This window comes from Beta vulgaris, chromosome 8 (assembly GCF_026745355.1).
Source record: "Beta vulgaris subsp. vulgaris cultivar EL10 chromosome 8, EL10.2, whole genome shotgun sequence".
In the NCBI taxonomy this organism is placed as follows: Eukaryota; Viridiplantae; Streptophyta; class Magnoliopsida; order Caryophyllales; family Amaranthaceae; genus Beta; species Beta vulgaris.
In genome coordinates this window covers 43,230,885-43,297,686 of record NC_079209.1, presented here as the reverse complement: position 1 = coordinate 43,297,686, position 66,802 = coordinate 43,230,885, and the positions used below count along the sequence as shown (strand labels likewise).

General features: G+C 34.1%; 3 protein-coding genes and 1 non-coding gene across 6 annotated transcripts; 1 reads left to right on the top strand and 3 right to left on the bottom strand.

Annotated features, from left to right (window-relative positions):
- Positions 1 to 33: 33 nt before the first annotated feature.
- LOC130589650 (uncharacterized) lies at positions 34 to 1,975 on the bottom strand. Of its 2 annotated transcripts, XR_008967230.1 has the most exons (4): positions 1,928 to 1,975; positions 1,096 to 1,333; positions 481 to 627; positions 34 to 384 (listed from the first exon to the last, which is right to left on the bottom strand). XR_008967230.1 is itself a non-coding variant. In XM_057391089.1 (2 exons), the coding sequence occupies exons 1-2, from the start codon at positions 640 to 642 to the stop codon at positions 178 to 180; spliced, it is 369 nt and encodes a 122-aa protein (XP_057247072.1). In that variant the 5' UTR covers positions 643 to 978; the 3' UTR covers positions 34 to 177. The 2 variants fall into 2 exon arrangements, 1 of the variants encoding a protein (XP_057247072.1); XM_057391089.1 differs by lacking the exons at positions 1,096 to 1,333; positions 1,928 to 1,975 and having other exon boundaries at positions 481 to 978.
- A 4,473-nt stretch (positions 1,976 to 6,448) lies between these two features.
- On the bottom strand, positions 6,449 to 9,528 carry LOC130589651 (uncharacterized). Its single transcript, XM_057391090.1, has 3 exons — positions 8,631 to 9,528; positions 8,445 to 8,546; positions 6,449 to 6,879 (listed from the first exon to the last, which is right to left on the bottom strand). Exons 1-3 carry the CDS (start codon positions 8,660 to 8,662, stop codon positions 6,693 to 6,695), a joined length of 321 nt encoding a protein of 106 aa, XP_057247073.1. The 5' UTR covers positions 8,663 to 9,528; the 3' UTR covers positions 6,449 to 6,692.
- Positions 9,529 to 25,954: 16,426 nt separating this feature from the next.
- On the bottom strand, positions 25,955 to 26,061 carry LOC125492970 (small nucleolar RNA R71). The gene has a single exon (XR_007269356.1). It is a non-coding gene; the product is annotated as a small nucleolar RNA R71 (small nucleolar RNA).
- A 1,631-nt stretch (positions 26,062 to 27,692) lies between these two features.
- Positions 27,693 to 37,852, top strand: LOC104901560 (endochitinase EP3-like). Of its 2 annotated transcripts, XM_048635008.2 has the most exons (3): positions 27,694 to 28,268; positions 33,983 to 34,334; positions 37,091 to 37,852. In XM_048635008.2, exons 1-3 carry the CDS (start codon positions 27,854 to 27,856, stop codon positions 37,101 to 37,103), a joined length of 780 nt encoding a protein of 259 aa, XP_048490965.1. In that variant the 5' UTR covers positions 27,694 to 27,853; the 3' UTR covers positions 37,104 to 37,852. The 2 variants fall into 2 exon arrangements, with proteins under 2 accessions (XP_048490964.1, XP_048490965.1); XM_048635007.2 differs by lacking the exon at positions 37,091 to 37,852 and having other exon boundaries at positions 27,693 to 28,268; positions 33,983 to 34,587.
- Positions 37,853 to 66,802: the final 28,950 nt, after the last annotated feature.

Here is a 66,802-nt window from a genome sequence, read left to right as displayed (position 1 = left end):
CTTCAGTTAGACTTAATTATTTCTTAGCTAGTCTTTATAGTGCTTCAGTTAGACATCTTTGTTTTTCAGCTAGTCTTTCAAGTCCTTCACTAACTGGCTATCATACCCTTTTCTATTAAAAAACTTTCAAAAACAGAAATCTAACAAGCAAAATACTCCCTAAAAACAATAAAGTAATCATACCCTTTTCAGGTCAACAAGTGCAACATGGTTAGTATTTTGACCATCATACAGCTCCATGGTTTTGATTGCATAGACACCACAATCAAAATTGTTGTCCTTGCTTCTCCAAGGGAAATAAAGAGTTGATGTTTGCCAATGGTGGAGATGATCAAAATCACGACATCTCATAGTATCTTGCATAAAAGAATCAAAAGCACGACACTGCATTTGAAGATACAAAAGTAAACAACAATTAAAAAACAAGTAATAAAATGGAACAAAAAAAAAAATTACAAATGCTCATAAAAAGGTACGTACAAAGTATGTAAGACCGTTAAATTCCTCATGTTTATATCTATCAATGTCTTTCACGTCTGTACGATTGTCAATATTTTCAATCCTTTTAGCTTTCTTGTTCAGCACCAAGACAGTATAATGATCATCCTTGTGAACAGGAACAAAAATCTGGAAGATAAACATAAGATGCAAAAGCAATAAGTCTACCTGACAGAGAACAAAAAACTAAATGAAATACTAAAAACACTAGCTGAAACAAAAACATACACTAACTGAAAGATTGAAAACAATGACTGAAATGTAAATTACTCCAACTCATTTATATACATCAACTGAACTAAAAACATACATTAACTGAAAACATAAACTAGGACTAACTGACAAGTAACATACACTAAGTGAAATAGAAAGATACACTAACTGACATAGAAACATACACTAACTGAAACATAAACTAGTACTAACTGACAAGTAACATACACTAACTGACAAAAAACATAAACTAAATGAAACATAAACTAATACTACTGACAATAACATACACTAACTGACAAAAACATACACTAAATGAAACATAAAATAATACTAAGTGAAATCAAAACAAATAAAAAAATGGTTAACAATAATACAACTAACCAGTTCAGCTTCTCGAATATCATTCCCTCACCCATGAAGAAATAGCTTCCTTACATTTCTTGTAGTATAAATCATCATCTTTTGTAACCAGCTTTTTCTTCTTTTCTTCCCATTCCTTCAACTTCTGATCATACTAACTAGTGCCCTCCAGCTTTTTCAAAATAATCTCATTTTCAGCAATCTCACTCTCAAACTGAACCTTTTTTACCTTCTCAGCACACAACCAATTGATATAGTTCTACAACAAAAGAAGACAGATAATATGACAAACTGAAAGACAGAAGATGACCAAATGAAAAAATAATATGACCAACTGAAAAACATAATATGACAAACTGAAAAACAGAAGATGACCAACTAAAAAATAATATGACCAAATTTAGTTTTCAGTTAGACTATTAAATGTCAGTTAGACTTATAATTCAGTTAGATTTATTTAGTTTTCAGTTAGACTTATTTAGTTTCCAGTTAGACTTATTAAGTTTTCAGTTAGACTTATTTAGTTTTCAGTTAGACTCATTTAGTTTTCAGTTGGGCTTCATATTACTTCATTTAGTCTAATGAAATTTTAAGTTAGCATTTCCACTATTTCAGTTAGACTTCTTTATTTTTCATTTAGACTTATTTATTATTCAGCTAGACTTATTTAGTTTTCAGTTAGACTTATTTAGTTGTCAGTTACACTTATTTACTTTTATTAGACTGAAAAAATAATATGACCAACTGAAAAACATAATATGACAAACTGAAAAACAGAAGATGACCAACTGAAAAATAATATGACCAAATGAAAACAAACATATAAAACTAAGCAATAACAATAAACACTTACAAAAGGCATAATATTAAACCAGAATCTCCTTGTTGCAGAAGGTGATTCTCTTTCTTGCCTATTGAACATGAAGGCGCATCCGTCAATAACTCCACTTGTGAGCCAACCTTGACGAGGCATGCTAATTAAGTCGAATTTGTACAACTGAACCGCATAGTTGCTATGAGGATTATCAAAATCCACAATGAGATCACTTGTTAGTTCACTTTGCATAATTTGATTTTTCATCTTCACTTCTTCAGAATCTGTATCCAATGACATAAATGCAACATCTTCATACTCATTGTAAAATAGATAATCAACCAGCAACCTCTGCTCAGGAGACAGATCACTCAAATATTTTTATATTGTTGCAAACTTCGACACAATATTATGCCATGATTGTTGACAGGAACAGCATGCAATCCAGGTGTAGAAGATGAAACAACACCAGCTTCCTTCTCATCCTCTTCTTTTTTAGCCTTGTCAGAGATGAACCAACTCCTTGTGCACAAACCCTATCAATGAGGTCCTCCAAACCTTCATCGTCATAATCATCACCTGGTTCCTTAACTCTCACAACTTTCTCTGAAGTAGGGTCATAGTCCCACCCCTTCAATAATTCAGGTGTTGAAGGAATTTCTGACTTTATTGTTTCTGAGGTTTGTAGGATTTGTATGATGATTGATCAGAATAAGAGCCATCACCCTGCATTCAATTAAAATATCAAAAAAATGACACATATACTAACTGAAAGATAAACATATACTAACTGAAAATAGAAACAGATACTAACTGACAAGAAACACAAACCAAATGAAAAATAAACTATTACTAACTGACAAGAAAGATACACTAACTGAAACATAAAATAATACTAACTGACAAGAAACAAACACTAACTGACATGAAACTTCACTAACTAAACATAAACTAATACTAACTGACAAGAAACAAACACTAACTGACAACAAACATACACTAACTGAAATAAAAAGATATACTAAATGACAAGAAACATACACTAACTGAAACAGAAAAATAAACAAATTAAAACACAAACTAAAACTATACTTACTCGAGGATATTTTACATTTACTGGAGTGATGATTGGAATTGAACTTCCAACACCCTCACCACTCTCTGCACTGTCTGCAAATCCAACATCCTCAACAACAGGACTAGGAGTTAATAGTTGGAATGAAGGGCCATCGAAATCAGGAATCTTTTTCCTTTTAGCAGAAGAATCAACTCTCCAAGACTTTCTGCTATATACATTCTCAACAGCTTCAACAACAGGAGGAGGAGGAGGAGGAGGAGTTGGAGTACGAAGATCAACAAGATCAATACCAGCAGCGGTGCGAGTAGGGACGTGTGTAGAAATCTTACACTTATCCTTATCCTTAGCCCCTTTAAGTTGATCATCATCAGCATTCCTCGTCTTCGTATCATCTTCCTTTGGTTGTTCTTTCTCAACATCTTAATTAAAAACAAAAAACAATAAAAAATAAATATAAAAGTTCCATTTGATATTTATATGATATTCAGTTGGTATTAATACTATTTCAGTTAGAGTATCAAAGTTTTCAGTTGGTCTGAATATTCTTTCAGTTTGACTTGTTTAATGTTCAGGTAGTCTTTATAGTGCTTCAGTTAGACTTGTTTATTTTTTCAGCTAGTCTTTATAGTACTTCAGTTAGCCCTATTAATTTTTCAGTTCGTTTTCATATTGTTACAAACTGAAACAGTATTTCAGTTGCTATTTATAAGATATTATTTCCTTTAGAGCATCACATTTTTCAGTTGGTCTTTAATTCTTTCAATTAGCTATAAAATCAAAGAAACTTACTTCCTCCTTTCTCTCCATCTGCATGAACCCCAGCATCCAACTCTTTATTTCCTCCTTTCTCTTTATCTCCTTGAAGACCACCATCATCATCAGCATTGCCAGTCTTCTTATCATCTTCCTTTGGTTCTTTCTCATTATCTTCATTCAAAAACAAAAACAATAAAAAAAAAATATAATACACAATAACTGAAAAACACAAAATAAAAATGAATCAATTCATTGACAAACTGAAACAATTTTTCCACCAGATTAAATAAAAACAAATACCAAAAGTTTCATTTGGTATTTATATGATATTCAGCTAGTATTAATATTATTTCAGTTAGAATATCAGACTTTTCAGTTGGTCTTTTTATTCTTTCAGTTAGCTATTTAACTTTTTCATTTAAGCAAACTGAAACAATACAATAAGAAGAACTTACTTCCACCTTCCTCTCCATCTCCATGAACACAGCATCCTTATCTCCTCCTTTGTCTTCATCTCCTTGAAGACCAGCATCACCATTATCATCAGCATCATCATCCTTTGTCTCATTATAATTCTGGTGATCCTATATCACATCATCATCATCATCATCATCATCATCATCATCATCATCATCATTATGTTGATCATCATCAGCATTCCTTTTCTTCTCATCCTCCTCTCCTTCTTTTTCATCATCTTCATTCAAAACATAAAAAAACAACTAAATACACATGAACTGAAACAATGTTTCCACCAGATGAAAAAAAAAAACATCAACTGAAAACATCCAGCAATCAAATGAAAACTTAAGTGAAGTGAAAAAATTCATTTAGTATTCATCTCATTTTCAGCTGGTGTTCATATTATTTCAGTTAGACTGTCAAAGTTTTCAGTTGGTCTTTTTATTCTTTCAGTTAGAGTCTCAAAGTTAGCTATTTCACTTCTTCATTTAAACATTTCTTTCAGTTAGAGTCTAAAATTTTTATTCCAACCAGATTACAAAACTACAACAACAAAATGAAAACAATATAATGAAAGGAACTTACTTCCTTCTTTCTCTTCAACTCCATGAACACCAGAATCCAAATCAGGAACATTTTCATTTCTTCCAAACTCCAATTCAACAGGCCGCTTCACCAATAGTGAAATTGTAGGATCAACTTTGTTTGCACTGTCTTTCGCTTCCAAATGACGCTTGCATATGTCGTCAATTTGACTCAGAAAATCTGGGTTAAATACTTCACTGTCATCCAGAGAAATACTGTCTTGAGACAGCTTCTCGCCTTCCTCCCGAATATTTTGGGCAATCTCCAAGTTCACTTGACAGAATGCAAGCGCATTCCTCTTCAACTTGTGCATGTTCTTCACATATTCCTTCAATTAAAAGAGCAAAACAAAATAAACAAACAAATCAATATGATGATGACACAGAAACAACATAAACAAAAATATAAGGACCAACTGAAAGAATCCAACAATCAAATGAAAACTTAAATGAAATAAAAATAAACTTATTTAGTTTTCAGTTACACTAATTTAGTTTCCAGATAGACTTATTTAGTTTTCAGTTAGACTTATTTAGTTTTCAGTTAGACTTATGTACTCTTCAGTTAGACTTATGTACTCTTCAGTTAGACTTATTAATTTTCATTAGACTTATGTACTCTTCAGTTAGACTTCTTTAGTTTTCAGTTAGACTTATTTAGTTTTCAGCTAGACTTATTTACTTCTCAGTTAGACTTATTTACTTTTCAGTTAGACTAATATAATTTTCAGTTAGACTTATTTACTCTTCAGTTAGATAGTTTCAGTTAGACTTCTTTATTTCTAAGTTACACTTCTTTACTTTTCAGTTAGACATTATTTCAGTTAGAGGTTAACAGTCTTCACTTAGAGTTCAAGAGTAAAAAAAATAAAAACATAAGATAAATGAAACTCACAGGAACATCAAGAGCATCTATTTCCTCATCAGTCATCAAACTATGAGGAAGATCCATAATAAGCTGCCTAGTTGAAGGTGATGGACCCTCAACCACCTTCATTATTGGAGAACCAGACTTCCTACTAGCAGCACTAACACTAGGAGCTTTAAACTCAACCTTCTGTTTTTCACGCTTCACCGGCAGAATAAAATCCATGTTGATCTCAAACTGCTTCACAACATTACTCAAATCCTTCTCTTCCTGCCAATAAGTGATAAATGGCTTACTGACATTTGAATAATCCAGATTACGACACTTGAAGTTGTGAATAACAGCAAGAGTCAAAGCGCTAACGCATCCCCGAAGCTTGAATGTACTTTCTTCTGTCCAAGCTCATTCTTCTTCATCATAATAGACTGATGACAGTCCAAAACAGCAGACAAAGACTTCTCAATATATATCCACACCAGTCATAACTTGAAATTGTAGATGCATCTTCTAAACTCTTGGCACATTTCAGCACAGGCCCTAAATCAGCTATAGGACATAGAAGCTTGGACAACGAAAAGATAACAAATAACTTCTTCAAATCATCCCCGGATTGATATTTCTTAAACAAATCATCCCAATTTTTTCTACCAATGTATGGCTTCTTGGGTCAGAAATACCAAGAAACCTATGCCAATCCTTCCTGGCACTTCCAGCCTCTATCTGACTACCTTTCCTCCTAAAGGCGTCATCATCTATAACCTCTACTGGTCTATCTGACACAGGAAACCCTAAAACATCACTAATGGTAAACTTATTAAAAATCAGTTTACCATTCTTTGTTGAAAACATCATTCCAGATGCATTGTAATTCAACAACACCTCCAAATTCAGATTAGGACAAAACTTCTTTATCCTAATATCTAAGAGACTCCCAAACCCAATATCCCTAATGTCTCTTTTTTGCTCATCACTAAATTACTAACCACTTCATTTAAATGGGAATAGTCTGACAATACTTGTAGACTAATTGACTTCATTTCTTGCTTAGTGAAATTCCTAACAAAAGTGAACAAAAATAACTTTAAAAAAAAAAACAATCATATAATATAAAAGGAGAATAATGAAAAATACATACAATCTATCAAATGTGTCTTTCTGTTCATCGGGATTAGATCTTGAAAATGAAAACTTGATTGGTGATAAATCAGATTTGCCTTTCTTCTTAGACAATGATTTATCACATCTGAAAGAAATAAAGTTTAATCAAACAATAAAACTAACTGAAAACAAAAACAGCATCAACTGAAAAAATACAAAGATCAACTAAAAGAATACAAAGTTCAACTGAAAGAATACCAACATCAACTGAAAGAAGACCACCATCAACTGAAAGACTAGTTATATTAGTATTTATATTGCTTCACTTACACTTGCTTGTGTCTCAGCTAGTCATTATTGTGCTTCAGTTAGCCTTGTTAATTTTTCAAGTAGTCTATATAGCGCTTCAGTTAGCCTTGTTTATTTTTCAGGTAGTTTATATAGTGCTTCAGTTAGACTTGTTTGTGTTTCAGGTAGTATATATAGTGCTTCAGTTAGACTTATTTGCATTTCAGCTGATATTAATTGTGCTTCAGTTACACTTGTTTATTTTTCAGATAGTCTTTACAGTCCTTCAAAGTGACTTCTTTGTTTTTCAGCTAGTATTTGTTGTGCTTCAGTTAGCCTTGTTTATTTTTCAGCTAGTCTACATAGTGCTTCAGTTAGACTTGTTTATTTCTCAGCTAGTCTCTACAGTCCTTCAAAGTAACTTCTTTATTGTGCTTCACTTAGACTTGTTTGTTTATCAGCTAGTCCTTATTATTTCATTTAGTATAATTATTCTTTCATTTCATTCTATTCCAATTACACTTAAAATTTCCATTGAAAATTTTCATTGCTTCAGTTAGACTTGTTTGTTTTATTAGCTAGTCTATATAGTGCTTCAGTTAAACATGTTTGTTTTTCAGCTAGTCAATATAGTGCTTCAGATAGACTTGTTCGTTTTTCAGCTAGTATATATAGTGCTTCAGATAGACTTGTTCGTTTTTCAGCTAGTCTATATAGTGCTTCAGATAGACTTGTTTGTTTTTCAGATAGACTTCTCCGTTTTTCAGCTAGTCTATATAGTGCTTCAGATAGACTTGTTGTTTTTCAGATAGTCTAAATAGTGCTTCAGTTAGACTTCTTTATTTTTCAGTTAGACTTCTTTATTTTTCAGTTGGTCTTCTTACTATTTCATTTAGTATAATGACTCTTTATTTCATTGTTTTCCAATGAGACTAAAAATATTCAGTTACAATTTACATTGTTTCAGTTACACTACTTCATTTTTCAGTTACACTTTTTCATTTTTCAGTTACACATCTTTATTTTTAAAAAGAAGTAAATAAAAACAAATGAAAAACACCAAAAGAAAGGTAGAAATGTCTAAATGAAACAAAAACAACATCAACTGAAAGAATATACGAAGCAACTGAAACAATACTAGAATCAACTGAAACAATACAAGAATCAACTGAAGGAATATAAATATCAACTGAAAAACAACATCAACTGAAAGAATACAAGTAGCAACTGAAAGAATACTATAATCAACTGAAAGAATATAAATATCAACTGAAAAACAACAACAGCTGAAAACATATGTGTATAAAACAACAAAAACTGAAACACAAACTCTAACAACATGAAATAAATACACTAATAAACTGAAAACATCCAAAAATAGAAAAATAAATATCTCAACTACACTAAGAACTTGAAATCTACCTTGGATCATAATCACCATCTTTCTCTTTCTTCTTCCCAGCAGTAGACAGTGCCAAAATTTTTCCTGAAGATGCGACACTCTTCACCTTCTTCAACTTCGGGCTACATTACAATTACAACAACAAAAACGTTAAAAATTTGAAAACAAAAAAAAAAATTTGCAGCGAAAATCAAACGAAATTATACCTAGAATCATCATCTCTGATCCTCTTCACCATATTTGCGATGCAACAGTAATGAATTACGAACAAAAAAACACGCTAAGTTTCAACAGCAGAGAAGCAGAAAAATTCTAGAAATAATCAGTAAATAATAATATCGGTTTCTTTGAAAAGAAGAAGAATCAGTTTTATAACTAGCGAGAATCAAGCAGATATCCAAAAAACAGTTTCAAACTCGAAAAAAGATAATGACCTAATAACCGTTAAATGTTTTTTCTAAAAATAAACAAAACTGTTGATCAACAAAACAAATATGAAAAAAAAAGTCCGCGCGTTTTTGATGGGCTAAGCCCGTCCGACGGAAGGTATTGGGTCAGACGGTCTGACCTAATACTTTCACTTTCTGTAAACATATGATAGATGGGTTATTATGATATAACACATGGTCACTATGATATTTTCTCATAGTTTTGCAAGCTTAGTTAATCAAGGTCATTTTCTTGATTCTCTTGTTAATTTTCTCAATTTTAGCTTTAATGGACAAAAAAAAAAAAAACATCTCGAACACATATGACATATAGTGACCGTTATACATATATAGTCACCCTTCAAATATAGTTTTTAATGTAATCCTAGAATGTTGTGATTTTCAAAGAACAAGTTCAACGCGTGAGAGAGGGGAAAAGTTGCTTGATACAGCAGAGGGTCACTATGATATAGCATAGGGTCACCATGATATGGAAATAGTAAATATTTTTTTTTCTTGACTAATTTCTTTAAACATGTGATAGATGGGTTATTATGATATAACACATGGTCACTATGATATTTTCTCATAGTTTTGGAGGCATATTTGCTCAATGTCGTTTTCTTGATTCTCTTGGTAACCTACAGATGAGATTCATTCTCACATAAAAAAGTGTTCTCACATAAGGACCTATTCTCACCGGATCCCAACCCTATATATATATATATATATATATATATATATATATATATATATAAACGTATTGTGTCGGACTCGTCCGACCATAATCTTTGGTCGGACGACTTTCAGGTGGTTCCAATTTTTTTTTCAGTTAGTCTTCATTTTTTTTCAGGTAGTCTTCATTTTTTTTTTCAGTTAGTCCATTATTTCTTTCAGTTGGCCCATTATTTCTTTCAGTTGGTCCATTTTTTGTTTCAGTTGGTCCATTATTTGTTTCAATTGGTATACATATTACGAAACAAAGTCCAACTGAAAGAAAACAAAGTCCAACTGAAAGAAAACAAAGTCCAACTGAAAGAAAACAAAGTCTATTATTTTCAGGTGGTTCCAATTTTTTTTCACTTAGTCTTAATTTTTTTTCAGGTAGTCTTAATTTTTTTCAGGTAGTCTTAATTTTTTTTCAGGTAGTCTTCATTTTTTTTTCAGTTAGTCCATTAATTCTTTCAGTTGGCCCATTATTTCTTTCAGTTGGTCCATTTTTTGTTTCAGTTGGTCCATTATTTGTTTCAGTTGGTATACATATTACGAAACAAAGTCCAACTGAAAGAAAACAAAGTCCAACTGAAAGAAAACAAAGTCCAACTGAAGCAAAACAAAGTCCAACTGAAACAAAACAAAGTCCAACTGAAAAACAAAACACTAACCTTTGCTTTCTCTCACTTTCTCCTTCTTCTTTATTCCTCTTAGCTGATTTTTTTCTTCTTTGTTAGATCAATAAAGAATGGAGACTGAGATTAAGAATTTCATGAAAAATAGGATTTATGAAAGAACTTAAGAATTTCATGAAAATCTTCCAAGTCTTATCTTCATTAAGAATTTCATGAAGATGACGAGCCGAATATACTCATCATAGGGAAGAACAAGTTTCTCTTGGCAATCAAACCCATACTCATCTGCAGCATTGAAAAATCGCGCTTCGTAAGAAGTATGTAGGCAAAATATACCTTGTCATTTTGTTTCCTACATACACCACAGAGTGTCCTTTTGGTGCCTTTAAACTGGTGACATAAAAAGTGAAGCAGAGAGAAGATGTATTGGGCTCAGCCCGTCTGACAGTAAACAATACGTCAGACGGTCTGACCCAATACTTTCACACACACACACACACACACACACACACACACACACACATATATATATATATATATATATATATATATATATATATATATATATATATATAGGATTGGTTGTAAAAAAAAATAACTAATACTATGAGTTGTCGTATATTAATTAATCATATGTGATATTAAGCTGAATTATTCATTATACAGAATTAGATCTATCCATAAGTCTCATCAAAGTCTTTGGCTCAGAAAATTATTACCCCTCGATCAAATGAGAAAAATAAAAGTAAAGAAAATCATAACTTAGGGGTTGGCTAGGGGAGTTAGTACTTAGTATTAAGAATATTTTCTCTTGCTCTTCTAATGTAATTATGTAAGATAAGAAAAACTTATTGTAATTAACAAATTATATGATTTAAATTTTGATCAGTTTCTTCTTGATGAGTTTGTACTTCAAGTATTTCGAGCATTATACAAGCATGCGGATCAATTGCTGAATGTTAATCAACAAATATCAGCTGAACATTATGAACCCTTTGTCAAATTACAAACTGAGAAAGAGATGTCTTTTCCGATGTCATATGTAAGCCTGGCGTGTACGCTAATGATATCCTTACCAACATCAATGTTAGGGTTTTTATGGACTGAGCACATATTCTCACCAACTACGGGATTACCGAAGAGTTTAAAAATTGAGAAAATGGTCGTGAGTCTGTTTGGAGTGAGTATAGTTGTGATCATTATGTGTGTAGCTGATACGTATAGGAGATAGTCGTCAAGACAGTGTTGGTCACTGTTAACAAGACAATGTTAACCACTGTCCAGGATTCCTAGTTCTGTTAGGATTCGTATGTAGTGTCCTAGTTTTGTTAGGAGACTATGTATTTTAATTGCTTTATAAGTCTTTAATTTTAGGTGTTTGGGTGATAAAGGAATCCTATTACGTTTAGTAGTCAAATTCGTTTGTCATTGTGTCTTTTTTAGGAGTTTAAGTGAGGTAGAATATGGTAATTCTTATCTTAGACATGGATAAGATTTATCTTAGGAGTGGATAAGTTTTATTTTAGGCGTGTGATTAATTATAGAATAGGATTACTTTAATTTTTATCTTGTTGTTAATTCTTATCCTAGGTTTATGCTTATCTTTAGTCGAACGAATACCCTATATAAGGGACGTTTATTTCATTAATAAAATCAGTTTTTTTGTTGAGTAAAAGAAAGTGCGTTATTGCATATGTTGAGCGTAAGCTAACAAATTGGTTTTTGAGTAGTAAACCAAAGCAAACAACCGAGACTTGTTTGTCTATGCTCTTAACAATGACTTAAGAGTAATGTCCCCTAGTTTCATAGTTAGTTCCTCCAGCCCCGTTTTTGAGATTTTGGAGGCCCAAGGGCGAGCCTACATATTAGGGCCCTGATTAAGTCCAAGTTTTTTGAATGTTTTATTTTTCTGCCTACACCGAAAAATAAATAATTTTTTGGTCCGAAATTTTTGAAAGAAATGTTAAAATAAGGATGTAAATACTTATCATTTAATATGTCAATCAGAAAACCCAAAAAAAGAATTGAAAAGATGCACAATTGAATGATTAATAAAGAAATCACAAATAAAGTTGCAATTTTGCAAAACCGAAAAAAAGTTGCAACCATCCATTATAGAAGGACCAAAGGCGAAAAAATTTAACTTGTCCGAAATCAAGTGATAAAAAATAATTAAAATTTATATTAGATAATCTCAAAATTTTATTAAAAAAAATTATGGATTAAGAGTTTGTTCTTTTTAATTAATTTGCTTTGCATTATTTTTAATAAAATATTATGAACTAATCTAAACTTATTCAGAACAATAAACAATAGGGGTAAAATTAAATTTATTATTTTATTACTCCGATTCATTATGCAGTTGTACAATATACAAATATCAAAATTTTATATTAAATGAAAATACAAGTGGGAGTATAAGACTAAAAACTAAAGAAAGATTGAAATTTGTATGCACCAACCTTTAAGGGTGTCAACATGACATAAAAATATATTTTGCATGGCCTAATCTGTCTACTTCTATGGCCCAATCTATTTTCGAGTTCAGTCGTTCATTAAAATTAGGAAAATTTGCACAAAACCACCTTAATTTTTCACTTATTTAGAAACTCCCAGCTTTATGTTTTTTTTTCCCTAAATTTCCACCTAAACTTTACAAAACCTTTATAAACTCCCACCACTTAATAGATTTTGCCAAACTCCGCTAGGTGGTGGGACCCACATCAGTTATTTCTTTTGTTTTTCCCTCCAACCAACTCATATCCCCTTCTTGTATAAGATAATTTCCCTTTTCACCCTTTGATCCTTCACCCACATCTTATCAGAAGGAGGTCTGTCCCCTTTATTGCTTATGTTGGAGGGAAATTCTCTTATATAAGAAGGGGAAAGTGAGTTGTTTGGAGGGAAAAACAAAAGAAATAACTCATGTGGGTCCCACCACTAACGAAGTTGGGCAAAATCCGTTAAGTGGTGGGAGTTTATAAAGGTTTTGTAAAATTTAGGTGGAAATTTAGGGGAAAAAAAAACATAAAGACGGGAGTTTTTAAATAAGTGAAACCTTAATGTGGTTTTGTGCAAAATTTCCTTAAAATTAATCAGCAACAATCTGATTTCACAAAACTTATTCAAGTTTTCAGAAAAATTAAATTCATTTAATGTATAATACTTAGTTACTATGAAAAAATACAGTGTGTCATTGAAATTCTCAAATCTTTATAATAATTCTAGGTCGAAAAATGAAGTAATAAAATTCAGAATTTGTAAAACCTAAAAAAGACGAATAAAAAATAAAAATTGCAAAGAAAAGAGAGAAATTACCCAAAAAATTTTGAACGTTTTACATTGGATTGAAAAACAAGTGGGAGTGTTGGAACCCAAGGGAACACTCAAGAAGGGGGGGGGGTTGAATTGAGTGGTGAAATCTAATCGACTTTCGCAAAAATCCTTTCACAGCTCAGTGCCAGGCTCTGAGCTGAACACTCGAAAATTGCTAAAGATATTAGATTTGACACAAGATATAACGTGGTTCAATCTCACCTCTGAGATCTACGTCCACAAGAAACAAAAACTCTTTTATTTCTTTGAATCCTATAATATCAAACTCTTGATACAATACGATTCCCCTCACTACTAACCCTAGTAATGACTCCCAACACTTAACTCTAAGTGTTGACACTCTTTATAATGCAAAAGTTACAAAAAGAACGATCCTCAAAGATGTGCTTCTTAGTCAAGCAAATAGAGGACAATTACAATTGTGAAATAGTAACTTAAACCTAACCGCTCAGTGCTATGCTCAGTGCCAAGGAAATAGTTTTCAGCTTTTTAATTAGACTCGATTTTCTCTCTGAAAACGTGAGATTTAAAAGTGAATTCTGATTCCCTTTTATAGGCTTGGTTAGGACGAAAATCACTTAAAAATATCTTTATCTTTTAATCCTTGATTTAAGGGATAAACTTTATCTTTTTCTATCTTTATCTTTTAAACACACAAAGATAAGTTTTCCATCTAGATTTTCTTTTCAACTCAAATTCTGTTTATATCTAAAAATTATTTTTCCCAATCCTTTTTAGAAAATCAGAAAACATGTTTTACTAAAACTCTGTTTTATAAAAATCTTTTTATTAAAAACACGGTTTTTATTCAAAACGATTTTTTATCAAAATCTTTTTCAAAAAATCGTTTTATATAAAAACACGGTTTATAAAATCTTTTATCAAAACTTGTTTTTATCAAAATCTTTTCAATACACGTTTTAATCAAAATCTTTTATAAAACTTGTTTTTATTAAAATCTTTTATACATGCAATCTTTTAGAAAATCTTTTTCTTTAAAAACTCGTTTTCCTAATCCCTTTTGATTTCTGATTTTGAAAACTTATTTCCTTTTTATATAATTTTAATATAATTATTTACTTTCTTAACTCAAAGAAGATAATAATTATATTAACTTTATATTTCTATATTGAGCACATTGCATATTACTAAGCACATTACTTTTGAATCTAAAGTTACTATTCTAAGAAATTATAAACTCGAACTTCATTCTTGATTCTTCTTTTCTTCAAAGTCTTCGTTTATCAATTTCTTTCTTCTTCATGCATCTGTTGTAACTGTTACATACTTTCATGCTATAACATATTATATTAATTTTCATCATCAAAACATAACATGTGCATAAACCATAACATGTACATGCACAACAAATTCCCCCTTTTTGATGATGACAAACTCATGAATATAATATTGTTATATAAACATTTGTTCCCCCTTAAAGTATGCATATTGACTTTTGTTCCCCCTCAAACAATGCATGGTTTGAATATTTAGTATTTACCCTTTTAGAAACTATCCGTACCTCAGATTAATAGCTTCAATCATTCACTTGTCCCTACATGCTCATTTATATTTTTATTCACATTATCTCAACCTAGGATATCATCAAGATTCTAGTCAATATTATATGCTTTCTTTTCCCCCTTTTGTCATTCTCAAAAAGTACATAAAGACAAAAAAATCATTCACAGAATCAGAAGAGTTTAAAATAATCCAATAGCTCAACTATTTAAGTTAGTGATGCTGGTGCTACAACCAACACCAATTCACAATCTTCAGAATAATCCAAAATAACATCCAACAGTATCGAAAACAGTTTTAACAAAAAATTTGTCCAAAAACTACAAGGAATATGCAAAGATACAAAGTAGAACTGGGATCAAAGGAGTTAAGGTGATCAAGGCAGTAGAAGTGGGAAAAATCTGGGCATGATGGAGAGGGTGATCAGAAATAGTACGGCTAATGGTAGCATTGTCCACCCATACACAACCAGCCAATTTTGAGTCTTATAATCCGAAAACCCAACATAGGGAACACCAAGAATATCAGCTAATGTATCAACATCCATATGAATCGAAACCCCATTAACATTTGCCTTTAATTCCAACACATCTGAAAGTTCTAGGGTTTGATAAAATTCTTTAACTTCTTGAGTTTGAAATGGCTTTAAGCAAAAACTTGAACACAGGTTTCGAAATCCACGGGGATGCGAAAACGCGCCCAGAAAGAATTTTTATGCCGGCGGAGGAAGCAGTTCGACGACGCTTTGATGAAGACTGGTCGAATGACGGAGGGTCGTCGGTGGCAGCGGAAGTTTTGCGTTTGCGGGTCGAGGGGGATGGAGGTTTTTTTTTTCGGTCGTTCGTACCAGCAACATCGCACCGTTTTCGAGTCGGCGGAGTTTATGAGGTGGTAGCAGCGGAAGTCATCGGAATTTTCCGGTTGAGTGTTCGAGTGATGGGTTTTGTAACGGGCTTTTTCGGGACCGGAATTTCATGTTGTGGTATTTTCTTGGATGGTTGTTTTGAGGCGAAGGTTTTGGAAACAAGTGAATGGTTTGGAGGTAGAGGTGGAGGGGTAGAGGTTTTCAGGGGAGAAGGAGTCGCCGGTGAGGTGGTCTTCCTTTTAAAGATCCGGCGGGTGGTTTTTCGACCCATGGGTTAGGCCCCCTTTTTTTTTTTCGTTTTAGGGAGAAGGATGGAGATTTTGAAAGTGTTTAGGGTTTGTGTTTAATGGGTGGACCAGATTTTGAAGTAGGTTAAGAGGGGGGACCTTTTTTTTTTTTTTTTTTATAATTTGGAGGAGAGATTGTGTTTGGGCTTTTAGTTCACTATGCACCTCTAACAACCTTGCATACATTTTTTTAAAAAATTTTGAAAACCAATATTTTGAAATTATTTTAGTTTTATCAAAGCAACATCAAATGGATATTTTCGAAAACATGATACTTTTGTTGGAGTTTTTCATGGAATTTTTCTAAAGCAACTTAGGTGTCAGTTATCAGGACAGCATCAATAGCCTTTTCAGGAGTCTTGGATTAAATAAAAAACTGACTTAGTGTAGATATAATCTTTCGAACTCTTAAGCATGTAAAGGGGTCAAATAAGCACATAAATCAACTAAGTACCAGAAATCAATCCCAAAGCTAATCTAAGTTTTTCAAATCTTTCACGAGCAAGTGGTTTAGTGAAAATATCAGCAATTTGGTCTTCAGTACAAATAAATTCAAGGGCTTCCTTTTTCTACATGATTACTTGTTTGTTTTAGGAACCCATATTTGCTTGGGTCCCTTTTTCTTACATTGAGCATCTAGTATGTCTTTTCTAACCCAGATTTGAGTAACGTGTTTGACATTCTTTGCAATTCGATTTTTCTTTTTGTTGCAGTCGTCAATTAGATGACCATTATTACCACAAAAATTGCAAATTAGATATTCAGGAAGGCCCACGTATTTTCTCTTTCGAAAGTCTCTTTCGAAGGTTCTGGCACTGAGCCTGGCACTGGGTTGCTGGTCAGTATATCCTAATCCAGTTTTGTTCATGTTGTTTGTGGTGCAAGATAAGTAATTTAGAGCATTCATCCCATTAGTCCATTTTTCGTGCATCTTTCGAGCAATAGAAAGTTGTGATTCCAAAAATTCAACTGAGGTATTTAAATCACTACTTCTTTTTCGGGAAGTCTCTAAGTCTCTTTTAACTTTATCCAACTCTTCTCTTATCTTTGCATCACTAGGCAGCATTAGTGGAACAATTTAGATTGTTGTCTTGAGTTCTTAAGATCATTCAACTCGTGATTTAATTTTTCAATTTATTCCTCAAGACTGGATTTTTCAGCTTCGAACTCAGTGACTGGCACTGAGTTATTTACGAGATTATCAACTAGAGTCTTTTCTTGTTTTAGTGTGTTTATCTCTAAGTCTTTCTCGTCAATCCTTTTCATCAGAGTTTTATTTTCTTTAAGTAATTCCTTTTATTCTGTTTCTAATCCAATTTTTAGCCTGTCAAATTTTTTATTTCCTTTTCATGTATCAAAATTATCATTCATGTTTTGACAATCATCAATTACGTTTTCAAGCAATATGACAAGCTTACTTTTGGAAAGAAGATGAATTGAAGGTTTTAAAGAAGTTAGACTTACCTCACTGTCTTCTTCCTCTTCAAGAGGGTTCGAACTTTTAGCCATCAAGCATAGATGCGAGTCGTCATGGCTCAGTGCCGTCTTCAGAGTTGTCTGTACAGCATTCAGACATAATTTTGCTTCGTGGCTCTGACCTGGCACTGATCTCGTCAGAATCCGAGTCTCCCCAGACTGCCGCATCATAGCTTTCTTGTACTCTTTCTTCGACTGCTCTCGTTTTTCCTTAGGCTTTTCTTCAATCCACAAAGGCATTCTTTAATCCTGTGATCAACTCACCACACTTGAAACAACCAGAGTTAGTAGCACTTTTCTTAGGGTTAGAAGTAGTGCCTTTACCTTTGAAGTTTCCACTTCTCCTGAAGTTGTTGCTCCTGTTCTCTTTAAGAAATTTTGAAACTTTCTAGTTAGAGACGCTACTTCTTCATCACTTTCACTATCATCCGTTTCTACTTCAGTTTTTAAGGCCAACCCTTTATTCTTTGGTTCATTTGATTTAGGATCTAAAACAAGTTCATGGGTCATTAAAGAACCAATTAGTTGTTCTAGTGAGAGTTTTGTTAGATCTTAGCCTCTTGAATAGCATGATTTTGGGAAGCCATTTATTAGTCAAACTTCTTAACACTTTTCTAACTAAATCTTCAGAAGAATAGATTTTTCCTAAGGATCTTAGTTCATTAGTTATTAGTGTGAATCTGGTAAACATATCTTTAATAGATTCGTCCTTATTCATTGTGAACAATTCATATTCATGGACTAGTAAATCTATCCTAGACTGTTTTACCTCGTTTGTACCTTCATGGGCCAATTCCAATGTGTCCCAAATTTCCTTAGCAGTGGTGCACGCCGAGATTCTTGAATATTCATCAGGTCCAATTCCAGATTGGAGAATACTCATAGCTTTGAAATTCTTTTCGGCCTTTCCATAGTCAACAGAATTGTACTCATCTTCCTCCTTGTCGATCAGGTTTCCTTCATCATCTTTGTTTTGAATAGGAAGAGGTCCAGTCTTTATGATTCTCCAGCATTGAAAGTCAGAACCTTGAATGTAGATCCTCATCCTAGTCTTCCACCATCCATAATTTTTCCCGTTGAAAATTGGACACTTGGAATACTTGTCGCGAAAGTCGTCTTGTGTGTTCATGATTTCTATTCTCTAGATGTGAGTCTTACGAGAATAGCCTGCTCTGATACCACTTGTTGGAACCCAAGGGAACACTCAAGAAGGGGGGGTTGAATTGAGTGGTGAAATCTAATCGACTTTTCGCAAAAATCCTTTCACAGCTCAGTGCCAGGCTCTGAGCTGAACACTCGAAAATTGCTAATTTGCGTTTTTGCGAATAATAAACTTAAAGAGATATTAGATTTGACACAAGATATAACGTGGTTCAATCTCACCTCTGAGATCTACGTCCACAAGAAACAAAAACTCTTTTATTCTTTGAATCCTATAATATCAAACTCTTGATACAATACGATTCCCCTCACTACTAACCCTAGTAATGACTCCCAACACTTAACTCTAAGTGTTGACACTCTTTATAATGAAAAGTTACAAAAAGAACGATCCTCAAAGATGTGCTTCTTAGTCAAGCAAATAGAGGACAATTACAATTGTGAAATAGTAACTTATAACCAATCCTGCTATGCTCAGTGCCAAGGAAATAGTTTTCAGCTTTTTAATTAGACTCGATTTTCTCTCTGAAAACGTGAGATTTAAAAGTGAATTCTGATTCCCTTTTATAGGCTTGGTTAGGACGAAAATCACTTAAAAATATCTTTATCTTTTAATCCTTGATTTAAGGGATAAACTTTATCTTTTTCTATCTTTATCTTTTAAACACACAAAGATAAGTTTTCCATCTAGATTTTCTTTTCAACTCAAATTCTGTTTATATCTAAAAATTATTTTTCCAAATCCTTTTTAGAAAATCAGAAAACATGTTTTATAAAACTCTGTTTTATAAAAATCTTTTTATTAAAAACACGGTTTTTATTCAAAACGATTTTTTATCAAAATCTTTTTCAAAAAATCGTTTATATAAAAACACGGTTTATAAAATCTTTTATCAAAACTTGTTTTTATCAGAATCTTTTCAATAAATCTTTTATAAAACTTGTTTTTATTAAAATCTTTTATACACGCAATTTTTAGAAAATCTTTTTCTTTAAAAACTCGTTTTCCTAATCCCTTTTGATTTCTGATTTTGAAAACTTATTTCCTTTTTATATAATTTTAATATAATTATTTACTTTCTTAACTCAAAGAAGATAATAATTATATTAACTTTATATTTCTATATTGAGCACATTGCATATTACTAAGCAATTACTTTTGAATCTAAAGTTACTATTCTAAGAAATTATAAACTCGAACTTCATTCTTGATTCTTCTTTTCTTCAAAGTCTTCGTTTATCAATTTCTTTCTTCTTCATGCATCTGTTGTAACTGTTACATACTTTCATGCTATAACATATTATATTAATTTTCATCATCAAAACATAACATGTGCATAAACCATAACATGTACATGCACAACAGGGAGAATTGAAGAGAAAAGTTAATTCGCAACAAGCTTAATTGTCGGCAGCATTTGCAGTTTTGCAGTGATATTTTCTTTTCCATTTTTTTCTATTTTTCCTTTTATTCTCTTTTACCTTTACTTATTTGGGCTATGTGTTTTGGGGCCCTCGGCACCTGCCCCTCTCGCCCATGTCCAAATACGGCCCTGTATGCAATGTGCAGCAAGTAGGATGTGTTAAAATAGATCACTTGCTGAATTTTAAGATTGTCAAATATTGAGCAATCACCCGATGAAGGCACCTAGAAGAGAACTAGCAAACTCCACCAAAATGGGAAATTTGTGGAACCTAGTTCATGTGATGGTAGTTGATGCAGATCATCAACTATTCAGTAAAGAAAAATCTTTACAGTTTGAAACACGTCAACCAAAAGACCGTGGAATACACCGGGTACATAATCTCTTAGAAAAACCTGTCAATTACACATGATTTATATAATAAATAGATAAATCTTACAACCAATAATATGACTTTTAACTATTACTCAAAGAAAGATAAAAAATCGATCTAAAGTACAATTTCAGGATAGTTATAGTAGTATAATTGAAAAGCCAAATTCATATTATATAAATCAAAGTAAAAACCGTGGCAAGGCCCTGACAATATATATATATATATATATATATATATATATATATAGGGGTAAGATCACATGAGAATGCTCCTTACATGAGAAATGAGAATGAATCTCAACCACACGATTGGTTTAGAGTTACAACACTTATTCATTAGAGTTATATCCCTCTAAAAAATTTTGAATTCAAAAAAAAATTTGTTTTTTTAAAAAAAAAATTTCAAATTTTTTGTTTTTGGAGTTACATCACTTCTTCATTAGAGTTACATCCCTTATTCATAAGATTTATTGCGTGTAAAATTCATTCTCATTTCTTATATAAGTATGCATTCTCATATGAACTCACTTCTATATATATATATATTATTATATATATTATATATATATATATATATATTATATATATATATATATATTATATATATATATATATATATATATATAGTCATTCTATATATATATTATAAAGATATAGTCATTCTATATATATATTAAGATATAGTCATTCTAAGTCTTCTATTTGTTTTAGTCAACTTAGAGGGTGTTTGGTATGGAAAACGTAAACGGAATGGAAAGGATTTGGATAAAGAGGGAAAATGGAAATAATAACCGTTACCTTTAATTGTTGTTTGGTATCTTAGTGGAATGGAAACAATTGAGAGGATTATGATTGAGGAAGGAAACGTGATTTGTTTCCACTAGTTTGATAATGATAAAAAATGGGGGGATTATGTTTCCCCTTGGAAACGGTATTTGTTACTTAACACTCATACCAAACAATTAGAAATGGAAACACTTATTTGAATCCGTTTCCTACATCAAAAATTTCCATACCAAACACCCTCTTAAGGAGTAAGAATACTAAGTGCCTCCAAGAGTAGTCCCTCTAGGGTTTTCTCTGTGTCTGGGTTCTTCTTAGTGGAACCTAGGTTTTTTTCCTTCTCTGAGGGTCGATGTCTTAAGTTTTACTTGGGATTTGCCTCAAAATTTTCTAAGTTTCAATTCTCAAACAACAAAATAGTACATCATTCGTCAAATTCGATGGAAGGTGTGGGAAAAGAAGTGGTGGTTGGAGATATGGAGGATAAAGTGGAATGTAGATGACAATAATGACGAGGAGGACAACATCTCAATAATTGTTGTTGGGAAGGTGTGGGCTATAAAGAACGTTAATGTCAATGCTTTAATAGAAATAATGAAGAAACTTTGGCAGCCAAAGCATGGCATGGAGGCGAAAAAACTTGATGACAACCTCTTTTCCTTCCAATTATTCCATTGTCATGACAAATCAAGGATTATGGAGGGAAAACCATGGCACTTTGATAAAGTATGCTATGTGTCTAAGTGATCTTCAAGATGATCGTAAGCCTTCAGATTTACAACTTCGTTCATTACCTATGTGGGTTTTACAATTTGCGAATCAAGGGTCGGGGTAGTGAATCAAATATACAAATGTTTGTAAGAAAAGTAGGAGTTGTATTGAAAATAAATAAAACTGATGTTGTGGACATAAACAAGTCAGTTAGGGTTCTTGTTATTGTGGATATAAAACAACCCTTAAAACAGCATGTTAAACTCAAATTACGAGGAGGCGAGACTATGCAAATCCCTATAAAATATGAAAGAATCCCCCTTTTTTATGGTAATTGTGGTAGAATGGAACATGGACATCGGGATTATGAGAAAAATAATGGGGACCATACACTAGAAAAAAAGTTTAATGTCTCGATTAGGACATCACCATGGAAAAGGAATACTAATGATGGGGCTAAGCTTTCTGAGGTGAGTAGCGAAAAAATTGTTTGTAACCATGCCTGAAAATGTTTTAGAACTGAAAAATCAAGGAGAAAGGATATGGAAAAAAGCGGGAACAGGTTGAGAACATTACTGGAAAATTAAACAAAATGGAGTTGGGAGAGTCTAATGTGGTTGTAGGCAATACAAATGTTGCGCCAAGCATAGATGGGAAAGAACGGGAAGTACATAGGGAAGACACTAAACAATGTAAAGGAGATAATACGGGTAAAGTGGGTAGGAAGGAGGTGGACAGTGAAGGAAAAGCATATGTAGAGGGTCAAACATAAAAAAAACGATGTTGGGGGAAAGAGAGTAAGAAAGATCAGAGAAGGAATACAAACAAGAAATGGTGCAGAATTGTGAGGGATAGCGGGCAAGGAGGGGGTGTGAACGAAAGTAACACTAGACGCAAGAGAACAAGTAGGAGTATGCAAGACATAGGGGGTGATGTAGTGGAGATGGAAAGTGGGGTAGCTACTAAAAAACGTGTGTTTGAGATCACTAATTATTACGTGGGAGGCCCCACGCCCTCGCCTCTTCTGGAGCCATGAATTACATCCTGTCTTGGAACTGTAGGGGTTTTGGGAGCCCCCATGCAGTTAATGCGTTCCATCGCATAGTTATTATTGAACACACCCAGATGATCTTTTTGATGGATACTCGCTTAAAATCCATCGAGTTGGACAATGTTAAAAGAAAGCTGAATTTCGACAATGTGTTTCGTAAGGAGAAAAGGTGATTTGACTCTTCTATGAAATTCTCAGTTAAATGTTAATGTATTGTCCTGCTCAATGCATTATATAGATACGACGATTGACAACTTTGCAGAAGGAGGTTGGCGTTTCACCGATATATATGGTCATCTCGAAGAAGAAAACAAGAGTAAAACTGGAGCTTTGATGAGTAAACTTGGGGAGAATAACAATGTCCCATGGGTGTGTGGAGGTGACTTCAAATTGATGCTTCTTTCCTCAGAGGAACAAGGTGGGCAAGAATTCAATGTAAGGGAGGGGGATATTCTTCGACAAGCTGTACTTAGATAAGTGTAGCTTCGTTGATCTGGGATTTGTTGGGCACACCTATACATGGAAAAATAATAGAGGGGGAGATGATAATGTTCAAGAAAGGCTAGATCGTTTTTTCTCACTGATATGTCACATTTATATATAGCTTTTAGATGCATTTTGATTTCATTTAGAACTCCTTTTAGAGCATTTAGGTGCATAATGACATGAATTACATAAGTTTTGCTCTACTACTCCCCATTTGCATGTTTCGATGATTTTCAGATTATTTTGGTGCAAATCGATTATCATTATCTAAGATCAAGCCTATTAATAATTTAAGATGAAGATACCTTGCACAAGGATCATAATGCATCCATTTGGGACAATTGCGAGTTAGAATGAAGCAAAGAGTTAGTGAAAGAAGTGCCAAAATTGACACTTGTTCACTATTTTGATAAGAATTTGATAGAAAATTGATAATCAGGATATACCAGTTGTATCGAAAACTAGACATTAAGGACTTTTCAATGATAGGGCAACAGACTTTTGGTTTTAGAGATACAACATTCACAAGCTGACGCAAAATTGCAGTTCTTTAGCCCGGTCGACGGGGCGGTTTTGCCTAACCGGGCGAGGAGTCATCTTCATGAGAATCCAAGTCATGTTAGCCCGTTCAATCGGGAGAGAAAGGACACAAAATCGCTTGCGTGCCCGACCGGGCAAAAATTGTTTCTTTGCTCGTAAGTTCAAGACAGTGTTGCCCGATAGGGCGGTTTGACCCAGTCGACCGGGCAGTTTTTTGGGGAACATTAATTTTTGTCTTTTTAGCCGATTTTGTAAAAACTATAAATAGGTTTTTCAGTATTTTCGATTAAAATATCTTATATTCTGCGTTTTTAGGTTTAAAACACTTGGTCTTTTCTCTTTAGCTTTGTATTAACTTTTGCGCTTGAAGATTATAAAGATCGTTTATTTCGCTTTTCATTGTTCTTTAATCATTCGGTATTCTTCTTTACTTTGTTTAATTTGATGAATTCTTTTTGCCTTATGTTTATTGTGTTTATCATTGTCACGAGTGAGTTGTCTTTTTCTAGGGTTTAGAGAGGGAAGCCATGTTTATACCTTTTTTTTTTTTTATTGTGGTTTAAGTTCTTCGATATTTGGATTGAATTAGAGTAATTCCTATTGATTTTTTATGCTTTTTTAATTCATGTAATTGCGCAATATCATGAGTTATGTTTAGATAATAGGAGTTAGAATCGAAAGATCATATTCATTAGAGGCTTGTTGCAGTAGGTAGGTTTGATTGGGTTGATCGACCGTACTGGCATATGTTGATCTAAGAGTTGTTAAGGCTCGACCGTAGGATTAAAGAAATACTCTAATTATTCGAACCTCAATCCAAGTATTTTTGAATTATATCGTAGTGATTATATAAGCATGGTGGACCGATTGATTACATTATATTTTTAATTATTTGATAAACTTACTTCTTTTGTGTTCTAGTTTATTCTAGTTTAGTTGTTAATTATTCAATCAAATTCCTCTCTTGAAGTAGTTAAATAATTGAGCACAAATCTATAGAACTCATCTTCTTGTGGATTGACCCATATTTGCCAGTTTCTCTTAAACAGAAATCGTGCACTTGCGGTATATATTTTAAAATCCATTAAATTTTTAGTGTCGTTACCGGGGAGACAACTAGTTTCTATAGCTTTTTGATTGATTATTTGAACTATTTCTTCTGTCTCATTGGAACTTCAAGTTCCAATTGAGACAATCTCATTACACCTTTTTTCTTTGTTTCTTTTATACCCAAGTCTAAAAGGATAGGTACTCTAGTTCCAAAGATCTTGAGAAAACCCTCCGGCAATTCAAGAAGAAATAAAAGAAGAAGAAGCAGTCTGTTAATCAGGGAAGATCTGCGGAAGAACCATCAGAATCGATCATGCCTCCTAAGTCATTAAAGTCTTCTAGGGTACCTTTCCTTGGCAATGTCCCCACATGCCCTACTATGCTTGACATAAAAGCGGCTAACTTTGAGATCAAGCCTACCCTCATTCATATGATCCAACAAAACTAGTTTGGAGGGCATCCATCTAAGGACCCTGCAAATCATTTACAACGGTTTCAACAACTCAAAAATGGCCTTGAATTATCATTAAGCACCAAGGGGTCACCCCTGATTAGTTGAAGGTCATGGTCTTTGAATTATCATTGAAAGACAAAGCTCAAAAATGGTTGAACAATGTTACAACAACTGAATGGAGTGCTATTTCTGAAGCATTCCTAAAAGAATACTACCCTCCTACTAAGACTGCAGAAATCAAGCACAAGCTTGCTGCCTTCCAACGAGAACCTGATGAGACATTCAAGGAAGCATGAAATAGGTTCAAAGACTTGCAGAGAGAATGCCCAAATCATAATCTTGACAAGTAGTTCATCCCTCAAGCATTCTACAATGGTCTAGAACCTCATATCAAGAGTATAATTGATTCATTTGCAGGGGATGTTTTCCTAGATAAGGACATGGATGAAGGGTACAGTTTTCTGGCCAACTTAGCGACAAATGATCATAGTTCTTGTTGCAGTCCAAAAATCAACGGCTATAAATGTGATACGTGGCTCCATCACAGCCTTACAAGTGGCACTCACCTATTCTGGTAAAGTACATTGGTCATAAGCTTGTATGGACTAAAGTACAATTTTCTGAGGAAAAAGTGTACTAAAACCCTTCTTGTGGCCCAAAATTATACTTAGGCCCAGTAAAGGTAATTCATATTTCTGTAAAAGGGTGAGGTGTACTATCCAATCAGCAATTGCCATGTGTCACAACATTATTGCTTAGCCAATCAGATGCTCCCAAATTAGGGTGACATCAAGGTACAATAGTCATTTCAGATACTATAAATAGTCCTTGAAATCAGGGGAAAGGTACGTTTTTCGGAGCATAGTACTATTATTCTGCCATAAATTCTCTCTCGCTCTCTCTACTTTCTCTCTCTAAAAGTTCCTTCATATTCCTGATACATGACTTAACTTTTTGTACTATCCCCAAAGACGGCGCCAAACTGTTTATGTCTAGAAATTAAGGTTAATGATCTGTGCTGAGCAGGTACTTAGTTTAATGATACGAATCCTGAGCTAGTTATCTGTTCACCGAAGACATGCACAATGTGTTAGACTGCTTCGGGGGTTGTTCCGGGATCGCCCCTCCGATGCTCAAGTCAGTTGATGATTTAGGTAGAGAGAGAGTCTAAAGTAAGAAACCTCTGGTTAATTAGGTAAGAATTCAATACCTTTGCCTTGATGGGACAAGGGGTATTTATAGCAGTGGGAATTCCTAGAAAGGCACCTTTTGATGGGATGGGCCTCCTAGGGATTGTTGAAGTAGCCTTTTTCTGGAAATGATTCTTGTGGGTCTTTTAAAAGGTTGATAGCTATGCCAAGGTAGGTGGGACCCACAATGCTTGCATGGCGATGCCAGCTATCGTAGGACCCTTGGCTGGGTTTAATAGGCACAAACAGTTTTCAAAGGCCTTACACGTCAATCTGATCTGCAAAGTGCTTTCCTATATGTTTCTTCATTAATTTATAGTCCATGTATGGACCAAAAGAGAATTAATAGTTAATTTACGAACCAAAAGAAAATTAATTATTATTCGGGATAAGCGTAGTGATTTAGACGGGATTCGGTTCGCGATTTCGGGTACCATTCCTACAAAATTTTACCAATTAATTTTAATGACATCCAAAATTAATTAATAATCCTTGGAAGCTCTAACTTTTCTCTACCCGAGCTATTTGCCTCTCCAGCCACAGTTATCCAGATACCTTTTTCTCCGAGATCGTGATGGGTAATGCTACATCTGCTAAATAATGGATGTAAAAAAAAAAAAAAAAAATACAATTTGCTAATGTGAAAGATAAACTTTTGTTTTTCTTGGGAATTACAGGAGTACGCCAAAGTCAAAGGTCAACAATTGAACCAGATCCCATCTATATATTTCTATGATCAGAGAAATAACAATTAGCATGAGATTCATATGGACAAATATGCTAATATGCTATAATAAACAAAAATCCAAGGTACGTAGGTTAGCTGTTCCTCTAATCCTCTTCCCTTAACTTTGCTATATATACCCCATTTTTCCTAGTTTCCACCATCATATTTTCAACTCATCATTTCTAACATAGTAACACATACAGTACACAAAAATCATGTCTTCTCTCAAAGCAAATTTGGCAGTAGTGCTGGCCATGATCATCGCTTGCGCGTCAAGCAGCCTAGTTCAATCTCAGAACTGCGGCTGCGACGCCGGTGTTTGCTGCAGCCAATGGGGCTACTGCGGCACCACAGCTGATTATTGTGGCGACGGTTGCCGAGAAGGTCCTTGCTATATCCCTATTCCTCCTACGCCTAATAATGTTTCGGTCCCTGATGTGGTCACTGACGCTTTCTTTAGCGGGATCATTGATCAGGCTGATGATAGTTGTGCTGGTAAGTATTTTTATAGCAGGTATACTTTCTTGGAAGCACTTAACAACTATCCTCAGTTTGGTACTATTGGATCCATTGATGATTCTAAGCGTGAAATTGCGGCCTTCTTTGCTCATATTACGCATGAAACTGGACGTAAGTTCTTAACTTCTCACTGTTGTTACATATGTACGTGCTTATAAGAAGTAAATTCAACTTTTGACACAGATATTGTTATGATCCCATCCACTAAGATTCAATCTTAGTTTTGGTTCGAATTTGTAGATTGACTGATAGAGTGATAGTACTATATTTATACATACTTCTTGTTAATTGTTATCTTGTTTTCACTGCAAATGATAAAATATAGCTAGTAACATATACATAGGTTCAAGCTATAGCAAGCACTTTTACAACTTTTGTTTGATAAGTAAGAAAGAATATATTGAAGCTCAACAATAAAACAAAACCTAAAACGTGGGAGGGATTATCGTGCATTTGCAAGATCATGGTAGACTAAAACTATCCACGTAACCATGAACTCCTAGATATTAGGACTCATTAAACTTATATTTGGACCACTTTCAACACTATATGCTAATGTCGAGGTAGATCACTCTATGAGCTAGGGTACCCCATTTTGCCCTACCAACCCCAACCGGTTTGGACCATAAATTCTAAATATAATGTTGTTATCAGAAGAACTATTGAATGATATTATTAGGAAAAATGGATCAGAATACCCCCAACTTTGGCCCGTCCGCTTTTAATACCCCCAACTATGAATTATTTTTAAATACCCCCAACTATTGAGGAGGTCCACCAAAAATGCACCCAGATGACTTGTAACCTGTTAACCAGGTAATTTTTTTTATTTCTCGTTTATTTTTAATTTCGACTCCTATCCACCACCACATCAACCACCCTCTCCCCCCACCCCATACCCTCCCTCTCCCCTCCCCGGCTGCAAACCCTCAGAAACCCCGACCCACCCCCATTCGACACCACGAGCATCCAGTCCCCACCCCCATTCGACACCACAAGCATCCAGCCCCACCCCCTTCGACCCACCACCACCCAAAACCTCGACCCAACCACCTGCCACCAAAAACCTCGCCTTAACCACCCAGAAACCCCGACCCAACCACCCACCACCCAAAACCCCGCCTTGACCACCTGAAACCCCATTTCAACCCCCACCCCAACCACTAAAAACCACTCAAAACCTCACCTCAACCCACCATTACCCACAACCACCGACTCAAAATTTGAGCAAAAACCACCACAAAACCCCAATTGAAAACCAATATTACCACTGCCACAAAATCCCAACCGAAACTTAACAACCACAACTCAATTCAAAACCACCATTAAATCCCAATTAAAATCCCAGAAGATGGTGGTGGTAGAAGAAGACAGAGGTCGAAAATAAGATTGATTTGTATAAGATCAAAGAAGAAGGAGATTGAAGGAGGGAGGTAGTGAAATAGGCGGGAAGTGGTGGTTGCAGTGGTAAATTTGGTGGAAATCGATGGTTGTAGTGATGGAAATTGGTGGTGGTGTTTTGGTGGTGAGAATGGAGATTGTGGTGATGTTGCTGTGGTGAAAGTGGAGATGGTGTTGTGGTGGTGTAGGTGGAAGGGGTGGCGGTGTGGTGGCGTAGATAGGTGGTGGCGGTGTTGTGGTGCGTGGCAAGCAGTGGCATGGTGGGAGGTGGTGAGGTAGATAAGGAGAGAGGAGGTGGTGGTAGAGGAGAGAGAAAGGGTGGTATGGTGGTGGTAGAGGAGAGAGAAAGGGTGCAAGTAGGGATTTCGAAGGGGGTTAGGAAATTTGAGGGTGGTGGGGGAGGGGGAGGCTGTTGGGGGCCGCTGGGGGTAGGGGGAGGGGCTGGGGAGAAAGATGACCAACTATTGAGGTGGTCAGGGAAGGTGGTAGTGGGGCGTTGGGGGTGGGGGGATGAGGAGAGGAGAGAGAGAGATGAGCAGAGGGGGTGGTTTTTTGGTTTACCAGTTCATCCGGTCATAACAGGTAAATGGTGTATTTTTGGCGGACCACCCCCAAAGTTGGGGGTATTTAAAAATAATTCATAGTTGGGGGTATTAAAAGCGGACCGCCCAAAGTTGGGGGTATTCTGATCCATTTTTCCATATTATTATATGATATTTCCTAGTTTTTTTTCCGTAAAACGAAGAGTAAACCTTATTCATATGAAAAATAAACCTCAATAACTTTTTATATACAATTTAAGTATGTAATTTTTTATACAAAAATCAGCATTTGTTTTATAACATTCATAATTTCTATGCTACGGACTTCATTTATTACACAGCACTATTGTATTACTCCCTCCGTCCCAAAATATAGTTCCCATTTCCATTTTGGGTGTCCCAAAATATAGTTCCCATTTCCATATTTAGTTCCACATTTTTCCGTATTTTATCTAGAAAATCCGTGCCCTATCATTTATTTGCTTCTTGAATTTTGTTTTTTCCTTTGTTTATTCAACCAAAATGTTACAATTAATGCTCTTTCACCAATTATTCTCCATTCTCTCTCCTAAAATAATCTTTTCCCATACAACATTTATTTAAATAAACAAAAAATCTTTATTATCCCTCTTTTATTCTATTTGCATAAATTACCGTGAAAAAAGGGAAATGAGAACTATATTTTGGGACGGAGGGAGTACTAAACAATGTGGAGTTTCCTTTAGTTATGGTATTGTCATTTATTACTATATATGCACGCACCTTGTTTCTCCATACGAGGAACTATGAAATATTTTTTAGTTAACCCTAAGTTGTAGAATAGACTATATAAAGCGACCTATAGCATAAGTCCTCTAATTTTAAGGGGGGGGGGGGGATCTGAAATTTTTTATTGATATTAGAAACATGGTCCATAGCACCCAACTCTTTATGTGCTTTAGCTATTTTGTGACATTAATCTTAATATAGTTATTTTCTGAAATATATTCTCTTTATTTTAAATAAATTTGTTCAGGATTTATGAATCTTGGCCATTTTTAATAATTAGTGCAATAAAATTTCTAAAATATTTAAGATGCTCCTAACCCAATTTGGCTTTTCTAGTCATAGAAAAAAAAATTAACGATAAATGTATTATAGTATGAAATCTTTATAGATATGTGTTTATATATATGATTATCAACATATAAATGTAATCTCCATTCATATAATTATATAGTACTATTAATTACAGATTTGTAATCGTAATCTATATTTATATGGTGCTATTAATCACAGATATCAAGGATAAAATGTGTACATATTGAATATTGTAGAAGTCAAAGTAGGGTAACTAAAACAATATAGAAAGAACAAACTTATCTATAGATCTCAGCTGCACGAATTAGTTTTAACCAGTAATGAAGTCTTTCGAGGTGGCGATGTAATATTAAATACGAAATTTTGTTTGTGTCGGTGGCACTCCTGGTATTTATAAAACTAAACATGGCCCAATGATAAATGAAAAGGGAAAAAAAAACAATTTATTATCATTCAAGTGGATATTATTAATACGAAGAACCGAAGCTAAATCATAGTATTTAGGGCGTGTTCGGCGACAACTTTTCGAGTAGCTTTTAGTGTTTTGACTTAGTCAAAACACTAATTGTGTGTTTGGCATGCTATAGGTTGAAGTAGTGGTTAGTGTTTCAAGTAGCTTTTTGCCAGCTTTTCATGAACGCTACAAAATATGACGTTCAAGATATCAAGATAGCGTTCCAAGTTTTTTTTTTCTGTTTTTTAAGGAAAAAAAATACCAAAAATCTGAGAAAATTATTCGTCTTCTACCTAAATTCCTCTGAGACCCTGAATATATCATAAAAAATTTCACTTTTTATGGATTAATTTGGGAATACCAATAAATCGCACAAGTATTTTCCAAAATATAATGAATTTCTGGAAACATATCTTTGGTGCTATTTCTTCTTCTCTTTTCCTGAAATATCATCTGGTATGAAAAGATCTTTCAAAATAAAAAAAAAAACTCGTATGAAATGAAAGATACATCCGAAAAATACCATCATCTTCGAAATTTGACCACTTTATACTCATATTAGAAGAAAAATGTGAATCCTAGAAAGATTAACCACAAGAGGACATGTTTGGGGGAATAAGAATGGAAAAAAAAAGAGAAGAAGAAGCACAGAACAATGAAAACGAAGAAGATGATTTGAAATGTTTGAGAGTTAAATGAAGGAAAGAGAATTTTTTTTGAGAACCCAGATCTGAAATTAGAAGAGAGAGAATTCAGAAAGTTCCATTTTCACGCATGAAATCTCTAGAGAGTTCCAACAAGTATAGCTAGTTGATTTTTATTGGAAGTAATATGAGAGATGTAATAGAAGTACAAGTATTAAATGGAGTGGGATATAGTTAAAAAGACAAAACTATACATAAACAAATTTAAGGACATCATAGTAAAAGAAAAATAATGCATTGTGTTCATATATTGAAATTTAATTTAACCATAAAATAATCAATAATAATTAATCATATAATTATAATTAATATTATAATTAAAAAATATGTTATTTTTATCATATATAAGCATAACAACTACTTTTACCGAACACTTATATTATAAACAGCTACTTTCACAGCTAAGAGCTAACAGCTACTAGCCGACAACTAACAACTACCCGAACAGCTAACAGCTACTCCAATAGCTACCCAACAGCTACTTTCGCCGAACAGACCCTTACATTTAGGAGGGATGATAAATGTCTAACGGTGAGACATATGTTAATGTTAATGTCTTATCTCAAAAAAATTATTTAAAATAAAATAAAAAAAAATCTCTACAGATAGTTATTCATTTTGATATAATTTCATCATATCTTTATTTTATCGTTCTCTAACTATTATTTAGATATGTAGAAAAAAAATACAACCACTATTTAATTTGTACATACACATTGAAACACTATTTGCTTATACACAAACAACATATAAGTTTTGTGTATAATCAGATATTGTTTATATTACTTTTTTAAACATATCTAAATAACAGTTTGAGAAAAGTAAAATAAAAATATGATAAAATTATATCAAAATGAATGTTTATTGTAGAGAATAAAAATATGTGAATTTCATGATAAACATATAGTTTTTGTACGTATACAATACTATTTGTGTACACAACATATACTGTTTTTAACATATGTTGTTTGTGTATAAAAAAATAGTGTTTGTGTTAATTTTTCCACAAATCTAAATAATAGTTAGAGAAGGGTAAAATAAAAATGTGATGAAATTATATCAATACGGATGTCTATTTGTAGAAAAAAAAATATGAATACTCGCATATTTTTTTAATTTTTTTAGATCATATTTTTTGAGATATACAAGTTTCAAAATTGCAAAAGTAATATTTTTTTAGACAAATATAATCATGACATGTATGTTGCCACCAATTTTCCTTACTCCTACTTGTGTGGGGCCACATAACTGTTAGACATTTAGCATATGTCTAATAGTTAGACATTTATCATCCCTAGATATTTAGAGCTATAAATTGTTAAAGATTTCCTGCAGGGCTGATGATCTAGCAATCTACACCGCAACAACTAAGAATAATATTCTTATTTATTTAAGTTACAGCTAAGAAAATATTCTTTTTGGTGCGAGATAGTAACGAGGTCGAATGATATAGACCTGATTTGATTTCAGGTTTTTGGTGGCACCATTTTAAAACTTAACCAATTAAGTAAGATAACATGGACATTTATAGAGAACCAGAAAAAATTGTTTTTAAATTTTTAAAATTGTAATTTTAGTTTAAGAGTAATGGCGAACTATAGTATACACCAAACAAAAAATTGCCTAAATATTCTTCACCTACAGATCTTTGCTACATAGAGGAAATAAATGGACCCGCAGGCGACTATTGTGACAAGAACAACAGAGAATGGCCCTGTAACCCAAAGAAGCAATACTACGGTAGGGGACCAATTCAACTATCATGGAACTTCAACTACGGACCAGCCGGTCAAAGCATTGGGTTCGACGGATTGAATGCGCCGGAAATAGTTGCCAGCGATCCCATTATCGCCTTCAGGACAGCCTTATGGTATTGGATGATCAATGTCCACTCTCTCATTATCTCCGGCCAAGGGTTTGGGTCGACCATTAGAGCTATCAATGGAATATTGGAATGTGATGGTGGTCATCCAGCTGCTGTTAATGCTCGTATTAGGTACTATACTCAGTATTGTAATCAGCTAGGTGTATCTCCTGGTGATAACCTTTCTTGCTAATTATTGAAGTATTTCGATAGTTTAAGTAGTTATTCCTGTAGTATTTCCATAGATAGTTTAACTCTGTTATTCCTGTTCATGGTAGTGTATGTTGGTAGCTAGGATTAGCAATTACCAACTTCTGTGTACCAACTTTTGAGTAAAGTAAATGCATACTTGCTCGTCTAAATAAGTGAAATGTTTGTTTTTTAAGGTGCATATCAAATATATGTAGTTGGTTCAAGGTGCACTTTCGAAATACTAATAAATATATATATCTCCCATTAATCCTCATAATTTATTCTGATTCTATTTTTACTCTTTCAAGTGTTTACCCAACTTTCTTGCAAAATCATAATATTTCCTCAACTCTGTTTTAAATGGAATATAGAGTCTTGTCACACAGATTTAGGAGATTGAGGAGAGAGATATAGAGAAAGAAATAGAGGGACTCATATGGTGAGGAGAGAGATAGAGAGAAGTGAATACCAAATAAAATCACATTTTATTTATTTTGAAACGATCTAAAATGGCAAGTGTTTCATTTATTTTAAATCGGGGAAAGTATAAACTATCTCCATGCACTATGGCTATGTTCAGTTCACCTTATCTTTGCTTATTTCAGATCTAATCAAATCAGATCAGAAAAAATAAGTTCAGATCATGCTTATATTTAAAAATTATTATTACTATAAATATCTTTCATTACATATTAGTTAAAATTATAATAATTGAATATTAATAAATTACTCATTGAGACGAATCAAACAAGATCCAGCATGACTATATTTTTTCTTATATATTGAGAAAAATCACATTTTATTTATTTTGAAACGATCTAAAATTATAAGTGTTTCATTTATTTTAGAACAGATGAAGTATATACTATCTCTTTGCACTATACTATGTATTATCTTAGGGTTGCAACTAAATGCTACCCGCCTTTATTGTTATCGTCCCTACAATAAGCGTGAAATACTAGCACAATAAGACGGGAATGCTATATATGCGACATCACATCTTCTTCATCTCATATATATCTATTCGATCAACACCCTGTGTCTCCATCAACCCCACCACCAAAAATATTTGTCATCACCAACACCACTCTCTGCACCAACACCTTTACCACCAAATTATACCACCACTTCTTCACAGCATTGCACAACACTGGCCATCACTTAAGTTTTTCGAACATGTTGTGCATTTGCATGTTGAGTTTTGATGATGATAAATAATATAATATGTTCCACAATATGAAAGTTTGTGACAAATGTTTAAGAAAGATTATCAAGCCTCAATGTAAATGAATAAATGAAGGAAGGCTTTGAATAAGTAAATAATCAAGATTGTATTCCAAGTTTAGTTACTATATGCAAAATGTAATATGTTAGAACTAGGTGATATATTATATGCCAAGTATAGAAATATGAAATTATTTTCTTAGAGTTAAGGGAATAAATAATCATGTTAATTTTATATATCTATATTAAAAGAAAATAGAAATTTGAAATTCAAGTTTATCAAAGAAAATGATTTTGATAAAGTTTTAATAAAACCGATTTATGAAAAGATTTTTAATAAAACGTATTTTTGATAAAAACCGAGTAAAATACTTTGATAAAAAATAAGATTTTCAAAAACTATTTTTGAAAAATAATTTTGAGATAATAAAGGAGTATGAGATAAAAAGAAAATCAATTGGTTATCAAGGTTATAGATAAACATTGATTTAAGGAAAACTTATCTTTTTAAAATCAAAGATAAAGATGAAAAGGATAAAGTTTGTTTTCTAAAAAAGAAAAGATTTTATCCTTTAAATTAAGGAGTAAAAGACAAACATATTTTGGAGGATTTTCGACCAGTCCATAAGCTATAGAAGGGATTATAATCAGTCTTATAACTCACATTTTCAGAGAGGAAAAATCGGAGCTTTTAAGAGGTGAAAACAGTTTCCTAAGGCGCGGAGTATAGCACTGTTCTAGTCAGGTTGAGTAACTAGTCGAAGTTTGTAATTGTCCTCTAATTTGCTTCAATAAGAAGCACACGCTTGAGGATCTTTTCTTTCTATAATTTCATAATTATAGAGAGTCGTAACACTTAGCGTTAAGTGTTGGGGAGCACTACTACGGTCAATGACGATTTGCGTCCCCCCAAGTGCGTCGCACTAAAATGAAAACGACACAAAAAGTGAATTTGCGTCATATGGGAGCCAGAGTGCGACGCAAAACAATTGCTCACAACCAGCAGATACGAGCAATATGCATCAGATCCCGATGATGTGCGACGCATATCGATCATGTGCGTCAGACCCCGAGGCCCATCCGACGCACATTGTTAACAACTATCTGCGTCGCACGTCGTTGAGGTGCGTTGCAAATTATTAATTTGCATCGGACCCCAAGCCCATGCGACGCACATCAGTTGGGCCGCCCTCTTAACCTAAAACTTCACTCGTCAGTATCTCTTAACCTAAAACTTCAGTTAGACGCACATCTTCCCCATCTCCCAGCCGCGTCTTCCTCTCTCCCTCTCTCCCTCTCTCTCTCTCTCTCCCCCCCCCCCCCCTCTCTCTCTCTTTCACTCGTCGAAATTCATCATCTCAGGCAACTCGAAGTTCGTTCGTTTCACTTCTAGAAGTTCGTTCGAAGTTCATTTCGTTTCGTTTCGAAATTCATCATCTCAGCATTTCATTTTTTCTTTGGCCGTTGTGAAGGGCGTCGTTATAGATCAAAGGAGCCGAACTATTGGCCGTTGTGAAGGCAGCATCGACGGTGTCGAAAGCAAAGAAAGCACCGATGTAATCGATCAGGTATTCTTTCTTTTTCTTTATTTTTCTTCGTTTAATCGTTTCATTTCGTGTTTTGCATGTGATTCATGGATTTCAATTCAGATCTAAGTTCTATGGAATTGAGTTCTATTATCTGATTTTTTTGCTTAATCGTTTCAAATCTGATTTTTTTTTTTTTTTTGTGGCATTTATCCTAGTCTAGGGTTTATTTTATAGATCTAGGGTTCATGAAATTTGATTTTGATTCTTAATCTTTTCTCCTTTGCACCGAGGTTGAATTTTGATTCTTAATCTTTTCTCATTTTCAGATCTGGTTCTTCTCGAAGTCTTTTCTCCGGTGAAATTTCGACTGTAGTTGCGTTTGAGGTGAAGATCTGGATTTGCACCATCATCTGAAATTTCGACTGTAGTTGCTATGAAGATTACATGAAATTCTTTCTTTTATGAACTTTCAGTAATTCTGTAATCTTCTCTATGTTTCTGTAATTTTATTTAATTGATTTTCTGTAATTTATGTATTCTTTTTTATGTAATTATCTCTTTTTCTTTATTTTCTGTAATTTATTATTACAAATCTACGATTTTTTTGTGAAGAAACCATCATCTTTATAGCAAGTTTGCAACAGCCTCAATCCTAGTTTTTTTTAATAAAAAAAAGTTGCTATTTGTGTCGCACGTAGCCCAAGGTGCAACGCAAATCACTCATCTGCGTCGCACCCTAGGCGATGTCCGGCGCACATTATCCTTTGAAGCTTGGTGTTGGGCTGGGGAGAACCATTTGCGTCGCACCGTATACAGCGTGCGACGCAAATAGCTAACTAATCTGCGTCGTTTTCGCATACGACGCAGATGAATTTCAGGTCATCTGCGTTATAACCTGTGCCGTCGGACCCAAGTCCGGCGCGAATTGGGGTCCAGGGTCGGACGCAAATCAACATTTTTGTACTAGTGCATGTTCTTGCGAAAGTCGATTAGATTTCGTCACTCAATTCAACCCCCCCTTTTTGAGTGTCACCTTGTGTTCCAACAACTGGTATTAGAGCATGCTATTCTCATAAGACTAATCTCTAGAGAATAAATATCATGAATATACAAGATGACTCTCGAGATAGACACGCCAAGTGTCCAACTTTCAATGAAAAGGATTACGGATGGTGGAAGGCAAGAATGATGATCTACATTCAAGGTTCAGACTATGAGTGCTAGAGAATCATCAGAACATGACAGATCCTAATTCAAGTCAAAGATACTGAAGGTAACCTGGTCGACAAGGAGGAAGACGACTACAATTTAGTTAACTATGCAAAAGCTGGAAAAAATTTCAAAGCTATGAGTATTCTCCAATATGGAATTGGACCTGATGATTACGCAAGGATCTCTGTATGTATAACTGCAAAGGAAATATGGGACACACTGGAGTTGGCCCCCGAAGGTACGAATGAGGTAAACCAATCTAGAATAGATTTGCTTGTCCAACAATATGAATTATTTACTATGAATGAGGACGAATCCATTAAAGAGATGTTCACTAGATTCACGCCATCCATTAAATGAATTGCGTTCTCTAGGCAAAACCTATTCATCTGAAGATCTAGTAAGAAAAGTTTTAAGAAGTTGAACAAATTGATGGCTTCCTAAAATCACCGCTATCCATGAGGCTAAAGATTTGACTAAACTCTCATTAGAATAACTAATTGGCTCATTAATGACTCATGAACGGGTTTTAGATTCCAAAACTAATGAACCAAAGAATAAAGGTTTAGCCTTGAAAACTGAATTAGAAATTGAAGATAGTGATAGTGATGACGAGGTTGTGTTTCTCACTAGAAAGTTTCAGAATTTTCTCAAAAAGAACAGGAACAATAACTCCAGAAGAAGTGGAAACTACAAAGGTAATGGTACTACTTTAAGAAAAGTGCTACTAACTCTGGTTGTTTCAAGTGTGGACGACCACAGGATTAAAGAATGTCCCATATGGGATGATGAAAAGCCAAAGGAGAAACAAGAACAATCAAAGAAAGAATTCAAGAAAGCAATTATCGCTGCAGTTTGGGGAGATTTGGATTCTGATGAAGAACAAAGCATAGCACAGTGCCATAAGGCTAAACTATGTCTGAATGTTGTACATAAATCACTGAAAACGGCACAGTGCCACGATGACTCCCATCTATGCTTGATGGCCAAAAGTTGGAGCTTTCTAGAAGAAATCGAAGAAAGTGAGGTAAGCCTACTATCCTTGAAACCCTCAATTCATCTTCTCTCGAAAAATCAACTTGTTACCTTACTTGAAAACGTTATTGATGACTGTCAAGATATGAATCATAACTTCTCGATTATGAAAAAGGAAATAAAGAACTTAATCAAGCAAAAGATTGGACTGGAACTTGAATATAAAGACTTACTGAAAGAACATAAAATACTGATGAAAAAGATTGATGAACGAGAGAAAATAATCGAATAAAAAGACACTAAGATATGAAAAGTCTCTTGTTGATGAAATCGTGAATGGCACAGTGCCATCCACTGTATTAGAAGCTGAAAATCGTGTCTTGAAAAAAAAAATGAATCATTAAATCATGAGTTAGTTGAACTTAAGAATTCAAGACAAAAATCAAAATTTATTCCACTAATGCTGCCCGGTGATGCTAAGATAAGTGAAGAACTTGATAAAGTTAAAAAAGATTTAGAAATTTCGAGAAAATGAAGTACTAATTTAAATAAATCAGACGAATTTTTAGAATCACAACTATCTATTGCTCGAAGGATGTATGAAAAGTGGACTAATGGACTAAATGCTCTAAATCACTTAACTAGCACAACAAACAATGTGAATATAATTGGTTTAGGATATACGGGTCAGCAAACAGTGTACGACACAGTGCCAGAAGTAACCTTCGAAAGAGACTTTCAAAAAAGAAAATACGTGGATCTACATGAATATTTAATTTGCAACTTTTGTGGAAATAATGGTCACTTAATTGATGACTTTAAGATTAAGAAAAAAACGTATTGCAAAGAATGTAAAATATGTTACTCAAATATGGGTTAGGAAAGATTTACTAGAAGCTCAACGAAAAAAAAGGGACCCAAGCAAATCTAGGTTCCTGAAACTAACAAGTGATTCTTTTGCAGGTAAACGTTAGAGGAAGCAGCTTATGGTACCTCGACAGTGGTTTCTCAAGACACATGACTGGTGATAAATCTCAATTCCTCACTAGTAGCCCATAATGGAGGGTGTGTTACATTTGGCGATAATAAAAAGGCAGAAATAATTGAAATAGGAAACGTCGGTAAATCCCTAACACATTCCATCGAGAATGTAATGCTGGTAAATGGTTTAAAACACAATCTATTAAGTATCTCTCAATTGTGTGATCGAGGTAATATTGTTGAGTTTCAAGCAAATATCTGCAAAATCATTAACAAGGACACTCAGGAATTAATATTGCAAGGTAAGAGGTTAAATAATGTTTACATAACTTGTCTAAACACCTTACTTAATGATAAAATTTCATGCATGAGTGCAATACAAGATAACCCATTACTTTGGCATAAAAGACTTGGACATGTTAGCGCTAGATTGCTTAACAAATTGAGAAAAATGGATTTAGTTGATGGCTTACCACCTATAAACTTTGATTGGAAAGCAATTTGTAATGCTTGTGGTAGATGCAAACATGTTCGATCCGCCTTTAAGTCAAAAACATTTGTTAGCACCTCTAAACCCTTGGAATTAATTCATATGGATCTCTGTGGTCCAATGTGTATAAGGAGTAGAGGCGGTAGCAAATATGTATTAATACTTGTTGATGATTTTCCTAGATTTATATGGACTTTATTTCTTGGTGGAAAAGATCAAATGTATGATGTATTTTTAGTCCATATTCGAAAAGTCCAAAATCAAACGAATTGGAAACTGTTATCTGTCCGAACTGATCATAGCACCGAGTTTGAAAATACAGATTTGAAGAAATTTTGCAATGACAACGGAATTGATCATAACTTCTCTGCTCCAAGGACTCCACAATAGAATGGAGTTGTAGAAAGGATGAATCGTACTTTAGAAGATATGTCTTGAACCATGCTATTATATAGTGGCTTTAGAAATTTTAGGGTCGAGGTTATGAGTATTGCATGCTACATATATAATAGAACTAAAGTACGATCCATCTTGAATAAAACTCCATATGAACTTGTCAAAGGTAGGAAACCAAACATATCTCACTTAATATGTTTTGGATGTAATTGTTATGTTCACAACAATGGCAAAGATAATTTGGGTAAGTTTGATCCGAGTGATGAAGTAGATTTTATAGGATACTCTCCTCATAGTAAAGCACATAAAGTGTACAATAAAAGAACAATGCGTATGAAGGAGAGTGTTCATGTTATATTTGATGAAACTGACAAAAATTCTCAAGAAGTGCAGGTAGATGATGATGAAGATTTCTCTATTGGACTATATAGAAAATCATCAGATGCACTAGAAGACCAGAATGCTGAAAAACAAACTGAAACAGCTTCTGGATCACAGAGCATGGCACAGTCCAAGGAACAAAACAACAACTTTGACGAGCACGGACAAAATACAGAAGGAGTAACCGAAACTGCCGAAGATCAACCCTTAGAAGAACCTATAGAAGATGAAGGCAATCCAATAATCGAAAATGTTTGTACCAGCTCAGAGCATGGCACTATACCATCGAACGCATCTTTCACTTCGAAGAGGTGGAAATATCAAAGCTCACATCCTGCTGACCTAATACTCACGAACATTTCAAAGGGAGTTCAAACTCGCTCATCTCTTCATAATTTTTGTGCTTTCAATGCTTTTATATCTGAAATTGAACCTACAAATTATAAAATTGCATTGACTGATCCTGATTGGATTTTGGCCATGCAGGATGAACTGAATCAGTTTAAGAGAAATGAAGTTTGGCACTTAGAACCTCGTCCCACTAATCAATCCGTTATTGGAATAAAATGGGTGTTTCGAAACAAATTGGATGATAGTGGGATGATTGTTCGAAATAAAGCCAGACTTAAGTTTCAAGGATGCAACCAACAAGAGGGAATTGACTATGATGAAACATTTGCTCCTGTGACCCATTTAGAAGCTATTAGAATCCTGATAGCCTTTGCTGCTTTTAAAAATATGAAGTTATTTCAGATGGATGTTAAAACTGCCTTCTTAAATGGCTACTTGAAGGAAATATTGTATGTTGAACAACCTCCTGGCTTCATTGATCCAAATTTTCCTAACCATGTTTTCGAACTTGATAAGGCGCTTTATGGTTTAAAGCAAGCTCCTAGAGCTTGGTATGAACGCTTATCTATATTTTTTAATGGAAAATGGATTTAAACGAGGTTTAGTAGATAGAGCACTGTTTCTGAAAAGTAAGGGGGAAGAATTGTTGGTTGTCCAAATCTATGTTGATGATATTATCTTTAGGGCAACCACAGAGTTGTTGTGTCATTATTTTGTTGAACTAATGAAAAGTGAATTTGAAATGTCTATGATGGGAGAATTAAGTTTCTTCCCAGGTCTACAAATCAAACAACTTGAGACTAGAATAATGATACATCAACAGAAATATGTGAAGGAGCTATTGAAAAAATATGGTATGGAGGACTCAAAAACTTATCCCACACCTATACCTACTGCAATAAAGTTAGATGTGGATGAAAAGGGTAAGAAAGTAGATGAAATAATCTACAGAGGTAAGATTAGGTCTCTTCTCTACTTAACTTCAAGCCAGCCAGATATTCTGCACAGCGTATGCCTATGTGCCAGATTTCAGTCATGTCCAAAAGAATCACACTTCAAAGCTGTCAAATGAATACTTAGATACTTAAGGGGCACTAATAACTTGTATCTATGGTATCCTAAAGGAGGAACTTTTGACTTGATTGGTTTTTTCCAATGCAGATTATGCCGAATTTCTGGTAGATAGAAAGAGTACTTCTAGAACAACCACATTTTTAGGTGCTTGCTTAATCTCATGGGCTTCCAAAAAATAAAATTTTGTGGCTCTCTCCACTACAGAGGTTGAATATGTTGCAGCCGCGTCATGTTGTGCACAGGTATTGTGCGTAAGACAACAACTTTGAGATTTTGGAGTTATGATTGATAATGTGCCTATTATGTGTGATAAGACAAGTGCAATTAACATCTCAAAGAATCATGTTCAACATTCACATACTAAGCATATAGAAATAAGATATCAGTTTTTACGTTATCATATAGAAAAAGGTAACATAACACTTGAGTTTATCTGTATTGATGATCAAATAGCTGATATTTCACCAAACCACTTGCTCGTGAACGATTTGAAAAACATAGAGTAGCATTGGGATTGATTTATGGTACTTAGTTGAATCATATGTTTCATTGACCTACTTTTTATGTTCTGTTGAGTTAAGAAGATTATAACTAAACTAAGTTCAAAATAATTTCACTACTACACCAAGACTCCTAAAAGGGCTATGGATGATGTCCTAATAATCTTCACCTAAGTTGCTTCATGAAATTCACTGAAAAATCGTATATGTGTCACGATTGCTATTTTCAAAAAATTCCAGTGATGTTGCTTTGACTAAAATACAAAATATTTTTCAAAAAAATCTTTTGAATTTTTTTTCAAACTATACTCAAGGCCTCAAATCCTAGCCCCAGCCCAAACACAAACCCAGCTCACAAAAATAAAAACCCATGACTCACTCCTTCCCCCTACCCAAACCCATTGAACCAAATTCTTTCAAACTCTCTCTCCTTCACCTTCTCCCTCCACTTCTCTCAACGTCTCTTTCTCTAACCAAACCCTAACAATGTTGAAAAGAAAAACTACTCGACGGCCACCCACGAAAACCGCCACCACTACACCTGTTACTCCTCCCTCCCAAGCCACGCCTACTTCGTCTCCACCACCATCTCCTCCCCACGAAACAACCCCTCCTCCTCCTCCACCCTCTAGTTCAAAACCCCTCACTCGAAAAAAAACTCGTCGGGAAAAAAGGCCTCCCAAAAAATCTTCAGTCAAGAAACCCCCAACTCGGAAAAATCCGGGTTCTTCTCCACCGTCGACTTCCACTGCCGCGCCCACTGGAACGTCAACCACCCGCAAATGCCGCTCGGCTACTGCCACCGGTAAGTCCGCCTATGGCCCTTCTACTTCAAAACGGCCAAGATTTTCCACCACGGGGGTGAAAATCTTGTCTGGGCGGATATTTTCGGCCTCTTGGAGTTCACGCCCAGAATTTTAGTTTCTTTCGGATTATTGTTTAAGTAGTCAAGGGTGGTTAATTTGTTAAACTTTAATGATGCCATCTATGAATATGAGGTTAACCAATTTTACAAATCTTTGGTAATTTCGAAAAATTTGACCCTCACCTCCACGGTGAATGACATTGAAATCACGGTATCTGTAGAGAATTTAGCCGAAATGTTAGGTACCGTATGATGGGGTTTCGGATCTCACTTACCAAACTTGGTCCTTTGTTTCTGGGGTAGATAACGCGACCATTAGTTGCACCCTTTCTGATATCTGCCTCACGCCCAAATTTTTCCTGCCTCTCTCCTTTCGGCCAAAAATAAACTTCTTCGTAGTTTAAGCTCTAAAACCATTCTTCCTCGGGTTGAAAATACAGGCGATTGTCTCATAATGGATCAAGTTATTATGTGGTTATTATCCGAGGGTATCCCGATTAGTCTCCCTCATCTTGTGCTTCAACATATGAAAAATCTGCCCTCATCCGCACCTTACTGACCTTATGGGTAGTGGCACACTCGCGTATTTTGGGCGTTTGATGTCTTGACTCCTACATCTAAGGGAGTTACTTACCGTGATATTATGGGAGACGATATGCTTAGCCTGATGGAGTTGTGTGTTTTGGGAGGTGAACTGTTAAAGAAGGATTTCCTAGGTTTTCACTCGAAAGAGGCGTGTGTGGGGTGTCTGAAGATGCAAGATCATGTTTCCCAGGTGAACAAGCAACTTCAACAGTTACTGGCACGTGAGAGGGTGCGCGTCCGGCTCTTGACACAGTAGCATCGTCAAATTACGTCTGCATGGCCTGTCCCTCCTTCTTAAACCATCAGCTTCTTAAGTTGTTTGTAGCACCAGCATCCCTAGCTTACTTAGTTGAGCTATTACTATATTTTTGGATGTTTCTGACTATGTGCAGTATTTTTGTCTTTTTGCTCTTTTTAAAGATGTCAAAAGGGGGAAAATCAACTATATAATATTCTACTTGTGCATTAAGATATCTCAATGTTATGGTAAGTGGATTGAATATAATATGAGCTTGTGGTAGGTTTGGAAGTTGATACTATTAGTCATATGTATGAATAATGGGTGCATATGTTAAGGGGGAATGCATACTTTGAGGTAGAACAATTGGTTACTTAATAATATTATATTGATTGTTTGTCATCATCAAAAAGGGGAATTTGCTGTGCATGTGCATGTTGAGTTTTGATGATGATAAATAATATAATATGTTCCATAATATGAAAGTTTGTGACATTGGTTTAAGAAAGATTATCAAGCCTCAAAGTAAATGAATAAATGAAGGAAGGCTTTGAAGAAGTGAAGAATCAAGATTGTATTTCAAGTTTAGTTACTATATGCAAAATGTAATATGTTAGAACTAGGTGATATATTATGTGCCAAGTATAGAAATATGTAATTAGGATGATTATTATTTTCTTAGAGTTAAGGGAATAAATAATTATGTTAATTTCATATCTCTATATTAAAAGGAAATAGAAATTCGAAATTCAAGTTTATCAAAGAAAATGATTTTGATAAAGTTCTAATAAAACCGATTTATGAAAGCTAGGATTTTTAATAAAACCTATTTTTGATAAAAACCGAGTAAAATAGTTTGATAAAAAAAAATAAGATTTTCGAAAACTGTTTTTGGAAAAAGAATTTTGAGATAATAAAGGAGTATGAGATAAAAAGAAAATCAATTGGTTATCAAGGTTATGGATAAACATTGATTTAAGGAAAACTTATATTTTTAGAATCAAAGATAAAGATGAAAATGATAAAATTTATTTTCTGAAAAAGAAAAGGTTTTATCCCTTAAATTAAGGAGTAAAAGATAAACATATTTTGGAGGATTTTCGACCAATCCATAAGCTATAAAAGGGATTATAATTCAGTCTCATAACTCACGTTTTTCAGAGACAAAAAATCGGAGATTTTAAGAGTTGAAAACAGTTTCCTAAGGCACACAGTATAACACTGTTCTAGTCAGATTGAGTAACTAGTCGAAGTTTGTAATTCTCCTCTAATTTGCTTGAATAAGGAGCACACATTTGAGGATCTTTTCTTTCTGAATTTCATAATTACCGAGAGTCGCAACACTTAGAGTTAAGTGTTGGGGAGCACTACTAGGGTTAGTAATGGGGGAATCTTATTGTATCAGGAGGTTGATATTTTAGGATTCAAAAGAAATAAAAGAGTTTTGTTCGTGTGGACGTAGATCTCAGAGGTGAGATTGAACCACGTTATATCTTGTGTTTGAGTGTTGATTTGATATAGGCTTTAGTTTTAGTTTTCACAAAAACTCAAATCCGAGATTTACATCGATTAGATTTCGTCACTCAATTCAACCCCTCCTCTTGGGTGTCAGTGTTCCAACGGTACTATGTATGTATGTATGTACGTACGTACGTACGTACGTACGTATGTATGTATGTATGTATGTATGTATGTATGTATGTATGTATGTATGTATGTATGTATGTATGTATGTATGTATGTATGTATGTATGTATGTATGTATGTATGTATGTATGTATGTATGTATGTATGTATGTATGTATGTATGTATGATTAGATCTAATCTAATCTAACTATTCCAAATACACTGATGAGTTATGGCATTTTTGTAATTAGGTTTACCCTTACTCTCCTTCTTCCTTCTTCCCCACAAACTTTCACGTCTATGGCGTCATTTTTTTTTTCTCTCTCAAGGTTTTGCACAGCTTTCACTACTACAAAAAATGGCAAAGATAACTGTTAAATAAGGCTTTACATAACAGTTATGAGGTGTTATCCAAGTCAATGTAATGTAAAGTAAACATAACACCTGACAAAAGTGTTATGTTTGCCAGAGAAAACATAACAGCCATTTATAATACACGTTATACCGCTAGATAACACATTTTGTAAATAAGTGTTATGTTTGCTATTTATATGACAAATTGGAAGAAGGAAAATTTAACACTTATCTTGAATAACTGTTATGTTTTCCTATAATATATTTAACATATATTACCTATAACTGTTATCTATGATATTTGTTTTTTTAATTATCATATTCTCACCTGTGAGCAGGCGTTAATTGCAGCAGCTCAAAAATTTCGTACAGTACCTGCTATATAATACTCAACCCATAGGATCTTACAACCAACAAATTGAATCCCAAAATTTTTATTTCACAATATAATTCAACGAATATTCATAATTCTAAACATCCAAAAACTACTATATATACAAATCAATATTAATCTAAATCATAAACAATCAAATCTAGACTAGCCACATCCACATGATATTAATATCCAAATCCAAAAATATAATGTACATCCAAAAATGGATTAAGGTAAAAAAAAATTAGGCGGGAAGTTAGAACTCATTCATCATTTGTGCTTCTTGTTGATCTCCGACATATGTAATCCACAACTCTTTGAGTTCATCAATTTTCTCGTGACAATAGGTTCGACCAATGCCGTAATAATACTGCAATAAAGGTAATTACATAATAAGTATTCATAAAACAATTATGCATTTGTATGTATGTGCCACAAATTGTCAAATATCTACAACAACATCTTTGAGACTCAAACAATAAGATTGTATATTAAATCAGGTGCCACTACATTCACCTTGAAAGAGACGGGCTTTCTAGTTTCTAAACTACATGCTTCAGTTCAAAGTATTAATTATGAGTTAGGCCTTCATTTCCTTATCACTTCATAGATATATATGTATGGGATGCATTAAGGTTTAAACAATCTCATTGCATGTTTGTCTACTAATGTTCTTTTCGTAAGATAAGAAAAAAGTAACCTGATTGCTAATCCGAACCTACTGACCTGACATTGTCAACTTCTCTAATTCTTTCCAGCAAGCCTCCTACCTACATCCTCTTAACTCTTCCTTGTGCCCATCAAAGATTCAAGTTTGTCTATAGTTTTGTGGGTGATAACGTCAATTTGTTCAAATTAACCATCGAGGGTCCAGTTTTTGAACCTATAACCAAATGTGATGTAGAAAAAAGGTCGGTTTTTAGCATTATGACGATGAAATTATATAACCTCACATGTTATTGGGAAAACATTATATACTTGGCCTTCTTTGCCTCCATATACTTCAGATCTCTTTTGTCGCTTTCTTAAACTTTTGTCGTTTTCTTATTAGTTTTTATATCTTGATTCTTCTCAATTCGTTCCTGAAGAGGAATCTGTTTAAGAAAGTTATGGTTTTCTTTTCTTCTTGCAACTCAGTTAAATTTCATTCAAAACTCATGAGATACATTCAGATAGACTGCTTTGATATCCATGGGAAACAAAAGCAGACTACCAGGACAACAACATGCAAGAATCACACTTTAGAACCAAATCATTGGCTTATTATCATGCAAAGGGAACAAACCCATAGATTATAAGAAATAAAAACTCACAACATCTGCTTCTATGGTAGAGCCATTTTAAAGTTTAACTGCAGCCACTCTTCCATCAGAACCAACTTCTAGGTTTTTAATCATATTACCTATTGCATTACAAATCACTAGGTGTTATAGTCAGTTGAAATGCATGTAAAATTAAAACTAGATTTAACTAAACAACCATAATAGAAATGATTTACATATGATGGAGATAAACATATCCAACTTCACAAATTTGACCCACTTTGCTCATACAGCTCTTCGTACTCTTAGCTAGCGAAGGAGTAAAATAATCTTGCAAAAGATGGTCTTCAGGGAATATGATGCAATGTTTAGTACTATCAGTTTTTCTTGGGGTTCATGAAGATTTAAGCTCTCCACTAGGCACTAGAACGATTGCTGTTAAATAGTGGCTAACTTGGTGGTGGGCTTGGTCAATAAGCTAAATGATCATTTGTCAACACTAGAATGCAATTTGTTCCTTTCTCTCCCCCCTCCCTCCCTCCCTCCCTCCCTCCCTCCCTCCCAAGTATCTTTCTTGGTGGTGGTGTTTGGAAAGACTGAAATCGTGTCCCTCCATACAATTTCCTCTTTACCTGGTGCTGCCTGAGCAAAAAAGATGAACTTATTTCAATTTTGACAAGCACATCCCTGCATAGGAGTAAACTTTTGTGCTCATAGCTGGCTCCTTCTAGTACTCAAGTGTTTGGAGCTGACTTAACTGCATTAAGTTGTAATCAGGACTTGCTGCTATCATTTTTTACAATCTGGATTGAACAGGATAGTCAGACTGGGTCCAGTTAATGTCCGAGGAAAATTTGACTCCAAAATGTTATGTGAGCAATTGGAGTAATAATACAAACTTACTAAAGTTGACCTGTATAACACTATAAACCATAACAAAAGCTGTCTGGATTTCAATATATGAAAATTAACAAAAAAATATTACTTCAAGTTTTAGATGACTCTGTAGACGAATTTTTGTTCATAATATATCTTCAATTTCTGGACTTGAATGGTTGAATAGCACAGTGTTGTATACTTGAATGGTTATTGCATAAACTATATTCACCAGTTATTGAGTGTATATTTCAGAAGTGGTATAACCTACTCTAATGATATGCAGCCCCTCTTAGCTGATTTTGAGATTTCTGAAGGCATATTTTCACGAGCTCGAATTGAAGATTCAGATTCAGTGTGCTTATGGCTTGGGGCAAATGTGATGCTACAGTATTCACGCGAAGAGGTGGCCCATTCTTCCTCAATATTCTTGCAGAACCAAATTACCATATTGTGTGCTAGTCTCAATATATGCAAAGATATTTTCATATGGCAAAAGACGGCATACAATGAGCTAGAAAACAAAACTGTAGTCTAACAAATCAATACGCTGATTCAATTATACTATCCCTGGGAACTGAATAAGTTCAATTATAAATCAACTCATATTTACAATATCCTAATTACAAATTCGAAATTGCAAACTAACAATTTCGAAAATCATGAGTTCATGACCAATTCCAAATCAACAACCATAAATCCACAATCACAAATTCACATTTCACAAGTATCATAATTCACAACCAAACAATGTGAATATTACCTTTAAAAAAAATTAAAACTAAAACTTAGGGTTTAGAAAATTTACGGACTGACTGGAGTGACAATGAGTGAGTGTTGGGCGTCTCGGGAGGTCCGCGACGGCGAATGGATGTGGGCGGTGGGGTGGCGGCGTCGCTTCGCCTCCTGACTCCATCGCTTCGTGGCTTCGTTCCTCTTCGTCTCTTCCTCACCGCTCCTGACTCCATCGTTCGAAGTTCAAAGTACGTGACTTCGTTCCTCTTCCTCACTGCTCGTCATCGTCGTCTCCGGCGAATGCGAATGTGCTGTCGACTGTCGTCGTTCCTCCGCTGCCGAGCTTAGGGTTTCGTTCTTCAATTTCTCTCTTCCTCGGTTTCTCTCTTCCTTTCAGCGTGTTTGTTCTTTTAGGGGAGTAGAAACCTTGTTCCTAAAAGTAATTGAAAATAAAACGGTTCTTTTTTCAACATAATTATTTTAAGTGAATTTTTATTATTAATAAAAATTCACCACATTCTCATAAAAAAACAAAAAAAAAAACACAATAAACTAATTTCATACCAAAGATAACATACATTAAGATAAGTGTTAAGTGGAATATTTTCTATACAAGTTAAGATAACAGTTTTTTTGTTAAAACGTTAAATTAAGACTTTACATAACAGTTGATAAAATAAGAGTTAGTTTAGGGGTGTTATCTTTGCCCTTTTTTGTAGTAGTGTTTCTCTCTCCTTATGGCGTCATTCATGGAGTAATTTTTCAAAGTTTTAGTTCGATTTTTTGCGGATTCTACACTATTCTTTCCATAGTTCAACAGGTTTATTCGAGATTTTTAATTTGATATTCTTGACTTGCACATTTTTGTTCGATTTTTTTTTTATTTGAATGCAGATTTTTGTTTGATTTTGTTCGATTTCAATGGCATCATTCATCTTAAGCGCAGATTGTTGTTCGATTTGTTTTCTTACTATATGATTTATCCTTTTTACCAACTTAAATGAATGAACGAAAGTAGGAAACCTTCCTATTTCATCAACCAGAGAAACAAAAAGATATTATAGTGGTATTGATTGAAGTTTTCGTATTCCATATTATATCGTTTCGATTATAGTCACGTTATCACCATACATGATCAACGCATGCAAAATGTATATCATGTTCTAAACTAATGTATATCATGTTCCAAAATACTGAGCAACATGTTCTAAAACGGATATGTTATTTCCCTAGGAACACTACAAGAGGGGGGGTGAATTGTAGGTGTAGAAATAAACGTAACTTTTTGCGGAAATTAAAACTTAAACGAATAAACAAGCTAAAGGAACACAAGGGATTTTTACGAGGAAAAACTTCTTGGGCCCAACAAGAAGAAACAACCTCGACCACTAGGGATTTTAAACTCAACACTTTCACTAATTAGGCCAAACAACTCTGTTACAACCTAATTCTAACTCGAGCCCTACCTTGAGTTCCTAAACTCAAGTTCCTGAACCACTGTTCCCTTAACAGCAGTTCCTCTCAACTTCACTCGAAGTTTTCTCACACATACAAGCTTCACTCAAAGCCTTTCTCTTACAGAACTTCACTCAAAGTTCCCTTACCCCAAAAACCAAAATACAATTGATCGAAATAAGCTTAGTGGAATTAGAGTAAGAAGGCAAAGAACAAATGGCTATTATGAGAGAATGAAGGCACTGACACTTAATAAGTTAAACTCACTTAATTACTTAGTCAGACACAATTTGGAACTTATCTAGACTTCTATATTTATAGTGTAATCATGAAGAACGTGGGATTAATGTTGAGTACACGTTTTAATCCATTTACCCATGATGTTCCTTCCCCTAAGGAACACGTTTACATCATGTCCCATGATCCCATGAACTATAAATGAACGTGGATAAAATGCAGCCATTACTCCTAAATAATAGGAGTTCCTTCAACATTATCCGAAAATCAGTTTTTTTAAACTCTTTTTATCTTTAAATCTGAATTTCTAATCTTTAAGAAAATAATATCTTTGAAATAAAATCTTTCTAACAACGGTATTATTTTCTTATTTTCTCGAAAAATATAAATCTTTTCCAAAACAGATTTTCTTTTTAAAACTGATTTTATCATTTGAAATTAGAAATAACTAATTTCCTATAATCTAGGCATGACTTACTCCATTATCTTTTAACCGTTATACACGCCTAAGTCTAGTTCCTTATATTAGTTCAGTTCCTTTAACATATTTACTAAGTGCCACTGAGTTTGTTCCTTACAGAGGAACAAACTTCATTCTCAAATATTCTGCCACAGTTCCTTACCATTCTTTCTTTGTTCCTTTACATTGGAACTAGAAAATAAAACGCCTAGCTTCTATTATTCTTGATCCAATGCTTGCTCCAGTATCAACATAGAAACTTCTTTACTTAGCCTTTGAAATCCTCTCTTGACTTCTTCATTGACTTGTATTCTCCCAGTTCCTTGCATTGATACCTTAGACACCATACACTTAAATAATTCATTAGTTCACTACTTAGTTTGTTCCTTTGTTTCTTTGTCATTATCAAAACTAGGGTTCAACAATTTCCCCCTTTTTGATGATGACAACAAAGGTACAAACTAAGGAAAATAACAAATAATATAAGTGAATGAAAATAAAAACATAAAGAAGAAAATGAAAAATAAAACACAATTATTATAAGAATTTTGATTTTTCATTTACCTTAACCTATTTTTGATTTTTCATTTACCTTATCCAATTTTTAATTTTTTAATTTTTTAATTTTTTTAAGTTTATGTACAGTTTGTTCCTTAAATCCTTTTCCCCCTTTGTCATCCTCAAAAAGAATAGACTCTGCATGAATTGATGAATTGATTTAACACCTTAAGACCAATATGCAAGCACCATTAGTGGTTAAGTTAGAAAATCAAAGAGTAAACTTGCTCAAACATCAATCACATAATACTAGCCATTCCAAGGAAGAAATTATGCAAAGCATTTAGAAACATAGACAATATAGCAAAAGTCATTGATTATATAGCACTTGTTCCATAACAAAACAAAGAAAGAAAAGAAAAAGAAGAAACAAAAGTTGTGTTCCTTGATGAAAGAAACAGGAACACAAACAACAATAAAAGAAACTAAGAAAGGGAAGGGGAATGGTGTTCCTCTACAACTTCTTCTTCAACCACATCCTCCAATTTTTCATCACCACCCCAATGTTGTCAACCTGTTCCTTCAGCTCCTCCAAGTACGAGCCATAGATTCCATCTTCTTTTGCTGCGCAACCACGTATCACTCAATTTCTTCATAAGACTTACATAGTATCAGTTTTGGCATCCAAAGTCCAATGAAGATGATTGTAAAATTTTATCATATGTTGTGCAGGAAGGCAGACTTCATTAACCCAGTTAGTGTCATCCGGATTTTCCTGTTCCTTACCCTTGGAACTAGAGGCAGATGGGGGATGTTGTGAAGGAACTGGGAGGTTTGAGTGGAAGGCTCATCTGTTCCAGGAATGGAAACAGAAGGTGAAGGGTGATAAATGGGAGGAAGAAATGGTGGTGTGGGTGGAAGAGTTGTGGAGGTGGAAGCAAAAGGATTTGGTCCTTTTATTTCATCCTTCAACTGCTCAAAACTGAAGGAACAGAGAAGGACGAAGGTGAAATGGAGGGTATTTTTGTGAAAGGAACAGAGAGTTTGGGAGATGGTGGAGGTAGTTTTTCCTTTAGAGTTGAGGGTACCTGTTCCTCATTATCCGAAAGGACTAAAGGGAGTCCTCATTGGAAGGAACAGGAACAGGAGCAATTTTTCGACGAGTGCTCTTTCTCACTCTCAAAGGAACAGAGGGTTTAGGCTTAGTTGCAATGTGTTTGCGCCTCTTAGGTTTTGTTCCTCCGGTTAGGAACAGGAGTTATCCAAATTACATCATTTCCTCTTCTAATCAGTTGAGGCAGTTTTTCTTTTTCCTGAGGAACTGGAACCATTTTCCTTGAATGAGAACACCTTCTTGGACAGACAAGCCAAGTCCATTTAGGGTCTTCTCATTCAAGATGTTCCCTTGTTTGATCCTATGGTGGTCCAACCGTAAGTCTTACTTCAAAGTGATGAAGTAAGAAGTTATAAGGCACCGTACCAATACACACATGTTTTCAATACAGTGAGTTAAATGTTGAATGAAGAGGGAAGGGAATTGATTTGTATGTGGTGGTCAAGCAAAACATGTAACACATATCCAAGAGACACTTCATTCCTCTTTTCAGTTCGAGGAATGAGTGCTCTCCAAACCAAGTTAAACATACTTTGTGAAGGGGAGAGAGTAGGTTATGGTTAATTTTGTTTTGGCCAGCTGTTCCTCCAAAATATTCTAAGATTTTGTCTTGAGGAAAATTCGGAAAGGAAACAGTTCCTTTCCTTTTAAAATACAAATCAGTTCCTTTGCAAGGAACTTCCCATACTTTGCTTAAAGTTGCTTGATTAAACCTTATTTTCTTGCCTCTAACTTCAGTTGTGCAAGTTCCATTAGTATTAACAAAATTTGCACAAAACTCGTCCATAGCTAGAGGAACAAGAGCATTATTAAAGGCGAATTCAAACAAGAATTCCATGCCTTGTTCCTTTAGAATGGATGTTAATTCTAGAAATTCAATTTTATTTGCCCATTCTAAATCGACGCAAAACCCAAGACATACCTAGATTCACTTCGTTCGACCCTTTTCTTGGAAGACGAAGAAACAGTTCCTTTGGAAGGAACAGGTGCAGTTTCTTCTTCTTCCCCCTGAGATTGTTCCGGGGTTTCTTCTTCATCATCTTCCCCAATCAATTTTCTTCTTCTCATGCTCCTTCTAGGAGATTCTAATTGCTGTTCCTCTATGGGGTTTTCTTGAATTATGTCGGTTTCAAGGTTTTTTGTTGGAGATGAAGAAATTTCCATTTTTGAAGTGTCGGTTGTTTTTGGTGTTGGAAAAGGTGAGTTTCTTGAAGTTTTTGCCATGATTATGAAGGTTTGGAGGTTTTTATGGAGTATCAAAGGGTGTGATGAGGTTTCGGATTTGTTGAAGATGAAGCGTTTGAGAGGAACACGGTTTCCTTAGATGAATTGAAGAAGGAAGTTTTGCATGTAATAGTAATTATGACACGCGGGAAAGAAATAAAGCAAAAGAAAAAAAAAATAAAATAAAAGAAAGAAAACGAAAAGATAAAAAGAACCAAGATTTAATTAAACTGGTTCCCCTTAATTTTTGGGATTTTACGGATTTTTCGGATTTTTATGAATTTTAATTTTTGAAAGAAAATAAATGCTAAGGAACTTGTGCTATAGGAACAACTAATGCTACATTCAATATCCTTCATACTATGCATGTTTCTTGACCTTAGGAACAGTAAGGGGAGTATTATGTGACATTTGTGAGTTGTTTAGTTTCTTTGACTTCATGGTTATGTTTTCAACATTCCAATTTGCAATGGTCTTAGGCAATTAAACACAATTATTTTTAGCACACAAAGTCACTCAAATTTGATTCAAGCATGGGGGAATTGACATAGGAACAATCACTTAATTTTATTAAGCCTAACTCAAGCCTTAATTTCTCATATCTATCTCTTTGCAAAGGCTTAGTTAGGATATCAGCAATCTGATAATCAGTTTGACAAAACTCAAGTTTGATCAAACCTTTTTCGACATTTTCTCTTAAAAAGTGATGTCTAATATGTATATGCTTTACTCTAGAATGATGCACTGGATCTTTAGATATACTTATAGCACTTGTATTGTCACAATAAATAGGAACACATTCAAAGTTTATTCCATAGTCACTAAGTTGTTGTTTTATCCAAAGCATTTGAGAGCAACATGCAGCAGCAGCTACATATTCTGCTTCAGCAGTGGATAAAGCAACTGTGTTTTGTTTCTTGGTACTCCAAGAAACTAAACTATGACCAAGGAATTGTGCCATACCTGAGGTGCTTTTCCTATTAACAAGATCTCCAGCATAATCTGCATCTGCATATCCTTTTAGTTCGAATGTATCACTTCTTGGATAGTAGAGTCCAAGATCATCTGTTCCTTTAAGGTATCTAAGAATTCTCTTCACAGCAGTGAGGTGAGACTCCTTTGGATTTGCTTGAAATCTAGCACACAAACCAACACTGAAAGCTATGTCTGGACGACTAGCAGTTAGATAAAAAGTGAACCAATCATTCCTCTAAATTTTGTTTGATCAACACTTGTTCCTATGGAGTCTTCATCTAATCTAGTTGAAGTTCCCATAGGAGTGTGATTTTTCTTTGAATTTTCGAGGCCATATTTCTTTAATAGTTCCTTTATGTATTTTTGTTGGTGAACAATTATACCTTTTTCAGTTTGTTTGATTTGTAGTCCAAGAAAGAAATTTAACTCTCCCATCATACTCATTTCAAATTCATTGCTCATGAGATTTGAGAATTCTTTGCACAATGTTTCATTAGTAGCTCCGAATATGATGTCATCAACATATATTTGAACAAGCAAAATATCAGTTCCTTTAGATTTTAGGAACAAGGTTTTATCAACCTTTCCTCTTTTAAAGTTTTTTCTAAAAGGAACTTAGATAATCTCTCATACCATGATCTAGGTGCTTGTTTTAACCCATAAAGAGCTTTATCAAGCTTGTAGACATGATTTGGGAGATTGTTATTTTCGAAACCAGGGGGTTGTTCAACATATACATCTTCGTTTAGATAGCCATTTAAAAATGCACACTTAACATCCATTTGATATAATTTAAATCCCATGTAAGCAGCAAATGCAATTAAGATTCTAATGGCTTCTAATCTAGCTACAGGAGCAAAGGTTTCTTCATAATCAATTCCTTCTTGTTGGTTATAACCTTTTACTACAAGTCTAGCTTTGTTTCTTACAATGGTTCCATATTCATCTAGTTTGTTTCTAAACACCCATTTTAAGCCAATTACTTTTTGTTGTTTAGATGAAGGAACTAGATGCCATACCTTGTTTCTTTCAAACTCATTTAATTCAGCTTGCATTGCAATAATCCAATCAGAGTCAGTTAAGGCTTCTTCATGATTTCTTGGTTCCATCATTGATAGGAACGCATGAAATGCACAAAAGTTCCTTAACTGAGATCTAGTTTGCGTACCTTTGGATATGTCGCTGATTATGAGTTCCACAGGATGTGACTTTTGTAATCTCCAAGGTTTTGGTTGAAACTCTCTTATAGGAACATGTTGTTCCTCATGAGTTCCTTGAGTGGATGAGGAACTCTGCTCAGTTGTTCCTCTGTTAGCCTCGGTGGACTCAGTTCCTCATTTAGAGGAACAGGAGTATCTTCTCCTCCTTGAGGAACAGGAAATCATTGATCTCATTATTTTCGAATTCCTCGTTCCTTTCCTCTTTCACTTCTTCTTCTTCTTGTGAATCTGTGTTCCTTGAACTAGGTTGCGCTAACCCTATCTCATAGTCATCAACCTGTATGCTTGGATTATGTTTGTCAGATTCATCAAAGATTACATGAATACTTTCTTCAACACACATAGTTCTCTTGTTATATACTCTATAAGCTTTACTATGTGAGGAGTATCCTAAAAATGTTGCTTCATCACTCCTTGCATCAAATTTTCCAAGATTATCTTTTCCATTATTATGCACATAACATTTGCATCCAAATGTTCTAAAATAGGTGATATTTGGTTTCTTTCCAAAGTAAAGTTCATAAGGAGTTTTATTAATGATAGGTCTCATCATGGCACGATTAATTATGTGACAAGCAGTATTAACAGCTTCAGCCCAAAAGTTCCTTGGAAGTTCACTAGCAATTAACATGGTTCTAGACATTTCCTCCAAAGTTCTATTTTTCCTTTCTACAACACCATTTTGTTGTGGTGTTCTAGGGGCAGAAAAATTATGATCTAGGCCATTATCTCTGCTTAGGTCATCAAATTTATAATTTTCGAATTCCTTGCCATGATCTGATCTAATGTGCATTATTTTATGTCCACTTAGGTTTTGAACTCTTTTAGCAAAGACAAGGAACTCATCATAAGTTTCATCTTTACTAGAGAGAAAAATAACCCAAGTGTACCTAGAGTAGTCATCTACAATCACAAGTACATACTCTTTCCACTTCTGCTTTGAATTCTCATGGGTCCACATAAGTCCATATGAATTAACTCTAATGGTTTAGTGGTACTTACAATCGTTTTAGATTTGAAAGAGGATCTTACTTGTTTACCTCGTGCACATGCATCACAAACTTGATCAATATGAAATTTTATAGATGGTAATCCTAAAACAAGGTCTTTTGATCTAAGTTTCTCAAGTAATGAAAAGCTAGCATGTCCTAGACGCTTGTGCCATAGAAGTGAATCATCTTCAATAACACTAAGACAAGTTAAATTGATTTGAGGAACAAGGTCTAGATCCACAATGTATGTGTTCCCTTTCCTTGTTCCTTCCAAATAACCTTCTTAGTTTTAATGTTGATGATTAAGCATTTTTCTTTATCAAATTTTACAGTATTTCCTTTGTCACAGAATTGAGAAATGCTTAATAGATTATGTTTTAGACCTTCAACTAAAAATACATTTTCAATGGAGTGTAATGGTGACTTACCGACCTTACCCATAGCAACAATGTTACCTTTCTTATTATCACCAAATGTTACACTGCCACCTTCATAGGTTGTGAGTGAGAGAAACTTCGTTTTGTCTCCTGTCATGTGCTTGGAACAACCACTATCGAGATACCAAGTGTTGTTCCCCTCACTCCAACCTGCAAAAATCAACTAGTTGTTAGTTGAAGGAACCCCATCTTTCGTGGGTTCCTGTTCTTGACTAGGATTTGTTTTGACAACCCATTTTTTCTTACTTATTGTCACATTTTTCCCAATCATCTCAGATTTTATTGACATTGATTTATGTAATGACCTACCTTGCCACAATACATACAGAACTTATCACTAGGTAGATCAACATATTTCTTTGTCTTGTTCCTTTTCTTGTAGTTTTCAAAACCAAGACCTTCCTTCCTTTTGGTCTGTGGTTTCTCAATCCACTTAGGAACTTTCATGATTTTGCCTCTGTTCCTTGCGACAACCAGTTCCTTTTTAAGATTACAGATCTGTTCCTTTAAAAATTTTTCTCTTTATTTATTTTTTCAATCTCAGATCTGTATCCTTTCAAAGGGGTTGATCTTATATCAAAGGAACTCAGAACAGGGACAAATTCCTTCAAGTGTGAAATCTCTAAATTAATTAGATAATTTTCATTTTTCAAACTCTCATAACATTCTTTGATTTTTAAGTTTTTATCAAACAAATCAAAAATCTAGTTTCGACATCAGTTCTCATTTTCTTAAGCCATTCTATGTGTTCCTTGCAAACCTTTAAGGCTTGTTCCGTTTGTTCACGTTTTTCACGTTCATCTCTACATTCAAGAATTGCATCATAAAAGAAGATCATATATTTCAGTCCTAGTTTTACCATCTAGTTCTGACTCAAGTCCATGTTGACTTACCTCAATTTTTTCTTCATCTTCTTTTTTCGTCGATGTTTGCCATGAGGCAAAGGTTTGCTGTTTCTTCAGTTGGTTGTTCCTCTTCTTCTTCCGTCTCTGAATCTCCCCAAGCAGCTATCATAGCTTTGCGCACATTTGCCTTAGAGAAAGGTGCTTTTGATTCTTTGTTCCTTTCAGCAAAGCGTTCCTTGTTCCTTTCTTTGGTTTTGTCGTTTTCCCAAAGAGGACATTCTTTGATGAAGTGATCTGTACTTCCACATTTATGACAAGCAGCTTTGTTAGAAAATTTCTTAGTTTTACCTTTGAAGTTTCCATTCTTCATGTTCCTGTACATCTTTCGAAATTTTCGAACCATGAGGGCTGCTTCTTCTTCTTCAGAGTCCGAATCATCTTCATCATCTGCTTTGAGAGCAATTGATTTTGATTTGGAGCTTTCACCATATTCAGTATCAAGGTGAAGCTCATGAGTCATAAGTGACCCTGCCAGCTGTTCTAAGTTGAACTTAGTGAAGTCTTTTGTTTCTTGAAGAGCGTGACTTTAGCCATCCATCTGTCCTTAGGAAGACTCCTAAGAACTTTCGAACCTGTTCCTCAGATGAAATAAACTTTCCAAGAGAAGCCAACTCATTTATAATGTTAGTAAAACGAGTAAACATGTCTCGGATGCTTTCTTTGGATTTCATGCAGAACAGTTCATATTGATTCATAAGTAAATCAATTTTCGATCTTTTAACTTCATTAGTTCCTTCGTGGGTTACTTCTAGTAAATCCCATATTTGCTTTGCGGATTTGCATCCCATGATCCTATTATGTTCATGGGGTCCAAGTCCACAATGCAATAGTTTAATAGCCATGGCATTTACTTCCATTTTTTCAAAATCAGATTTCATAATCAGAGAGGGGTTTAAGAGTTACCTCATTTTTGTCATTTGTAGTTGTGACTTCGAAATCACCAACTTCAATGACTCTCCATACCTGATAGTTTTCAGCCTTGATGAATATCTCCATGCGGTTCTTCCAATAGTTGTAGTACTTCCCATTGAACATAGGAGGCCTTTGAGTGGAATAACCTTCTTCAAGTTTCTCGGTGGTATTCATTGTTCCTTGGATCTTTTCCTCAATAGGGTTTCCTATCTTACGTGAGTTCTAGCTCTGATACCAATTGTTATTTCCCTAGGAACACTACAAGAGGGGGGTGAATTGTAGGTGTAGAAATAAACGTAACTTTTTGCGGAAATTAAAACTTAAACGAATAAACAAGCTAAAGGAACACAAGGGATTTTTACGAGGAAAAACTTCTTGGGCCCAACAAGAAGAAACAACCTCGACCACTAGGGATTTTAAACTCAACACTTTCACTAATTAGGCCAAACAACTCTGTTACAACCTAATTCTAACTCGAGCCCTACCTTGAGTTCCTAAACTCAAGTTCCTGAACCACTGTTCCCTTAACAGCAGTTCCTCTCAACTTCACTCGAAGTTTTCTCACACATACAAGCTTCACTCAAAGCCTTTCTCTTACAGAACTTCACTCAAAGTTCCCTTACCCCAAAAACCAAAATACAATTGATCGAAATAAGCTTAGTGGAATTAGAGTAAGAAGGCAAAGAACAAATGGCTATTATGAGAGAATGAAGGCACTGACACTTAATAAGTTAAACTCACTTAATTACTTAGTCAGACACAATTTGGAACTTATCTAGACTTCTATATTTATAGTGTAATCATGAAGAACGTGGGATTAATGTTGAGTACACGTTTTAATCCATTTACCCATGATGTTCCTTCCCCTAAGGAACACGTTTACATCATGTCCCATGATCCCATGAACTATAAATGAACGTGGATAAAATGCAGCCATTACTCCTAAATAATAGGAGTTCCTTCAACATTATCCGAAAATCAGTTTTTATAAATCTTTTTATCTTTAAATCTGAATTTCTAATCTTTAAAAAATAATATCTTTGAAATAATATCTTTCTAACAACCGGATAATTATTTTCTTATTTTCCGAAAAATAATATCTTTCAAAACAGATTTTCTTTTTATAAAACTGATTTTTTCATTTGAAATTAGAAATAACTAATTTCCTATAATCTAGGCATGACTAACTCCATTATCTTTTAACCGTTACACGCCTAAGTCTAGTTCCTTATATTAGTTCAGTTCCCTTTAACATATTTACTAAGTGCCACTGAGTTTGTTCCTTACAGAGGAACAAACACTTCATTCTCAAATATTCTGCCACAGTTCCTTACCATTCTTTCTTTGTTCCATTACATTGGAACTAGAAAATAAAACGCCTAGCTTTTATTCTTGATCCAATGCTTGCTCCAGTATCAACATAGAAACTTCTTTACTTAGCCTTTGAAATCCTCTCTTGACTTCTTCATTGACTTTGTATTCTCCCAGTTCCTTGCATTGATACCTTAGACACCATACACTTAAATAATTCATTAGTTCACTACTTAGTTTGTTCCTTTGTTTCTTTGTCATTATCAAAACTAGGGTTCAACAGGATACATCATGTTCTAAAACGACGTAGATCATGTTCTAAAATGATGTACATCATGTTCTAAAACATTGTACATCATGGTCTAAAACGTTGTACATCTTGTTCTGACCTACCTTCATTCTCACATATGATATATGTTCTCACGAAATATTTCAGAACATAATTAAAATGAATCGAAACATATTTGAAGTAATTCAGAACATGTTTCAAAAGTTTTAGAGCACAATTAAAAGAATTTGGAACATGTTTGAAATGATAAATAACACACTTGCAATATTTTAGAACATCATTGAAATAATTCAAAACATGTTTGAATAAATTTAGAACATAAGTTTGATATTTCAGAACATGTATATATGTCTATGTTTGTGTTCTAAATTTTAAAGTGTTTTAATATAAGTATGTGTTTTCACATAAGGGGGTATTCTCACTGGCTCCCAACCCTATATAAATATAGTATATATTGATTATCAAAGCATACTTATTATGTTTGTCGCCTTCGCAAGGAACTCTATAAGATACCTAGTCAGAAGGTGAAGATAGATCATAAGAGACCCATGGGGAAGGTTCAATCTTTAGAGGTTCCTGGATGGAAGTGGGATTCTATTTCTATGGACTTTGTGACTTCCTTACCTAAAACGAGAAGTGGAAATGACACCATTTAGGTTATTGTGGATAGATTCACCAAATCCGCCGTGTTTATACCTATTAAGGAGACATGGAAAAAAGAAGCAGCTCGCGAAGACTTACATTAAGCATGTGGTGAGACTACGTGGAGTTTTTGAAATTTTGGAAACAGGTGCAATTAAATCTTGGACAACATTGAAATGAGTACAACCTTTCACCCTGCGACGGATGGTCAGACTGAGAGGACTAATCAAACTATGGAGGAAATGTTGAGAGCATGTGTGATTGATTTTCAAGGTATAAGGACCAATTAGATTTGGTTGAGTTCTCTTACAACAATAGCTATCATGCGAGCATTAAGATGGCACTTTTTGAGGCGTTATATGGACAAGAATGTAGAAGTCCCATTTGTTGGAATGACTTTAGTGAAAATATAGTCTTGGGGACAGAATTTATTGAGGAGACCGTAAAAAATGTCAGACTATAATTCAGGCTAGAATTCAAGCTGCGCAAGATAGGCAGAAAAGTTATGCTGATATGAAACGACGCGAGGACGAGTTTGCTATAGGTGATAAGGTGTTCTTGAAAGTATCACCTACTGAAGGTGTAATAGCCCATACTTTTCAGCAGTATCAATTAAGAGTTAATTACATTTTGTTAAGTCTAATTACATGATATTGTTAGTATGCTAATATTTTGAGCATTATAAATTACTTATAAAATTAGTTTTGTTCTATTGAATTAAGTTGAGTTGAGTATTTTAAAGCAAAAGAAAGAAAAACAAATCTCTCATTTATCTCTTCATTTACTCATGTCAATTGTTGTCAAAGACGACACAACCATATCTTCATCTTTTCTCATGGTGACAAAAGGAGATAAGTTCCAATTTTTCAGTTTTTCAACTTCATGAAAAATCCATAAACGGAGACTAATTCTCTTACTTTTCTGAGGAGTTCTAGAAAGAGGAAAACCTCAAAATCTCTTCTTTCCTCTCACCTCTGTTCTGTTTGTCGATTTCAAGCAACATACACTAATATTTCAGTCTTTCTTCCTTCATTAAAGTTGTAGATCTTCTCGAGTTATTGAATTTAGACTCAAATATCATCCAATTCGGAGTTCAGAGTTATAAGTTGTAGCCTTTGCAAGTTTGGTGTTGCTACCTTCATTTCTCTCTCCTCTATTTTTTGTCAATCTGTTTCTGCAATTTTCTCCAACATCAAATCCAAATTTTCTCCTTGTTTATTCTTGAAAGTTCTAGATCTCTTCGATTTATTGAATTTAGGCACAAAAATCGTCCAATTCGGAGTTCGGAGCTGTGAGTTATAGCCTTTGCAAGTTTGGTGTTGCTGCTGATTTTCTTGATGCGTTGCTGCTACTGTTAATCAGTGTCGTTGTTGTTGTTGAGTTTTTAATCGCTTTTGAATTCCTTTGGCAAGGTATAAATTTTGAATTAAGTTGTGACCCTTATTTCATCAATTGTACAAATTTATATGTTCTTAATAATTCTGATTTTCACAAGTATAATTGAAATTATTATTGATTTGCAAAATTAGATTATGCGATTGAAATTGGTATTATTTGGATTGTTGAGATTAAAGATAAGAAATTTTGTTCAATTACTTAGATTGAAACTCATGTTGAATTATATTATAATCTTCTATTTTGTTAAGTAAACTATAAAATCAACTTGTTGATTTGGTTTTAAGTAATTAAGTATATTCTGAATTGGATCTTGTTTTGTAAAATCTTATGTCGAACTAGAGTTGGATAGGAGAAATTGAACTTGCAATGATATTATGTGATTAAGAATGAGCTGATTAGAGTTAGCTTATGACGTTGATGTTGAGTATAATGGAAGGAAGTGGATTAGTTCATAAATGGTTATTGGAATGGTAATTGCGTGGAATTCTGGAATGAGATTAGTGAAAGCGAAATGGACTAGTTTTCAAGTATAAGAGTGTATGAGTATATTCTGATTTTTATTTTGTTTTATTGATATGATCATGGACATAATTTATGGAGTTCAAGATGGAGATCAAGTTCGATCCTTGGAGGTTGTATATAGTTGTTCTTGAGGAAAGGTACACACATGTCCTTCCACCTTCGAAATATGAATTTGTATTATAATTACATGGATTTCTTGCGTTGAACTCGATATATTTATGTATGTATATATTTTACAACCGTGGACACCTTAAAATATTTATGATTATGAGTTGCAAAAGTGTTATGAAATGAAGTCATGCTTTGAAAATTTGAAATTTAAAATGCCGAGAGGTATCAAAACTGTTAAGAATATAATCTGGTGACATAGTTATGTGAACTCGTTTTCATGAACCAAGTTCATGAGACTTTATATGTTTTGTAAATCTAATATTAACGATACTTATATAAGTATAATTATTTCAGTATAAGTATTTAAGTATAAGTGTTGAGTATAAATATTTATGTATGATTACAAGTTTTATTTTATAAGGGGAAGTGAACAACATTTGTGGAGCAGGTTTGCTCATTATGTGTTTGGAGGGTGTATTGCTCTATTATGTATGGTCATCACCTAGAAAGTCTTGCAAGCAGTACAAAGTTGATAGGGGAGACGTCCCCATGAGTTTTAGAGATGGTGTAGCCTCTCTATTCGTATAAGTTCCCCGATTATGGAAACTATAAAGTATTCTTGGAATATGATTTAAGCATGATGATGAGGAAATGGTTTCGAAATTATTTTAGCTGGCTTAGTTTATGAACTAATTAAAATGAATGGTGGGCAAGGTACAGGTGGAGGGAAATGACTCAGATATGAGTGAAGACCAGATAAGGTCGAATATCGTGTTATATTATATTATGGTAAGTTTTTGCCTATGCTTGCCAGCGATTTCTATTACGTGATTAAGCTATGGCAACGATATATTTAAAAGATGAATTATTTTCGGAACAATTACCAAGTTAGTTTCTTATATGAAAAACGTTTTGGTTGCTGCAACGACTTAGGGGTTTATGTAGAAATTTTGAGATATTGTACAAATAATTTTATATTGAGAGATACACTCTCAATAAAGTGTTCTGAGATATTGATTAAGTAGTTGGATTTAGAAAAATATCTTCGAAAGGATTTATCTATAAAATAGGTAACGAAGAACTGCTTTATGGAATTGTAATATATAGTTAGGGCTGTTCAAAGTGCGGTCTGGACCGCACCAATCCGCAACCCAAACCGTTTTTTCGCGGATTCACTCACGAATTAATACATGAACTGGACTTATCTGCTTGCATCAAACTTCCATACAAATATACATTCTCATAAATACTTCTAGTTACATGTAGCACATAGGCAAAATAACATGTAAAACAATTCCAGTAAATCATATATATGAACAACAGAGTCCTATACATGATACTAATAAATAAAACATCCCTAAAGCATGTTTCTAAATCATATAGCACGTAGACTATGTACGTACCTTGTGTAAACGAATCGGTAGGCCACTTTTACGCTCTAAAAGTCTCCTACTATGAATTCTCCGCCTAGAAAATAAAATAATAAAACAAATACTTTGAACTAAAAATTTACAGCAACTTTAAAAAGTCCCAAACCCTTTTAAACGTCTTTAAAATCGTTTTTATGTATTAAACTTTCGTTATTTTTAATCCCTAGTATAGTACAACTATTCTAGTGATTAAAAATCATTTAAAAACCCTTAAAATACATACTTTCTGACATTCTAGCACTTATAAA

Excerpts from the sequence above, each read along its gene's own strand:
- LOC130589651 (XM_057391090.1), bottom strand. The coding sequence starts at position 8,662 with ATGGTGAAGAGGATCAGAGATGATGATTCTAG. Across the intron at positions 8,547-8,630 it reads ATCAGAGATGATGATTCTAG|CCCGAAGTTGAAGAAGGTGA; the intron begins GTATAATTTCGT and ends ATTGTAATGTAG. Across the intron at positions 6,880-8,444 it reads GATGGTGATTATGATCCAAG|ATGTGATAAATCATTGTCTA; the intron begins GTAGATTTCAAG and ends TATTTCTTTCAG.
- LOC104901560 (XM_048635007.2), top strand. The coding sequence starts at position 27,854 with ATGTCTTCTCTCAAAGCAAATTTGGCAGTAGTGCTGGCCATGATCATC. Across the intron at positions 28,269-33,982 it reads TATTACGCATGAAACTGGAC|ATCTTTGCTACATAGAGGAA; the intron begins GTAAGTTCTTAA and ends CTTCACCTACAG.
- LOC130589650 (XM_057391089.1), bottom strand. The coding sequence starts at position 642 with ATGTTTATCTTCCAGATTTTTGTTCCTGTTCACAAGGATGATCATTAT. Across the intron at positions 385-480 it reads TTAACGGTCTTACATACTTT|TGTCGTGCTTTTGATTCTTT; the intron begins GTACGTACCTTT and ends CTTCAAATGCAG.